Here is a 69,919-nt window from a genome sequence, read left to right as displayed (position 1 = left end):
TAATTACTTACAACTATAAAACAAGTATCATGTATTAAAATAAAAGTAATTACTTGACGTTGTTTGGTTTGTTACTCATTTTTAATAATGAAAAAAAATATTCTTAAATCATAACAAAGTAACTCATTTATATTTTCATTTCCATAAGTGAATCAATCATAAGTGATATATTTATATAAGCATACCGGAGTTTCCTATATATATATATATTTCCTAAATTGATTAAAATATAAGACAAATAATAAGATATTCTTTATAAATAATAAAGTTATGTTGTTTTGAATTATAACGAATTATCAAATAACTTAACGATAATTAGCAAGTAATTTACAATTAGTAAAATATGACAAGTAACTTGCAAGTCCGTCAATTTTTTAACAAATACTTGAAACAACAAGTACACTCGTTCTCAATAAACTAAATATAAATCTAAAATTGTACTTCTTGTACAAACCAAATTGAATACCAAATATACCGAAAATACCAACTACTCGGTATGTGCCACCCTAAGTTGATCATCATATCAGATATATAGGTCTTTTCTCAAAAAAAAAAATCTGTAGGTCTAGTTCAGTTATTTTATAGTACTACAGAAAATACAACCAATACTCATCAACCCTATAGTCACCAATACAAACTCAGTTAGCTTACGATTCATGATAATCTTCACTGAATCACTGTGAAGACTTCACATATTTAAAATTGTTTCACAATAATTACAACTAAACTTTTATTCAGGCTTTGCGCAAGTTTTTTTTATAAAAATTATATATGAAAATAATATGCCAGAATGGCATTTTAATTTTATTTTATTTTTATGAAGATTTAGATTTTTATCTAAAATCTATGAATAAAAAAGGATTTAATTTGATATCAAATACATTTGATGTCTAATATGAAAAGTAAGATTTATTCAAATTGTAATTTATTCAAGAATCTAATAAGTTCTACTATAACAGGAAATCATAATTTTAAGTTCAAATCCATTGTGTATTAATTTTTTGATGTTTAATAATTAATCTGGGTTAATATATTTTTAGTTTGTTTCGCATTTGTAAGGTTCACCTAAATATTTTATAATTAAAATAAGCTAATATATTATATTATCAAAATGTAATCAATAAGACAGCCACGAAAATACAACATCTATTTCAACTTTAAACCAAAACCATACTCCAAGACAAAAAATTTCCTTACTCCCAAACCACTTTCGGCTTAGGATAACATATAGAAGAATCCCAAGCAATTTTTGCTCCACACGGCTTGTCAAGACATCTATTCCAGAGGATTGAAGAAACCAGGTTTCTAATAGAGTTCAGAAGTTTTTGGGGAATAAAAAAAGCTCAACTCCAAAACCTCTATATGATTTATTAACACAGTTTTGTACAAGTTCTTATAATTTTTTTTCTGTAAAACTAAAACTATATTCATCTAAGTTTTATAACTTTAACTTTACAAATTAAGTTAAGATTAGTAAATATTAATCTAAATTTATTTAGTCTGACTTTAATACTTTAACTACCATGTTAATTTTTACCAAATATTTTTAAAGTATGTTAAATACAAGGATTTATTTTTGTGTATATATAATAACTTATATTTTATTTTAGTGATTGTATAAACATTAGTTTATTCAGTCAAAAAGTTACTTTATTAGTTTATTAAATTACTTAATTATGTTTATAATTTGGTTTTAAATATGCATATATTTACACATACACACACACACATATATATATATATATATATATATATTGTAATAATATAATATTTATGCACCATGCACATAAATAATAATTTTAAATATAATTTTTCATTTAAAAATTAACACATTATTATTTTTATATTTTAACTTCATCACTTTGGAAAAATAAAAAAGAGAAATGTATTTTTTGTAATCTTGTTTCTTTTGAATTTGTTTAACTTTTTAACTTTTTTTTTAATTTCAATTAGAGTTTACATTTTGTAGAAAAATAAATTTTTAATTTTCATTATATTTTAGTGAATACTTATTTATTTTAATTATATCTCTTATCAGCTAGTCTTAAATATGTCTGTTTTTTTAAAGTTAGTTTAAGAATTGGTCCCAAAATCACTGATCTTATTCCAGCATGAACGTTTATAATATAATTTGTGTACAAAAAAAATATCAACATGACAGCATGCATTCCTCAGTTTATCATGAAATATTCCTATACAGATATATCTTCTTTTTTTTTTTGAACACCTCTATATAGATATATCTATATAGTGATTTCCAGTTGATCTTTGAAATGAGTTTCCACTAATTATCATGCCTTCTTTTCTATACTAAATTAATATTTTCATATATGTTTCTGCCCTATTTTAAAAATTATAGTACTGTTTCCATTTTTTTCTTTTAACCAAAAAAATTGACATTTTAATTTATTTCTATTTAACCTGTGAAATCTTATAAATTCAGTGCACATAAAAATCTACTTAATTACTGTGAGATACATTTTTTAATAAAAAAGGTAAATTAGCATGAGATTTCAGAATAGAAGTATATCTATGTGTGGTACACAATCCTTTAAATCTCTTCTAAATAGATACACAATCCTCTTCTAAATAGCTCTCCCTAAGAAGAAAGAAGAAACAAAAACAAAATTAAACCTTTGCATCATTTAGAAGAAAATATAAAAATGAGAACTATGAAAAAGATCCTTCTTTCACTTATCATCATCTCATCAATCATCACCTTGACGTCTATGCTTCAGCCACATACTTTGTCACTGGGTGAGGAATTCGACGTGCGTGTTATCAACAGCTTTAGAGATAACTCCTCTCTACCTCTAGTGATCTGGTGCACCTCGCCACAAGGTGATCTCGGTGGTCGCGCGCTTCAAGAGGGAGATGACTTCCGATGGACGGCCAGGATCGAGCTGTGGTCGTGGAGGGCAGAGTACACGTGTACAATGAAGTGGGAGTTGAAGAGGAAGAGGTTCGAGGCGTTTAAGGTTTCTAGAGACAGCAATAGATGTGGAATTACAAAGAAATGTTCTTGGTCCGTTAGAGAAGATGGATTTTATTTTAGTAGTGACGAGATTTATTGGACCAAAGATTTTTCTTGGTTATAATTTTATCAATTTTAAACCTGATTTTCTGTCCATTCACTTGAATATAATAATCATTTTGTCAATAGATATCCAACCTCTTTGCCTTGTTAGGACATGCGCAACACAGGCACCTAAGCAAATACAACGAAGGTATCTGGTTTACTTGGATTACGTTTTTCATAAAGTTTAGAACTCCACGATTACATATACATATATGATATAAACACATAAATATACTTTTAGACTAGGTGGACGGCCCGCACACATGTGCGGGCATTAACATTAATATTAAATTAATATTATATTTACAACTATATAATACTTATGTTACATGTATATGGTTAATATGAAAGATTCGATGTTACATATTGATATTTATACTATGTTCATATGAACAAAGAATACATTAGAACGTTTAGAAAACGATCACATTTAACACTAATCTTAAAACATCAGAAAAATATAATTGAAAAAAATAAATATTTCACGTATAATCCCAATAAAAAAATCAGCCATGAAATATAAAAGAGAGATTTGAATTACCTGAGATTTATTATCATTGGTTTCATTGTAACAACATAGATGATTTACGGTTTAAAGATGTAAACAATCCCCAAAAGATAACAAATTATATAATTGATAGGACAACATCAATGAGTTTCAAAGTTTTTAAAAAGCTTTGAGATTACCTTTGGCTCTCAAACATACCGAAGAGAATCACGCACAATAAATAAATTGCACTAGATTAGCTTACATATCTTATATTATATTCTTGATAAGTAATTTAACTTTATAAAAAAATTACATTATTCGAAAGGGATGATCAGTTCCTGGATAAACAGAGTCGTCTCTTTTTGTTAGTTGAATCACTACTGATGCAAAAATATAGATAGAGATACAACATGGAGAGGAAGAGAACAAAAATAAACGGACAAGAATAATCCCCCATAAAATTACCAGTAATGGTGTTCCCGTCTATGAGTAACTTATTGATTATCATACACCTGCGCAAGATCACAAGAGTAGAATTTAAATTATAACGATCAAAAACATATGAAAACATAAAAGATAGATGCGTGAAAACTTAAAAGATAGATGCGTGAAACTAATGGGGGTGGCGTGATATTTATATAGCAAATTAGTTTAAGTTTCTAAATGACCTAGTTTTCAAGAGAAACTATAAGATAGAATATCCTCTAATAAATTTTAATTCAGCTATGAGATAGAATATCTTCTAATAAATTTTTAAAGATATTCTGGTTATAATATATATATAATTTTGGTAACTCAAATCTTGTTATATATATATTTAAATATTAAATGCATGATATTAGGAAAAAAGATATCTCGTCAGTTGATTGCAACTGGTTTTTGATAAAACAAATCTCACTATAAGGATTTAAATAATAGATAATAAGGAAATAATAAGGAATTTTAACGTTAAAACTCCCCAACTAAGTTTGTTTTGGGTAAAAACCTCCAAACTAAGTATTTAACGAAAAACCCCCTAAACTAACTTTATTTAACGAATTAAACTCTCATAGGTCATAATTACTATTACTACCAGTAAATCTTTAGTTTAAGGGTTTATACACTAAGTAAACATAGTTGAGGAATTTTATCGTTAAAATGAAAAAAATTCAAAATATTGTAGTAGGAGGATACATTTTCAAAATATATTTTATAAATTAATGTATAAGCTTCTATAAATGACTTAGAACCTCTTATAATAATTTAAAACGTCTGATTTTTATAAATGTATTTATAATTTTATAAATGATTTATAAAGCATGCATTGAATTATTAGACATTAATAGTTATTATGATACTTTATATAAAAATATAATTTTTCTATACGAATATAAAATTATTATATCAATTCAAATAAACACTTTTGTTTATTATTTTATGTAATTTGTAAATATATAAAGAAATTGATCGTATTATTACTCTTTCATAGTTTCAACAATTAGTTACCATAAATAATCATTTCTAATATTATGTAGATTATTTGCAAAGTGGTAATTGAATTATCCTTTCCTTTTAGATATAATTATAATAAATAAAATTAAAAATCATTGCTCAATCAAATTATAACAATTTTAAGAGTTTATTTATTATAAACACGTAATAAAAAATCACTTATATGACTTCTCAATCAATATATAGTAGGATTTATATTTTTATAAATAATTTATAACATTATATAAATAAATTTAAAATTCTGATAAATTTATTCTGTAAACAATGATAAATAATTTAAAAATCATATTAATAAACATGTTTGGATTTTGTAATATTTAAAATAGTTATTATATAATTATATTCGAATACAATTCATCAAGTAGAGTATAAAACTATTATAATTATCTTATATAAAAATTCGTTCATTATATTTTATAGTTTATAAATATTAAAAGTAATAAATATAACATTATTAATCTTTCTATAATTTCGAGATTTAGTTGTCATAAATTGTTATTTGTAATATTCTTTAAATTATATGGCAAGTGATGTTAAATGTTTTTAGACTTACTTTAAAATTATAGATCTAATTTAAATAAATAAAAATTAAAAACAATCGACCAATCAAATTATTACAATTTTTTTGAAATTTCACCTATGAGCGACATGTCACCAGACCTCAATAAAGTGACTTCTCTTTTAATATATAGGGGATACTTTGAGATAAATGTAAGCTCTCCTCCTGCAGTGGAGTAACTATCTCTTTAATTTAAGTAATGAAAGTATGTTTGATTAAAAAAAAAGATACTTTGAGATAGATACTTTCAGTGAAAATGCTCTAAGCGATTTATGGGTATTTGATTTCTTCTAATGGGTTTATATTGACTAGGATGTGGACCCTGCGGTTTGTGGAGAAAACGACACTAATTTTTAATGCAATTTAAAAATACTAATTATATATATAAGTGGTAATCCAAATGGTTGTGATTCATAAATTGATAATGATTGAATCACACCGGGATTACTTCCCTTAAAAAATATTTTGATTCTACTTCAAGCGTTAGGTTACACGCATCCATTTGTACGATAAGAAAATTAAAGTATCATTCTTGTTCTACGCTAATATACAAGAATAATAAACAGAGCTTTTAGTGTTTGTGGGTTTCTTCAAAAGATATTTGAAGAACTTTGAACAATGAATCACTCTCTTTTTTCTAACAATTAGTTTATTAATTCTTGTTGTTATTCGAGTTATGATTTGCTAAGGCCCAAAACTCTTTATATAAAATACTATTACAATGATTAACGAAGAGTTATAATTATTAACACCAAGAGTTATAATTATTAATACAAACAGTTACAATGGTTAGCCAAAAGTTACAAATCACCAATGGCTTTTATCATCAATGTTACAATGGTTTATTACCAAACGTTGCAACGGTTTATGTCTAACTAGGGCGAGTACGTGCTACGCGCAAGATTTGGTATTCCAATTGTATAAAAATATAATTTTTGTAAATTTGCTTTTATGTTCAGCTGGTTGTGAGTACAAGTACATGGAATGATTATTTTGTCAATACCACATCCCAAATAAACATCCTAAAATAATATGAGGGCATTCTAAATATTGTTGCAAAATTGTATATTGTTATAATACTCATAAATCTTCAATACATTTTAAACTTGAGCATTAGAAGTTAAACCAAGCGGGATCGATTAAATGTGTATGAGATTTTGTTTTTAATAGTTTTTCTGGTTCTCTCGTTTTGTTCTTAGAGCTTGAGGCTCTGTTTTTTTGGGTTTTGTGTGAACGTTTTGTTTTGGTTGATAACTATCATTTTCTAATGCAATTTCAGAGAAAAAAAAAGAGGGTGGGTATATAATATAGAGAGAATGGTGTGCAAGAAAATTTAAGTATTATCTGTTTTAACAATTGTTGTTGTTTTTCCTGTAATTATGTCATATTTTAGGTTTATTTATTTATTTTGTGTTTTATGTTTTTATGCAATAAGAATGGGCTATTATGCTTATTAAAAGGGCAATAATATGTGACAAAGATGACTGGCCAAAATTAGAATATGGAAACAGTTAGCACATGAAATTAGTGTCTTTATTTGTAATACTTGAATATTGTATACGTTGTAAGCTAATTTTATATATTTTAAACACTTAGCACATGAAATTGATGTTGAGAATGTCGGGAATGGGTTTGGACAACAGGTATATGTAGAGTTGATTAGATTACTGTTGCAACTCTGTTTCCACCATTACCAAACTGGACTAATTGTTGAAAGTACTAACGTATGGACATTTAGATACTCCCATTCAGTTTCATAGTAGCACATCTATCGAATTTGGCTTGTAACGCCGCGAAATCTGTCTATATAGAGAGAAAGACCCCATGATCAAATCGTAAATTAATGTACTTCTGCTGATCAGGGATGATATATATGTTTATTCTTGAGAGGTCCACTGCTTGAAAATAGATAGTTTATACATAACACAGCTTTTAAAGAGATGATAGCAATATGCTCTATATATTATTTGTACACGTCTTAGTTTGGAATATATTTAGTATTTTGATGATCTATTATTAATCTAACTATAGGAAATATTGCTGAGAATTGTCTTGCATTCTCGCAAGGCACTGCTCATCATCGCTATCCATGCCATACAAATAAGATGTTTTTTTTTTTCTGAAATCAACAAACGGAATTGAAACTATCTCCTAAAGACTGAAATAAATATTTTGACTGAAAAAGCATATTTTTTAAAGAATTTATGTCTGAATCTAATTTAAAATAAGATGATCATGAGTTTTGAAGAATAGAACAACCTTAACGTTAAGGAGGAGCATATCACACCCATCAACTCGCTACAACGTTTAACGTTTCTGGTTTCCCAGAATCTGAGATTGAATATATCGCACCGGGGGTGAGTCTACGGCGGAATGTTGAAATGTTGACTGTACAAGAGTATCAACGGTCATATTCAGTCCTTTCATTGTTGTTAAGGTTATATGTTTCAGGTTCTGAAATTCCTGTTATCTAATATATGATGAAATTGGTATTATAACTGCAATTCCTGTTAAGTTAATTTGTTTAACAGCACATGTGTTAATATCCTCTAGCTCAAGTGGCAGCTTCTAGCTGTTAGTTCAACTACAAGTGTTGCTTTATCTAATCCACTTGAAAACTTTGGCACTGGTGAGACTTGCGAAGAGATAATGCCCTGGGAATATATAAATCTCAACAATTTAGAAGTATATATTGACATACTCTGGTTTCTCTTTATTTTCTGGGATTGGAATTGACATTTTTTGTATGTTTAGAGGTTTTTGAAGAGCTATAAACAAAACAAAAAAACTAATCACCTGTTATTCTCTTTCTCAATATGTTTACAGGATCCGTCATCCAAGGCTATTCAGTGTGATGAGAAGCTCCGTTATCTTCTTGGTTGTGAAAGCATGCATGCAGCTGTGGAATGAATGAGATGCTAATGCGCCAAATTTACAGCGGTCAGGTGATCAGTAATGATTTTAAAGTCCTTTATCCAACTCTCTCAGACTATGATGTTCGATATTATTGTCTCTCAATTTCTAAAGGTAAGCGACCAAGTTTTTTTACTCCTAGACTGTGCTTTCTTCAGGTTTGTTCTACTACTTCAAATATTTTATTGCTAGGGGAGGTCTCTAAACATGATCATACATTTTACTGATTTTGGTGAATATTCTCACTGATTCCTTTTCACCCTACATTCTCTCTTTGTGTGATTGAAGCGGAAAGAGCTTGAACGGTCTGAAGTAAGAAGCAGTTTCCATTATGGATATTATTTAACGGCTTCACAGATCCCATGTTCTCTAACTGTGAGTGACAATGGATGCTTGGAAAAGACGACGGGCATTTGGGCGGATCAACGAGGAAAATTGACAACACCTCTGTTATAGTCATAATTATCACCGCCACATCCGTCACTGGAGTCGTAAATACAATGGTAGGAGGAGGATAAGAAACAGGTTTTAGGGTGTTGGAAGAGAGGCGTTGAAGATGGGTGCGAGGGAGAGATTAAAGGAATCTGAAATGGCGGTGAGAAGAGATGATGTTGTTATTTTTCTCGACAGAAATCTGGAGATGGATAAGCTCTTCATAATATTTTTGGAATCTTTGTCTCTTTTGATACGGCTCACTTCTCATAGAAAAAGTTTTGAGTTTGTTCACGAAAAACCGACATAACAAAATTGTTTAAAACAAAAGAAATGACAAAGTAGGTTACATGTAAAATACAACATGAGTCAACAAAGTATCATGCAGAAAACTTATCTCTTTCTAGATTAAATCACGGACACAAAGCTACACGAACACGACCGTGTTCATTGGCTTCCGCCACTATGGATGTATCTATATCCCAGCTTCCTATGCTGAACGATAAAAGGGATACAATTTTGGTCAATGAAAAGAGAACGCCAGATGCATAATCATGAATGTAACCAGTCCATAACCAATAGTTTTCTTTCAGATGCTACATGAAGCCCACAACAGAAGGATCTAAACCATAATCTAGAAAGGATATTCATGAGCAAAGTTACGAAGAAAAACAATAAGAAAAAATAGACAAACAAAATGAGAAGAAATTACAAAAGATAGTGATGCTAACTATGATGTATGTTTGTGTAAATTTTTTTGTTGAAATAAATTTGAGTTTCACTTTGTGATTGCATGGGTGCTGGACATGATAAGGTAATAACCTAATTTAGCTTTGCCTTCCAAATCAACAGAATATGACAGTTTCTAAGTTTATTAAATGATTAGGCCAGTTTCACAAAAAAAAAACAAAAGAGAAATGATTAGCCCAACGTATTAGATTGTATCCTATGATATTAAAAACCTATTTTATAATGCATTTACAAAGTTTCAAATAACTTATTTTAAGTTAATATGATAATATCTATTATAAACATAATGACTTTGAGGATAAATTAAATTCAACAACTAAGAAAAAAGCGAGGATTGATAATAAACAAATATCATCGCAAATTTTTCAATTGTTATGGTTTGTTGGTTACAAGAATGCAAAAGCATTCAAAATTCTATTTTTTTAGAAAACCAAATATTTAAATTTTGCTAAAATAATATGTTTACAAAAAAACATATTAAATATTTTCTTTAGAAATGATAGGTCAAACTGCTAAAATGTGTATCAAAATAATTTATATAATTAGCTTCCAAATATTAAAATGAGAAGATGTAAATTCTTAATGATTCAGAAGAATACACTTCTAAGAACTTATAAAAGACTACTGAACCACAAGGGTTACACTGTTTCAATATAAACATATTTTAGTTTTTAATATTTATTATAACCAATCCAAACATATATTGTTTCAGTTCTGTAAATAAATATAAATATACAACTAATTTGGGCAGTTAGCTTAATGCTAAATATTTTCCATACTTCTATGAATGCTTTGATGTTTACAATTAACAAAATATTCTAATAAAAATAAAAAATAAAATGTCATACTAAAAATATACAAAAACTATAATTTCAAAATTTAAAATGTAGAAACCGCGCGCGCGGTTTAAAACTTGGGAAAATTACATGTTTATTACTTTCATGGTACAATTTTTTATTTTTACCACCACTAAGGAGATATTTTCAAAAATACATTCTTCATTAAGTAGCAAAAGACTCTTATGCCTTTATTATTTATATATATAACAAATCATTATTTAAATAAAAAAATAAAAAATAAATAAAAAAAATAATAAAAATAGAAAAATAAAAAAATAAAAAAAAGTAAATTTTTTTTTATATTTTCGAATTATACTTTTTTAGATTCAAACTTTTTTTATAAATTTTGTTTTTTGAAATTTTTTTTTCGAATTTTTTTTTTCAAATTTCTTTTTGAAAACGAAAATTATGTTTGAAACTATTTTTTAAAATTTTTTATATATTTTTTAAGTATTTATTTATATATTTATTAAAATCCTAAATTTCACATTCCAAAAATTCTACCTCACCCCTCAACTCTAAACTCTAAGTCTAGATTAGTTAACTCTAAAGGTATAATTGTCTTTTACCTTTTATTAAAAGTGAGGATAAAAATGATTAGTGTAAATATGAAAAGTGGTACTATGAATGTGCTATTTGTGGCAATTTCTTTTAAAACTTCTAGTATTAGAGAGCATCAACATCCCAATGTCTTTAGAGAGTTTTTTGACAAAATGTAGGCCCCACTATCGCGTAGGTTTTACAAAAATTTAAAAAACCACTTCCAAAAATCACCAAATAAAGATTGATAATTGGAAGGTTTTGGCATTGTTTGCAGGTTCCACCGATACGTGACAGCCCACGATTGGCTTATTTTTAATTTTTTTTTTTAAGAAAACAAGAAAAAAGAAAAAAAACCTAGGGATAGCTTATGCGATAATCATGGTCTTTTATGAGAGCATCTTATCCAAAGAAGAGTCCTTAGAAAATGTGTATTTTAATTTTTTAAGTATTATTATTATTATTATTATTTTAGATAGAAAACAAATAAATATCAACCAATCGCAAGTCGTTACATGTCGTTGAAACCCGTAAATAGTACAAAGATTCACTAAAAGAAAAATCTTTATTTAAAAATTTTAAAAATTGAATGATTAACTTTTGGTGAAATTTATCGATTATTTAATTATTTTTTCTTTAAGGACTTTCTCTTAAGAATTTTTATCACGGGTGCTTTGAAGAACAAAATATATACAGTTCAGTCTTCTGAGTAAGGGCCTGACTGGTTCAACCGCAGCGGTTGCGGTTGCGGTTGCGGGTGTTTGCGGATGCGGGTGGTTGCGGTTTCTACCGGTTTTAAGAGATTTGTACGACTGGTTCTGCGGTTAGAAATTGGTGCGTTTGCGGGATATTTATGACTGGTTAACTACCAAATGCAACAGTGGTTAAATAATAAATTAACAATATTTACATTTTGTACAATTATAAAAATATCAAAAATAATAATATTATAATAAATATAAAAGTTATATTTAGAAAGTTATAGTTTAATTTTTTTAAAAAATATAGAAAATATTTTTATTTTAAATTTTTATGATATTAATTAAAATATAATAGATATATTTTAGCATTTTTATAATTCCAATTTAATTTTTTTTATTGAATATTTTTATTTTTGTATTTATATTGTTTTGGAAAAAAAAAAAAATTTTATCCTCCCGCAACCGCCCGCAACCGCAAACGCTAGCTGGAACCAGCTTTTGAATTTATGAGGTTCAGAGCGATTTGGAATGGTTTGGAGCGGTTTGAGCGATTGTTGCAAAACACCAACAACCGCTATCAACCGCAAAAGCTGCGTTTGCGGGTGGTAGCGGGAAAACCAGTCATACCCTAAATGCATGAACGTGACAAGCGTGGAGAAGAATTGACACGTGTAGCATTTGTGACGTGCCAGCCACTGACATTATTTTCTTTTGTCTTCTGCTTCATTCAACGAGTAAATTAAAAAGGAAACAAAGAAACTTTAAGGAAATACTCAAATACCCCTTAAGATTCTGAAATGATGGACATTGACGAATCATATCATCGTTCAAATATTTGGTTAGTAAATCATTCCTATTTTCTGCAAGATGCGTTATATTTTTTCTTTTAACTATTTTAGTTTAACGACTCCTAATTTCGTGTAGTCAAATCAAAACTGAAATAAAATCTTCAATTTTTCAAAAAAAAAAAATCTTCAAGTTCAGACAGATTTTATTTCCTTATGTTATGCCCTGGAAAATAACAAGATTGAAAATTACATTTATGCAAAAGATACTACACACGGGAACATATCAAATTTCATGGAAATATGACTAAAGAAAAGAAAAATATTTCTTAATGAGTATGGTAAGACTTTATTTGTTTGAACATTATTTACAAAGAAAATATACACTACAGATTTTGTGCACATACGATAAGTCCATAACACTACAAGTCAAGTCAATCGAAAAGATATATATGGTCACATGTGTGCTGGTGTTTGTTCAGATTATATACTAATAAGTAATTTAATTGTAAAGTTGGAAACGATAAATTATTCTGTTTCTAAAAATAAAATGATATGAACAAATCTCTTAATTTAAATATTTTGACCTTATATAAAAGCCACATCCTTTGTTTTCGTAGCCACAACTAGTCCTCTCTCCTCTCTAAACGTCATCTCTTAACATGAACAATCAAATCATCCCCGACGGTTTTCCGGTGATATTCGGAGACCGGCAGTTACAGCACATGCAGTCTCGCGCCGCATATCCAATTCAAACCGCACCAAGCGTCAACAAATACCATTTCAACCAATCTCCAGCGATATTTAAACGACAGAGAGATTATGCGCTTGACTCCAACGCTCTAATGACAGCTCAGAAACGTAGGTCCGTTGCGTTTTCCCCGCCACAGTCTCTAATTGAGGCACAACTCGTTTCTCAGGTCCAGCAGCAACAAACAGATATCGATCTGTTCGCCACACAGCAAACGCAAACGCTCAGATTGGAGTTAGAAGCGAGGCAGAGAACGCAAACGTTATCCTTAGCGTCAGCGGTTCAGTCCGCGTTTGTCAAAAAGCTTAAACAGAGAGACGACGAGATCGTCCGAATGGGGAAACTAAACTATGTTTTGCAAGAACGAGTGAAGAGTCTCTACGTCGAGAATCAGACCTTGCGTGACCTCGCTCAGACCAATGAAGCTACAGCTAACACTCTCCGGTCAAATCTTGAACATGTTCTCGCTCAGGTCGACGAGTTCCCGGCGACCGCAGCAGCCGGCGGAGATGTTTTTCGTCCTCCGGTAGAAGAGGATACGATATCCAGCTGCGGGAGCTGCGACGGTGCTGATGGTGGTGATGTCACGGCGGTCACAAGAGGATGCAAACGGTGCGGTGAAAGAACGGCTAGTGTATTGGTGCTGCCTTGCCGTCACTTGTGTTTGTGTACAGTTTGTGGATCGGCTCTGTTACAGTCGTGCCCTGTATGCAATACGGTCATGCATGCTAGTGTCCATGTTAACAATAACATGTCATGAGACTCTTGACCCATATTTAAAAAAATATATATATATTTCGTTTTTTTGCGAAGGATTTGATAGCAGAGTACAAGAAACTAGGTAATAATCCGCTTCTTGCGCGAAATGTGATTATTAGTTTTGTTATTTTTTAATAATGAAACATTAATCTGTTTAATCTGGATATCGATTCGGTTTTAGATTGTTTTTTAGTTTTTAATCTCCTAAAATATAACTATCATTTTAAATCAATATTTATTTGGTTTGTTCGGTTAAAATATTTGATGTTTTTGTTTTTTTTTTCATGTGTTAATCAAAAATTACTATTATTTGTTTGTTTTCATGTTATGAATCTTAGATAGTCGTGATTCGAACCAATGGTTTCATATTATAGTTTCTAAACGGATAATAGTTAAAAAAAAGAAAAGAAAATTATTAAGACAAATCATTTTACTACAATTTGGTCGTTCGTGAAAGAAGCATTAAGAAAAAAAACTATTTTAACTTCCAAAAAAATTAGATATTTAAGTTTTGGTAAATACTTAGTGGGGGTTATTGGTTGGTGTATTTTGATGGATTTAAAAATCCAAACTAAATCTAGTGTTATTGGTTCTATGATTTTAAAATATGTATTGAAATCATGTGTTATTCGTTTAATGTATCATAAATTCTAATTCAAATCAAGTGTTATTCGTTTAATAATTCATAAATTCTAATTCAAATCAAGTGTTATTCAATCATACGGATTTACTAATAGATTTGATTTCATAATGTATTTGAATGGATTTGCATGGATTTCTTTGTGAAAAATACAAAGGCCCAAATCCGAAGGAAAACCTCCGGATTTGTAAATACTAATCCGAGAAAACTTGAAAATTTGTATATTTTACTTGGATTTATAAATACTATATGGATTTCTAAATCAATAAAAATATATAAACCAATAACACCTCCTTAGTTATAAGGTGCTCATGTCAATGTGCACATGTATATGTATGTAAAAGTATATAAAGATGGTTGATAAATATATAAAAATACTGCTAATTAATATTAAATGACATTTTTTCAAAATAATACATGAAAAAAAAATTCTTAAAATGAAATTAGTTAAAAACAAAAATGTTGTAAAATTTATATAAACTATAATATATAACTTATATATAATTCTTTAAATATATGTGTGTGTATATCTATATGCATATAACGAATCAAATTGGATATTCGTTACTATAAATATTGATATTTGTGATTTGTTTTTTTTTACGGATATTACATTTTAGTATTTGATTTGCTTTGTAGAGTAATGGATATCCGGATTTTTAGGTTCGAATCAAAACGGATAACAAATCGAATCAAAATTTATGAATAATTTGTCCAACTCTATTCGTAAAAAGTAAAAATAACGTAAAGAAGAACCATGCATGTGAGTTTTATATTAAAAAACGGAAAGTACGTAGTGTGAACATATTTATGTAGAGTTTGGCTGAGAATCTCTCTACATGTGACATGTGTCCATTTTAGTGTTAACGCATTTATGACAATGCTTCTACAGATGACATGTGTCCAGTTTAGTGTGAGGCATTTATTACAATGCTTCTCCTTTAATATATAAGAGATACTATGAATTTTTTTCTTTTTTTGGGGATATTTTATTATCAAATCGATTCATTTTTTTATTAAGGGTAAAATGTCAATTTCGACCACAACAATTTAGGTTGTGCCAAATACAACCCGAATAATTTTTTAGTGCCAAATACGACATCAACTCAATTATAATTTGAAAAAACTATCCAAACTTCTTAAAACGTGCTTAAATCTACATTGACTCTAACAAAAGTTAGTCAATCGTTAACAAGATAAAAAAATGTTGTTTTGATATACGAGGAAAAATGTCAATTTCGACCCCAACACTCTCAGTCGTGCCATATAGGACCCGAACAAATGGTCAGTACCAAAATCAACTTCAACTTAATTATAATTTAAGAAAATCTACCTGAAATTTTTTAAAGTGCATAAATCTACATTTACTTTAAAAGAAGCTAGTCAACCGTTAAAAAGATAAGATGATGTCATTTTGGTATATATATATATATATATATATATATATATATATATATATATATATATATATATATATATTTTAAATATGTTTATTTCGGAACTCAAACCGTACTGTGATACCATTTTAAATGGGCATACTAACAACTAAATAAAAATGACTTTTTGAAATATTATTACAAATTTGAAATTATATAAACCACTATTCTTTTTTCATCTTATCCAATTTAAAAATTTGGTGATAATTTTTTCTGTTTTATATAAATACATTAATATGCTTTTATCATATCTTTAATAAACTTATATCTTATTAAAATATAAATAATAAAATATTTATTATTATACAATCTCAAATATGCTTAAAACTTTGATATTTATTTATAATTTTTTCTTATATAAATTATTTTTAATTTTTAAACTTAAGTGGAATTTTTTTTATTTTTCAAAGTTAATATTATATATTTTTGATATTTTGTTGAAAAATGTTAAGAGGCCTTTTACCTTTCTTTTACTAAGATATTTTGTAAAAAATATTAGACATATGAAAAAATAACTAAAATATATAAAAGCAAACACCAAAGTTTTAAATTGGATAATACGAAGAAGAATAGTAGTTTATATAATGGGGAATTATAATTATAATTTGTAATAATATTTCAAAAAGTTACTTTAATCTAGTTGTTAGTGTGCCCTTTAAAAAGTATCCCGGCATGGGTTTGAGTCCCGGAATGAGACATAAAAATATATATATCAAAACGATGTCGTCTTATCTTGTTAGCGGTTGACTAATTTATATTAGAGTCAATGTGATATAGGCACGTGTTAAGAAGTTTTGAGTAGTTTTTCTTAAATTATAATTGAGTTGAGGTCATTTTTGGCACTGACAATTTGTTCGGGTCCTATTTGGCACGACTGAAACTGTTAGGGTCGAAATTGACATTTTTCCTCGTATATCAAAACAACGTCGTTTTATCTTGTTAACGGTTGACTAACTTCGGTTAGAGTCAATGTAGACTTAGGCATGTTTTAAGAAGTTTATGTAGTTTTTTTAAATTATAATTGAGTTGAGATCGTATTTGGTACTGATCAATTGTTCGGAGAGTATTTGGCACGACCGAAATTATTGGGGTCGAAATTGACAATTTTCCCGTTTATTAAAGCTTTATAGCACCGTTAGTAATTTCTTTCATTCGTACGGAGATACATTACTCTTTATCCGTTTTCAGTTTCAGTTTTGTTTCAAATGATGTAATGGGTCCATTTAATAATGAATCCGTATGGTGGTAAAGAACATGAGAAAATTGTGTTACCAAAGTTTTATAATGAACAAGGTGAAAATATTTATATGAATTTAATAATTCTGCATACTGAAGTAAAAAAACTAACTAATTTTTTTTTTATTGCAGGACTACCCTTAAAAATAAATGATACAAGTAATAATTTTATATTTTTTTCTTTACTAGTAAATTTAGTTATTTATATGTGTTAACAATTCTAAATTATCATCACTATTCAGAATGTGTCGACATGGTTATGGATATAGAATACGGGAGTTCCAATACAAATTTCTAAATGAGTCTTAGATCTTCTCTCTAAATCTACTAAAAACTTTAAGTATTGTTTGCTATGAAAAGTAGAAAGTATGATAGTGTGTGTTGCCTAGAACAATGACAGAGCATATAAATGTAAGCTTAAAATCGGCCAGAGGTATTTTTGTAAATGTATTGTGATTTGGGATTTAGGTCGGCTGGAAACCTAGTCGGGTATTGCGCGCTTTGCTGTTAAATATTTACTTTTATAATGTTTCAGCTTTAAATTCAATTTTACAAGTTGAAACATTATTTTTTCAACAAAGACTTTATAAATAAAAGTAGTTGTCCATATCTTTTACGTCATCTTCCAGTCACTCCCTAAATCTGTTTTCTTCTTTGGAAAATCAGTTTTGGAGTTAGACTAAAACATCATTAAAAAGATCATTTATTCTATTAAAACTGAAGTACGTACAAAAAATTAATTATCTAATTTTAAGTGATTTCTTACATTAGCTTCATTTATTTTTAATTTTAACCACTTCATTTATTGTCTTTTCCAAATAATTTGACAACATTTATATAGAAATGTAAAATAGAAGTTGTCTATTTTCAGTTTTTATTACATCTTTTACATTCTATTTTTAATTCTTCATAGCTACTTCGTAACTACTTCATTAATTATCTTTATTATCATAATAATTCGAGATCATTTGTTTTACGTGTCAACCATAATAATTTTATAGGTTTGAATGCAATTGTTCTATTCCTGACAAAAATTCAAATTGGTTAACAAATAATTTTTTTATTTACATAGTTATTTAGGCATGAGTATTTACTACTATTTATGTATCCGTTTGGGTACGAATCAGTTCTTTCAGGTATCGGAATTTTTTTGTTTTAAAATTAGACTCTGTTTGAATATTATAAATTTATGGGCGGAGTTCAAACCGGATCCTTCTGAATTCGGGTGAGTTCGGTTATGATGTGTAGAAACCTACTAATATCCAAATAGCCTATATATTTAAAAATGTTACTAAATAAATTTATAAAACGGTAAAACACACCTGCGCATGGCGTGCAAATCAAGCTCTAGTATCAGTTAAAAGGAAATATAGCTGAGTTTAGGTCATTGTTAGGTCGATCTTTTAGTTTTGAACGTCAAAGACTTCTCAAATGACATTATTATAGAGTGATCGACACCGATTAATTTCTACTGGATTGATGAAAGATGATTGCCATATTGTTATGAGAATGTTTGAAAGAAGTGTCAATGTTCCTTTTTGAGAGAATATAGTGGGAAAATATCATATTAAATTGTAGTTATGTTAAGGGCTAAGATCACAATACTAAAAGGGGAATATGGTGGAAGGAGAAGCATACTACGTTATTTAAAAAAATTAGCCAATCATAGTGTGAAATGTCATAAACAATAACCGCATCATTTCTCAAAAAAAAAAATCTCAACACAACTCCGACGGTCACCTTTTCGTTTCATCTATTTGTCGTTTAGGTCATCATCATACATCAGTTTCAACTCTCCGGTGTCTCCACCTCTGATGAGATAACTCCCGCATTCAACAAGGCAATCACTCCATGTCCACCAACTCTTCAGCTTCTCCTGCAACTATCTATATATAGGAAGCTCAACACAAACAATTGATCCAATGAAAAACTGAAAAATAATCAATTCAATCACATGTTTATCTTCCCGTGATGCTAAGAACAGTGTTTCGCGTTTATTCTTCAGTTTCCATATAACAAGATTTCAAACTCGAAAGCACTCATCTTTCCATGGAGGTTCAAGCCGAAATGCAACCTAGCTCATCCATTAGGTACTCTTCCTCTGAATCTTCTTCTTATGTGCATCCAACTTCATTAATACTTCATGGGTTCGATCTGCCAAGTGTTTGGGATTAAGTTTGATCGATTTAGGACATAGGAATAGTAATTTATTGGCTCTTATGATTCGACTGCTTCCTAAAGTAATGAAATTTAAAAAATTGGTGATTGTGTAGATCTTGATTTCCAAATTCACAGATAATAACCTATACAGAGAGGAGCTTAATCCCACAATGTTTCATATGGCATTGGTCTTTATCAACAAAGCTGTGATTACGCAGTATCCACACTCGACAACTCTTCTAACCCTTTCATGTATTGATGATTATTAACTATTAAAATTATCTCCTTTCGTCAAACTAAATTTACTCACTTCCCCCCCCGAAATACTGATTATGAATTGGTCATGCTTTCGGTTTTTTTGGACTGTGTTAGCAACTGGCTAATTCATTGCTTATAGACAAATGGGATACACTAGATCCAAAGGAGTCGATTTGGCCAGTGCCAAAAGGCTTCTCCCGGTTTCCAACTTCTACAATGCTAATGTTGCATTTGCTCTTGGAAGATTGTAAGGAGTCAATATTTCTCTGTATATCGCCATGAAGAGACTCACCTCTTCTCGATGTTTTGATTGCCAGTTATCTCTGTTTGGTAAAGGCAATCCAACAATTCAGGTATATAATATGTTTGGAAGTAGGGTTGATCTATCTATTTTTAAATTTTATCATGTTTAAAGCGCTGAATCTCTTGATCAAATTTCAGGTAGCTCTAATTGTAACTACTGACAGCTGCTGGTTGTGTAACTGCAGCTTATGAAAAAAATTCTTTTGATCTTTTTGGGTATGGTTTTGGCTTCAACATCTGATCTGTCCTTTTCCAGGTTGGTTTCATCTTTCTTTATACTTCTCTTGCATCTATCTTCCCAGTAAACCATATGATAAATGAAAAACAAAATGTTTAGCAGATTATGTACTCTGTGATGGTTGAGAAGTCTGGTGCAGAAGACGACTTTCCTTGGTCGACATAATGGTGTATAACAGGTTCCTTTCCCTACCATTTTTGCACCATTGTGAACTCTGCACTAACAACAACCATCTTTAGTTTTTTGCTTTGATCTGACATCCTGACCGGATGAGATTATGGAACACGTGCTGGGATCGAGCTATGTGTCTGCAGAGATTCTTGCAATAGTTCCAGATCCAGGTGAAATGGTTGCAACAAGACCCGTGAATGAGCAGTATTAGCGCTCATCATGATCGGCCGGAGTAGCTTCTTCTTTTGTTACTTGGGACCTGGGAATCTGGTGAGGGCTGTTGTTGAAACTATTGGCTTCCGCTGCGTGTATATTTATAATTTTCTTGACTCTGTGAGTGCTTTCCGTTTAAGCAATTTTTAGAGAGACAACAGTAGGTACACTTGAACTATTCTTAAAAAATTGCTTCATCATCCCTTCTCATTAGCATTTTTCCCTTAAAAACTCAGATTTGGATTCACTTTTTTGAACACCCCTTTCTTTTTGTAATAACTATGTATAAAGAAATTACCCAAAGCTGATTAATTACAGTTATACCAATCTATGTTTTGTCTCAGCTCTATTTTTCCTTCTCCAAACAAGTTTTTCTTTTCCTGTTCTTCCTACTTTTCTTTTTTTCTTTATAGGTTATAAGTGTTACATATGTCTTATATACAGAGGAAGATGAGAATCTGAAATAATTACAACTACAATTGACTAGCACGATTACATGAATTTGATTTTATTTGAATGTAGCTCTCACATATTTGATAGTCATCACGACATATTCTGATATGAGCAGGATAATAGGCAATTTTACTGTTGCAGAGATGGTCAAAACTTAAACTATATCTTAAATCATCATGAAAAATCAAACGTAAAATCATCTGTTTTTGCGGCACTGTCTCTTATAAGAAAATAGGTGATTCTGTAAATACTATTCTAATATCAAATCATAGCATGGTTATTACAATGCCGTTTTAAAAGTGAATTATTATAAATCTTAGCTTCAAACTTCTTTTTGTACAGTTAGAGAAGGAAGATAAAAGATGGGCCTGTGAATATGGAACTTGAAATCTCCATTAAATTCTCCAACCCCTATGACCATGGCACACCCATTACAATGACTGAAAAAATAGATCTTATTGTAGCATCTACTGTAGATCTATTGTGTATATATTATCAATTGAAAGATCATCTACATTCACATGATGACAATACACTTTCTATATTAAATCAATGTGATATACACGATTAACATACATAATTCCCATAGATTACAATAACATGACATTCTTTTCAATTGAAAAAGAGTTAGAGCATCTCTAAAAAGTATATTTCATCAGCATAAGAAATTGTTGTAAAATGATTAAACACTACAACATTCTGAGAAAACCAGACTGTGTATACATTATCGCCGACCAAGTGCCCATGCGCTTCTAAACATATTTCCCACTTTTTTGTCGACAACTTGAAATCCTTCCTAGCTTCTGCTCACTCATAAACATCAATTATTATCCACTCAGTTCGGTATTCGTCTTACTTCAAATCTATACAATTCGAATCAAACAGACATATATTACATCATGCTCACCTTAAAAAATGGATATACACAAAATCGCTGTCTCAATCTCACTCTTAGCCACATTGACAACATTAACCCGAAACTGGCATTGTGTTCGTCATCGCAAATAAAAATCTTGAATAATGGAACCAATATATCAAAATTTACATCTACCACTTTCTTTTTAACGCTAAAACTATCTCCCCCCCAACATTTCTTAGAAAAACTTCATCCATACCAAGTCATATATAACCGAAATGTCTACATTTTTATAGTTCTTATACTAAATAAGATCAAATGTCAACGATTGCAATTTGCAAATGGCTAGAAAAAAAAAACTATTTCCCTCATCATTACTGTGTCCGTTGTGTGATTTTTGGTTTTATGATATGTAAACATATTCTATACTAACCGGAACTTGGTCTTACAAAGACTAAAGATAATTTCTCCATTAATTTCCCAAAATGAAACAGGAAGTAAACCATTTAGTTCAAACATATAAAATATTTATAATCTTTATAAGTTGAAAAAATCATATAAAATATATTTTTTTTTCTTTTAAAAATATTTTATTTTAAAATTTTAAAATATAAAATATTTTTTTCTTTTATAAAATTTATTAAAATATAAAATTTAAAATACATAATCCGCGCGAAGCGCGTAAAAAGACTCTAGTATTTATAATGTTACTAGGTGGTTTAACTCCTATGAAGCACGGGGACGACAATTCACTGCCGTCTCACGTACCAGATGCGCTTCCGGGATGGGGACGTGGTGGGGACGGCTTGGGGACGTTTCCGAAACGTTTCAGATAGAGCGGGGATGGCAAAGGTTTTTGGGGACGTGGAGCTAGGTTGTGGAAACGTTTCTGATGTAAATCCAGTATCAATTTTTACATTTATTATGTCATATTTTTGGAAAACAATTGAAAAACAAGGAAACACATCCTTATATAAATGATTATGGTTACAAAGTTTTAAACTATCTTCTTTTAATCTTAAGCAAACCCTTATTATCTTTTATCTTTTTCATCAATTGTCATTTCTCCACGTCTAAGGAAAACACAGTAAGTATTACAAACTCTGTTTTGCGTTTGCCAATTCTTACGTAAGTGTGTTGTTTAGTTTATATATATTTTTCACGTTCCATGCTTCTCAAGTTATGTACGAATTATGTTACATATGTCTTTTATTTTGAGTTTTATGTTTATACATATTTTGTTTTGTCTATATACAATTTTCTAACGTTTTATTTTATATGAGAATTATGATTTGATTATATATATATATATATTTTTTTTTATTGACGTATCCATGCCGTACCCGTATCCATAAATTTTAAGTTTAGCCGTTTCCCGTCCCCGCCCCCGTTCCCGTATCTGTCCCCGTATCCGTCCCGGTGCAACATAGTTTAACTCCATCCGAATTATCAGAGAAGTCGAAGGAACATGCAAAAGGCCAAGGAAAAAAGTTTTATTCAAACAACTAACCGCTAGGGGAAACAAGTTCGATCTATAGATTGAAATATTTTACATCAAAAAATGAATCTCTACTCCTCTGAAAGATTTGTGTATGTAAGGAGAGGAGGAGAGAAAATTTCTCTCTCTCTCTTAACAAGTCTTTTTTTAATTGACCAATCAATGGATACCTAAATCAATCTGTAAAATCTGGTTGACGCTTGCTGGTCATACCGGTAACATAAGCATAGTGGTGGTTTGTCCTGATGTTCTTTACGTGCTATATATAAGATTGTCAAGCATATGCTTGAGAGACAACAACTATGAAATTATCTTTGGGGGCCAATTTCAACAATTATTTTAGCAAACTACATTTTCAATTTCCCTTTTTTTGACTATGCATATAACCTCAACACAACTATGCAAGTTCTACTAGTATAAAGACTAGTAAAATACCTTTCATCTTCGTTATGAATATCTCCGGGTTCTGCAAATGTATTGACAATCGTCCACTTCACCAAATGAATCTTTTAAATTCTTAAATGGATTACATGGTAAATTGTATTTTACAGTATTTTTTTAATAAATATCATTTTATAGTAATTATAAAACAAGACTATAAACAAATGTGATTTACATTATTATGATAACAATACATCAGTTCAATTGGTATAAGTTCAACTTTTATATTATGAGGTGACCGATACCAAAAGAATCTCTTATATTCTTAAATCGATGATGATATTAACTTTACCAAATCCTTTTTGGTAGATCTCTTTTTCGAGCTGTGACATTGATGAAAATATGTTCTAACTGTAGTTCTACAGCAGTACAAGTGTCCTTAATCTTTTTTTACCAGAGTAGTGCATGTTTCTGAACTCTCTCAAATCACGTTCAAGATTTCGGATACATATACTAAGAATATAAATTAAATTAAAAAGACACACAATAAACTTATGGGTTTTCTTTTAAATTGAAAACTGACAAAAATAAGAAATATATACGTCTATATTAAATGTAGGGCTTATTTACGTACTAGTTGACAATATAAATGAAATAATTAGCATTAATTTTAACAGCATTGATTTTGACATAATGTAGAAACCAACATTATGATTGATTTAAGCCGGTTATACCCCCGCTTATTACATGCCGGTTATACCCCAATCAACATGTCAGAAGCTATAACTTACTCTGCGACCGACCTCTCATCCCTGCTCGGTCCTAACACCACCGCAGCAGCATAATACATCTGCGGCCAAGTAGGCAACAAATTCACCGATGCAGCCTTTTCCATAGACAACACCTACCTTCTCTTCTCAGCTTACCTCGTCTTCTCCATGCATCTCGGCTTTGCGATGCTCTGTGCTGGCTCCGTTAGAGCCAAGAATACGATGAAAATCATGCTCACCAATGTCTTTGACGCTGCAGCCAGAAGACTCTTTTAGTATCTTTTTGGTTACGCCTTTGCCTTTGGCGGACGTTCGAAGGATTCATCGGAAGACATAACTTTTGACTTAAAGACTTCCCAACTCTCACCTCCGATTACTCTTTCTTCCTCTACCAATGGGCATTCGAAATAGCAGCAGCTGGAATTACCAGTGGTTCCATCGCTGAGAGGACTCAGTTTGTGGCTTACTTTATATACTCTTATTTCTTATCTGGATTTGTTTATCCGGTTGTCTCTCATAGACGGATGGGCCAGTCCCTTCTGTTCACCAGAAGACCGTTTGTTTGGCGCCGGAGCCATTGATTTTGCTGGCTTCACTGTTGTTCACATGGCTGGTGGCATAGCGGGATTAATGGGTGCTCTTATCGAAGGTCCTAGACGTGGCCGGTTTGAGAAAAGTGGTTAGTATGGTTTCAACCCTGGTTCCTTCGCCAAGATCCTCGTTCCATACGAGTTTGGTTCGAGCTACGGCCAATGAGCAGAATAGGCAGGACAGCGGTTACGACCACGCTTGCTGGATCCACCGCGGTGCTAACAACACTATTCGGAAAACGCCTCCTCTCTGGCCATTGGAACGTAACCGACATATGCAACGGGTTGTTTGGTGGATTTGCGGCCATAACCGGGGGTTTCTCTGTGGTGGAGCTGTGGGCTGCCATTGTATGTGGTTTTCTGGCAGCCTTCGACTTCATCGGATGCAACAAGCTCGAAGGCAGCCAGAAAACCACATACAATCGCAGCCCACAGGATGGTAGGATGGCGAGTTTGAAGTCTACAGTGTAGTATGTTTGCAACGATCTATTTAATTTTTTAATAAGAGTTATTGCAGAGCCAGAAATAGTAGTTACTTCTACACCATATGTCAAGCCCGGCCCTGGTATTTTGAATATTTTAGCATCTCCCACTAAAATAAAATTATAAGATAAAAAACTTGTAAAATATGTGTTAAAACAAGAAATATAATAAGGCGTGAAATTAAGATACCGGGGCGAAATTAAAATAGTGGCATGAAAATGAAATATTCACAATCACATGTAAACTGTGAAGAATTAAAATCATTTGAAAAGTATGTAAATTTTCATCTAATTTATATTTTAAAGGGTACATATTTTAAATTTTAAAGGTTAAATTTTTTTTGTCAGCTCCAAGAAAGTTAAGTTAAATCAATCAAATAAGAAAATATTAGGTTAATGTAAGCAAAAGACTAAAACAACCTTAATGAATTAAGACCTTAGGTTTATCGTCAATTCAAGTGGCACATGTTGGTAGATATTGAAATAAAATAAGGGTTATTTTCCAAGTGTATTTGAGTTTTAATAAATTAGATTACATGATGGGCTAATCCTGATCCAACCCTTCATGCATATATTATTAGGGCTAAAGTATGATTAAGGCTAAAATAGGGCTGGGTTTATATTTTATAGGGCTGGACTGGCTAAAAATCCAATAACATCCCTAGAAATAACATATGGTGAAACAAATAGTTCAATATATACCAAAAACCACGGGTGCTGACACAAAATTTTGTTCATTTTTTCTTTTCGCAGGCGAATTATAATCGTATTGTAGAGACTAAAAAGGAATCTGTTAAAAGCGAATTTGCTAAATGACCGAGTTTGGAAAATAAATTAAGTGTAGAGCATTGATTTTACATAATTCAATTCATAACAATTATGTCATGTTTTATTCGGTACTATCTTTTTATTGTTCAAATTGCCAGTAATATAAAAAGAAAATTGTTGACATGGACAACTTGACATTCCACAATTAATTATCACGTAGTGCCATCAACACCACATATTTGTTTACCACATAAATATGCATCTGATTTTTCTAGATCATATCATTGAAATAGAATATGACTCCAAATCCACTCATATCTCGCAAATACTAAACTTTACTCTAAACCTCACCTCCTAAATACTAAACCCTAAACTTTAAACGCCACCCTTACATCTAAATACTAAACCCTAAACTCAAATATAAACCATAAGCCCAATTATCAAAATCTGAAAATAGTATATAATATTATGTAATGTTACACTAAACACAGACCTAACTTTTGAATACTATATGGTTGTAATCCAATACACAACTCCTAAATGCTAAACTCTTACCTAACTTTTGAATATAAAACCCTTAAGTGCTATCACTAAACCCAAACCTCAACCTCCACCTTCTAAATACTAAACCCTAAATCCTAATAACTAAATCATAAATCCAAGTATAGACCCTAAACTTAAATAGAATAGAATAAAATACATAGTATAATACATATTAATGAAAAATAGAACATTTTTTATTAATCGTCAAATGGAACAATACATGATAGGATCACTAAACCCAAACTTCAACTCCCACTTTCCAAACACTAGACCCAAACCCAAATAGAATAAAACAAAATATATAGTATAGTACATATTAGTGAATAAAATAATACATTCTTTATTAATAGTCAAATGGAACAATACATGATAAAAGAGTATAATAACATACTATTTTTTATTACATAACATGAATAGAATATTCATAATATATATTGTTTTAAATTTCTATTCCCTACGCATATAATAGAATAGAACACAATGTTATAAAAACTGTTCATCTTCTTAGATCAATTCTAGTCATTCACAGCGACAAAGATAAGTGTAACTGGCAACATCGGTGGGAGTGGTACATGTAACCACCTAGTAAACCGAAGAGATCAAGAAGATTAAAAGAAGAGTTGACGAACCTTGCGGCACGCCGTTTACGTTGTCTGCGACTCCATAGATTTCAGATGCATTTGAGATACGCGAAGCTTCTCGTCAGTAGCCAAGCGAGCCGTTGCAAATGGGCATCTTATAGGCAAAGCTACTCCAGAGATAGTTTTGATGGTCACAAAATGGATCAATAATGGGGAAGAAACCACTCATGTTCTACAAGCTATGTGATTCTCCAAATGCCACGACATATATGTGTTAAGTAAGTATTATTAATTTAGTTTTTTTTTTGTTTACAGATTTTACCGGTTGTGTAAAAAGACAGATTAATATTATTACATAAAAAATGCACAGTGTATTATTGTATTAGAATATTTAGACATAGAATGAATTATAATTTGTTTAATGATTATACGTTCTAATTTTCCATCCTTTTACCAATAGACATTGCCTTTAGGATTAAACAATCTACAATTAGTAATAAATAAAACTAAAAGCAAAATAAATAAAAAAACTATCCATCGTGTCTGATGCTAGTGTGACCATTACATGCTTTAGTTAGCTTTCTTCTACTCCACAGATTCAGGCAAACGCGCCGCCGTGAGAGGAAAAAACAAAATGCAGAACGGAGCACACGGAGTGGCGAAGGAGCAACCAAGACTCACTCTTTACATAATCCTCACCACAGCCTTCCTCTCTCTCTGCTTCCTCCTCTCTCTCTCCTCCTCCTTCCACTCCTCCCCTCCCTACTCCGGATCCAACGGCATCCGACCCGACCCGAGACTCTTCCCCTCCTCCTCCAAGATCGCCGCCGACACATCTCCCCCTTCCGTCGCCTACCTCATCTCCGGATCTTCCGGCGACTCGCGTCGGATCCTCCGTCTCCTCTTCGCCGCTTACCACCCGAGGAACCGGTACCTTCTCCATCTCGACAGCTTGGCGACGCAGTCCGAGCGAGATCGGCTCGCCTTGACGGTGGGAGATGTGCCTATCTTCCGAGCTGCGCGGAACGTCGATGTCGTCGGGAAGCCTGATTTCGCGTACCGGAGAGGGTCGTCTCCGATGGCGTCGACGCTTCACGGAGCTTCGATTCTGCTTAGATTGTCGGGGGCGTGGGATTGGTTTGTTGATCTCAGTGTGGACGAGTACCCTCTCGTTACTCAAGATGGTCAGATCTTTTATTGCAGTCTGTATTGGTTTTGTTGTGTTTTGATTATCGTGAGTTTGTTTGTGCAGAGCTTCTTCACATTTTGTCCTACTTGCCTAAGGACTTGAACTTTGTGAACCACACTAGCTACATTGGCTGGAAAGAGTAAGACTTTTGCTTTTAAATATGCTTCTATTGTGTGTAAAGTGAGAATTTTTGTGATGGTTTGTGGTAGATCGAGGAGGTTGAAGCCAGTGATTGTGGACCCTGGGCTCTATCTTGTGGAGAAAACAGATATGTTCTTTGCTTCTCAGAAACGAGAGCTGCCCAAGGCTTTCAAGCTTTTCTCAGGTATTACCAAGCCACATTCTCTTACTCTCTGTTGTTCCTTCCAAATTTGTCTCTGTTGGTACCAATAATATTGACATGTTTTACTGAAGCTCAAACTTCAATTATGTCCTGCAATAGTGTTCTTTTGTTTGCTGATTGTTCTGTTCAGTAGGAACTAAGTCCCTTTTTCACAAGGTTAGCCATTTTTTGCTCTGGCTCAGCTTGTTCGCAACATTTCACTATTTTTTAAAGGGTACCAGTAGATGAGACTAGTGTTGCTTGGTAAAAATAAAAGACTACAAGACGTCTCTATTAGCTCTGCTTAAAAGCAGATAAGTGAGGTTTGGTAAGTCAAAATCTAGGAATTGCTGCAATTGTCCTCATTACTATAGTATGTAATCATTCTTTGATGGCTATTATGACTAGCTGAAAGACTATCTGAAAGATCAGAGTCATAGATGAATCTCGAGCGATGAAACTGCGAGGATGAAAATCTGTGCTGTTCAAATAGGAGCTATGTCCCTTCTCTATTCTAGAAACATTTGATACGTAGATTTCTGAAAGAAAATGTTGTAAACCGTTGATAACTTTAGGTGGAAACTTTGGTAACAGTTAACCGCTGCGACTACACTATTAGTTGCTTAAGTGGAGAAGTACTTCCAACGTCTAGGAATCGCTTACAATGGTTCTCATTGATATAAGTTTGTTGTTTGTTGATTTGTAGACTTATGAATGTGAATCAAATTGTGGATGACATGTAAAAGGTCATTGCTTGAACCAAGAAACTTGTATGGGCAGTTACAACTAGTTGAACGAATTGATATAGCTGAAAAAGGGAGTTTGAGATACTGTTAAGTCTTTGATGTTTAAACTAACTGCGATAATCTCTTTATGGCAGGCCCATCTTTCTCCATCTTAAGCCGCAGTTTTATCGAGCACTGTGTCTTGGGTACTGACAACTTCCCTCGGACTCTACTCATGTACTTGTCCAATACACCTGCTTCCCTCTCCAACTACTTCCCAACTATCCTCTGCAACTCCAATCTCTTCAAAAAGACCATCATCAACAACAACTTACTCTACCAAGCGTCTAACGACACTTCCAAAGAAAGACGCCACCAGCTTGATTCCAAAGAGTTCACGGAAATGGTTGAATCAGGAGCAGCATTTGCAAGAGTGTCAACGTTCGACGACGCTGTCCTTGATCGCATAGATCATGAGCTTCTGGGACGCGCACATGGTGAAGTTGTGCCTGGTGGCTGGTGTTTGGGAGATTCTGGAGACAACAGGAGCTTGTGTTCTGTCTGGGGCGACTCAGGTATTCTTAGGCCCGGTTCTGGTTCGGAGAGGCTCGAGAGACGGATTGTTGAGTTATTGTCAAATGATTGGTTCAGATTGCACCAATGCATAGCAGAATGATCATCTTTTGCCATACCTTCAATAGAGTATATAGCTTGGCCACGAAGGCGATAACAACAATGATGTTTAGCGTTTTATGTATCTTTCACATGTAATCTTGTGAGTTTGAGTTTGTTGATTCATTGGTGAACATCTCAACCTCTCTCAGCCTTTTTGTTGTCTTTCATCTAAGCTGGGAAATGTAAGGACTCGGTTCAGTTGAGTGTTTGGTCAAGTCTTAAACTGTGTAAAATCTTGGGTTTTACTCTCCCTTCCACAAAAATAGTTTCTTATAGTTTTCTATAATTTTTAATAATTTTTAAACAATAATAATTTAATAACGTTAATTAACTTTTTAAAATTTAACACTCGTACAAATTATCTATGTGAAACAATTTTTTTCTTAAAACATCTATTTTAATAGAACAGAGAGAGTATTAAATTAAAGGCAAACCAAGTCATAATTCTTATAATATAAATTTCAGAGATTTCTGTGATTTACACATACATACAACAAAACAAGAACATTCACACACATACACACATGCACAATTATCTTAAAGTCTTTAGGTAAGGCTCCTTTTATGTTTTGTTTAGTACTTAAGATGGACAATGATCCTCAGCAAAGACTCTGCTCCGTCCACAAAATGTTGACCAGATGGAATCAATGGCCTGACCTCTGCAAACCCACAAGCATTCTTGAACCTACCTGTTCCTCCAGTCACTGACAGATGCGACATGGCGCTTCCTATCCTGTAAATTCCATAGAAGTTGAGGTTGTCGTTGTATTCTCCTCCTTCAAGCATAGCTGTGAAAGCCATCATCTGTGTGCTTCCATCTCCAGAACTTGCAACATAAACTCCTTGGGCCTTACCAAGCGGCTGAGAACCCAAGTCAGGACCAGATGTGAGTATGTCATCGATCACGGTTATGGTACCAAACCCGAGACTCAGACCATCAGGACCTAGCTGAGTCTGGATCCCGTTCAGGTTCTGACCAGAGTAAGCTGTACCGGACAAGCCTGTCCCGAGAGGTACACCGTTGATACCATTAACCGTTGGGAGGGCACCGTTTGCATTAGGTATGGCTATACCGTTCTCAGGAGGAGTGAAACCAATCTGCTTGGCGAAAGGAACTTGACCGTTGTATATGTTGCCGAGCAAACCCGTGATGGGCCTCGCCGTGGGGCTGCCTCCTCCAAGTATGTCGTGCATGTAGAGTTCGAAAATGGGGTCTTCAGGTGCAGGATCAAGTGCTGCTGCGAAAACAGAAACTGTGAACAAGAAGATTGCTGTTAAAAGCAAGAATGGTGATTGCTTAATCATCATCATGGGGCGCTGGTGTGTTGGAAGAAGATTTTGAACAGATTTAATTATGTTTGATGAGTATATGAGATGTGGGCAATGGTGTTTAAATAGAGAGGTGGTGATTGTGAAGTTGTTGTGTTTATGATCGTTGTGGAGTTGTTGAATTGGCTTCTTTATAGCTGTGTTATATCTCGAGCGTCATAAGCTAGTTGTAGCTTAATTTTGGTGGTTTAGGTTGAATGATTAGGATATTTAGTCATCGCTGAGTGCAATAAAATGAGAAACAAACATTACTAAATTGATCTCTGCTAATATCAAACATCTTCCTATAATATTCTGTTTAAAAAAACATTAAATAATAATTAAATAATCAAATACATAAATAAAATATATTTTACATTCAACAATTGCTTAATTAACTTCTAACAATTGACTATTCTAATACGTTATAAAAATTCAAATGAGCCTATTCTATATTTTAAACCAAACAATTTTACCTCAAACAAAGCTAGGTGTTATTTATTTTTATTTTTATTTTTACTTAACATTTGAAAGCTAACTGTTATTATTACCAAGAAAATAAAATCTACATATGTAACATAAATTAAAATCTATTATCTTATAGCAGTGTTACAGTGTTATAAGACACTAACCATATACTAGATATTGTCCACGGTTCCCGTTTGCAATTTTAATATTTTGTTTGGATATAATAAATACTAGAGCTTATGTTTGTTTTTAATTTTTATAAATAAATATTTATTTATATAAGTGCTAATATATATTTTTAAATTTATCCTTTTAAATAATTGTTTAATATCACATTTTCGAACACAATAATTTTATAGTTTATATTGAGTAATTTTGTTTTATCTTGTAAATCATCAATTATACCATCCATATTTTTAGAATATGATATGTATATCTGCACAAATGTATTTTAATTTTTTATGGATCAAAGTTTATGATGATGTATAATAAAATTGTTGTATATACTATTTAAAATATATGGTGCTATACGCTGGACTATTATTTATATGAAAGTATATGTGACATAATATATTTATATATTAATCTATATATTATAGAAATGATTCTTTGTATGTGACTTTTATTTTAGTTATTGCTAATAAATAATAAAAATGAAATTATATAGCTTTTAGAACAATATTGTTAATTAAAGATTTAAATCTAGGTTTATTAATTATTTCTAAACACACATATATATATAATAAAATAGGAAAAATAAACAACTAATACTAAAATCTTTGTTCACTAATTATTTTTGCCATGATTTTTTAGTTAGAATTTGATTTTAGGAATACATTAATTAAACAGAAAAAAACAAAAAATCCTTAAAAGTAAGTTAATTAATAATTTCAATGACATGCCATTGTAAATAAGTTGAAAAATTGAAGGATATTTTATTTTTGTACTTCTCTTTTAATAACACAGAGTGTGCTTAAAATAGGTAAAGTGAAATCATTTTAGCGTAAACTTTCTAATAAATTAAATTTATTAAAATATAACCAACCCGTTTATGAAATTGTATTTTCCAAATCGATTACCATTTTGCTGTTCTTTTGTATTTATAAGTTATTTTATTTATAGACGATTTCTATTTTGAAATTATATAAATGGTTTGATGCATATAAACTTCTAGTGAATTATTGTAAAATTTTACACCATTAGTTTTATATTTATTTGAATGACGTAAAAAAATATGTTGAATGTTTGCTACTGATAATAAACAACTGCTAATAATCCCACTGTTCTTTTTTTTTGGGAAAACTGTTTTTTTAGAGCAAAAAAATAGTAATTATGTCCCTTTAGACTAATCTATATTTTGTGTCATATATTCCTATAATACCCTTTAATATTTATGAAAATAATTTTAATAAATAGTTTTACAAACAAAAAAAATTTGGAAAAATAGTAACATTTGTTAAAATACCTATATGAACTTAATGGTATATTTTCCAGTTATAAAAAAGTTAAAATTATAAATTTCAGATTATGTTCTAAAAAAAGTAGAAATGACATTCTACGAAGTAGAAAACGAAATCTATTTTTTCATTGAATCTACAATGTTTAGAATACGTGATCTACGTAAATAGGAGTATTCTACAAATATGTAGAATACATTCCGCGCTTAACCTACCATTCTAAAATTCTTAGAAATCAAAATCTACACATTAATCTAATTCTAAAACATGTAGAAACCGACTTCTACAGATTTACTATAAATCTAAAACATGTAGAAATCAAATTCTAAACATTACTATAATTCTAAAAAACTGTAGAAATTGATTTCTACATATTAGTTGTATTCTCAGATAAGAAATCAGTTCCTAAAAATATGGAAACAAAATATTTGAGAATATTCACTTTTATATTTTTTTAAAAAATCGATTTTTAAAAAAAAAAAAAAAAACGAAAAAGAACAAAAAAAAAACGACAAAAAAACCTTGGCAACCTTCTTCGCCGTCTTCTATATTCCATTGATTGTTCACAAAATTTTCACAAAATTTTCACATTATTTCTACCATGATTCATGTCTATGCTTCATGTGGTGTTTGGGAATTGGTTGTATCTTCAGGTTGGAGTTTTAATGTTGATAAAAAAAAGGGGGAAGGTTACTTGCTTTGGAATTGAAGTCTTCTCTGGAAGAGTTACAGAAAATTGTTATAGAGGATTTTGGTTTTGAAGAAACAGATGCTGATTTGGAGTTGAGTTACCTTCCTATTGGATTGATCAATTCATCAAAGTGTCCACCAGTGATCATTGGAAACTCAAGGCAAGTTCAAAATTTTCTAGGGTTTTGTAAGAAGCATCAGTCAACTCAATTGTGTGTCAGCTATAAAGCAAAGCAAGGAAATCCAAATAAGATCGACATTGATCTTAATAAGATGCCAACTGATGCAAGTACTAGTGAAGAGAACAAGCGAAATCCTTGTGACATTGGGACCGCTTCAAATATTGTTAAGGGGGCTAAGCATAACGAGAAGAGGAAAGGGAAGATGAAGCAAAGTGAAGTTGATGGAGATGATTATGATGCTGACAAGCATAACGAGAAAAAGAAAGGAAAAATGAAGCAAGACGAGATTGAAGGAGATGATGATGATGCTGAGAAGATCAATTCTGAAAAAGAAAACAGAGAAAAATTGGCAAAGAGTCAGGTGGTCGAATTGGTTAAGACGGGAGATCTTTTCCTCAACAAAACAGTTTTGAAAGCGAGGTTTGAGTTATGTGCAATGAAGCATAACTTTAACTACACAGTTACCAACTCCAATAAATCAGTTTGGTGTATTAGATGCGCTGATAAGGTGTGCTTTTGGGGTGCTCGAGCTGAGTGTTTGAAGGGCTCCACATATTTTATTATTAAGAAGTATGTCGGTGTACATTCCTGCGCACCTTCAAACAAAACCAGTGCCGGAAGGACAGCTTCAGCGAAAACGATAGGCAATCTGATAATGCATAAATATGAAGGTATCAAAGAAGGGCCTAAAGCGAAAGATATTGTTCAGATTATGCGTAATGATTATGGATGTGAGATCTCTGATTCTTTAGCATGGGATTCCCGTGAATATGCAGTCAACGCTGTTAGAGGTATTCCAGAGGAAAGTTATGGGAAAATACCAAAATATTTGCACATGCTGCGAGAGGCCAATCCGGGTACACATTCCTCTTACAAGACTGACGTCGATGGTAGATTTCGATATCTGTTTATAGCGTTTGGTCAATCGATCAGAGGCTTTAACACAGTCATGAGGCGTGTCATTGTTGTCGATGGAACATTCTTGAAGAGTAAATTCAAAGGGGTGCTACTGTTTGCAACTGCTATAGATGGAAATTCAAATTTATATCCTATTGCATTTGGGATAGTAGACTCTGAGAATGAGCAGTCTTGGGAATGGTTCATGAGAGAATTAAAAGTTGTTGTTGCTGATGATAATGGTTTGGCTTTTATTTCGGATAGACAAGTGTCAATAGCGAAGGCACTGGAGAAAGTGTATCCGCTAGCGAGACATGGTATTTGTATTCATCATTTGTTGAATAATGTGATATCATATTTCAAGGGGAAGGGATTAGCTGGGTTGATTCCTAAGGTTTCAAAGGCTTATAGAGTGGTTGATTTCAAGAAGACGTTTGCTCATGTTTGCAATATCAGTCCAGCAATTGGAACGTATCTTATGGAAGCAGATGTCAAAAAGTGGGCTAGATGTCAATTTCATGGATACAGGTATGACATTAGGACAAACAATCCTGCAGAGTCGATAAATTCTGCGTTGCGTTCGCCGAGAGAGTTTCCCGTAATTCCTTTGTTGGACAGTATTAGAGAAATGCTGACACGTTGGTTTTTTAAGCGTAAAAAGTTGATTTCAAAGCACACCCACCGTTTGACCATAGATGTGGAGGAAAAGATTGATAGGAGAATTGGAAAGGGGAAAACTTTCGGAGTTTACCCTGTAACCGATAGCCAGCTGCTTGTTAAAGGCGATACAATTGACTGCTTTGTTGATTTGGACAAACGGACTTGTTCTTGTGGGAAGTACGACCTTTCAAAAATCCCTTGTAGACACGCAATAAAAGCTGGTTTCTTTGTTGGTAGAGAACCATATACATTGACTGATTTTTTGTATACCACGGGAGCTTGGAGAGAAGCTTATCAAGAAAGCATAAATCCCATTTCAGTTCCTGAAGATGGTTGGTCTGTCCCACAAGTTGTGGAAAATTCTGAAGTGCTACCGCCTGAGACAAGAAGATCTCTTAGAAGAAATAGAAAACGCAGATATGAAACTGTTGAAGACAAAATCCGATCATCACAAGGATCACAGGGGGGTCAGTCTCGTAAGTGCAGTAGATGTGGTCTTGGTGGTCATAATAGAGCAACTTGCAAGATGCCAATATAGTGGATTTGTTTGCTGTGTTCTTCACAATTTAGTGAAAGTTTTCCAAACTTCTTTTGCTTGATGTCTAGTAACTTTGTTTCTGTTTCTGACAACTTTGTTTCAGTTTTTCAGATTATATTTGCTTGAATATTAGTAACTTTGTTTCAGTTTGGGAGAACTTTGTTTAATTTTCATGCCGTATTAACTTGGTTAGAAGATCTGATTCAATCAATCCCTTAAACAAACTGTGATGTCCACTAAGTGTGGATCGATCGATCTGTATATTGAACGGTCGATCCATCGGTCGATCCTGATCAATATGCAAAACAACCAAAAACACGGACAATCTTTTGATCGACCTGGTATAGTTCTATCGATCGGCAAAGCTCGATCTCGTCCCGACCGATCGATCGAAAATACGGATCGATCGATCGGCAATTTGGATCGATCGGTTGCCCGTTTGGAACGATCGATCCCATACTCTGATACATCTTATTTGAACCGAATTTAACTCAGCAAAATAGAGAGAATATGATAAAAACCTCCATTTATCTTCTCCTACATGACTATACTTAATAGAATGATAACTTACTATAGGTTATATAATTAATAAAAGTTATAATCCAAACTGGACTAATAAAACATGCAAACAATCCAGATCCGAATTCGAAATGCGCAGAAAATTTAAAAAACCGGTGGAATACAATGGAAAGATATAACTGATACTGATCATTGGTGGTCGTCAGGACTGCAGCTCCTACTCTGTCCTGGTGCTCGTCTGCTCCTATGGAGGCGTGAACCTCGCTCTTCATCGGTTGCTTCATCAGATGGTTCATTTCCTGCGTCGTCTCTAGTCATATTAGCTGCCTCTGAAGTCTTTGGAGCGCGGCAGCAAGAAGGAGTAGGTGGACATCTAATCTTTGCGAGTGCACCCCACACAGTCTGCATCATCGTCGAGAGCTTGACTAATGTATCGGCAGTCCATGCGAACTGCTGCTGCTGTGTACCATCTAATGGTGGTGCTCCAGAATCAAACTGACCAGTATATGGTGGTAACAAATACTCCATAGAAGGGTTTGGAGTATGATCGACTGAGATATTCGGGATGGTGTCATCCTCACATTGTGTCTGCGCAGGACCAGAAGAAGAAGAACCACGACGACGTTTTGAAGCTGGTGGAGGAGGCGTGTAAAGAACTTCAGAAGGAGGCATGAACTCTATGTTCTCCACAGACGTCAGAGATGTGATAGCGGGTTGTGGAAGCTTGCAGTGAAGGATTGTCCCATCAGACATGGTAAAACGGTAAATTTTACCAGAATGAAGGATCTTGTGTTTAGGAAGAACTGGGCATCAAATCTGTCAACCGTATCCACACAAAGAGTATCCGAAAGATCAATATCATGATGCATGAAGATCCGAGTAAGTAGACTGCCAATAGACTCATCCAAAGGCTTCCTGTCAAGAGGACGAAGACCCCTAAACTTCCTTTCAAACAACATCTGAGCAAACAATGCTCCCATGTTTACCGAAAGCTCTGCTGGAGGTTCATCTGCAACACCATACGTCGGCCTGAGAGCAAATGGCAGCCCGTAGTGAATAAGCTGCGCTTCATCTTCAGTAACTGATCCTGCTTCTGATTTTCCTAGTGGAAGATGACCCAGATATTTTGCTACCACTCGCAAGACCGGGTTTCTGAGCATTGCAAGTTTAGCTTCCCGAGATACATAAGAACTGTCTGCAATCTGGCTCCACAACAAGTAAGCACAAGGGAACTTGGGCAAAGAGCATGCCTCATGTCGGGTCTCAAATCCGAATAGTATACACAGCTCGTGTATAGACATCTCATAAAGCAGTCCTCTACATAGGAATGTAAGTTTACCTTCGCTAGCAACTTTGTTTACCTCGGACTTGTAGTGCAACTCAACTGAAGAGAGAAACTGTATAACCAAGTCTGGATATAAGGGTTGTGGATTGTAGCCAAGAGTCCCAAGTCCCATGTTTTTCCACATCTTTTTGACATCCCGCACAATTCCCAACTCCTTTGTAGTGTAATCGCAGATGAACTTTGTTGGTTTAAATCTCATCCGCTGCAAACCATTGTAGAGAATGCAGTGGTAATCACTCCAACCAGCATAGTAATCGCGGTGTGCGTAGGATGCAAGTTCTCTCAGCTCCTTCTTACTTGAGATTTGTCGGTTATGAATTGTAGGGAGTTTAGAGAATGGAGTCAATGGGTCACGAGGCCAAGGGGCTGCTTCCCGAGGCTCATCACTTTCGGGCTGCGCTGAGGTCGAAGCAGCTGTTTCCTTGGTCTTTTTCGGTATTCCTTTTTTCACCATTTTCTGCACACAAACCTTAACAAATGAGTTCTCAAAGGTAAAACTGAGTAAATTGACATGGACAATGATTCAACACCTATGCAACTCAACAACTAACATTACAGCATCAGTAATCTCACTCTATTAATTCCAAATTTTCGGATTTTTTTTTAAATAAGTAACCCTAATTTCTTAAATCAAACTTAAAACTACGAATTAAGGCAAGAGCTATATGGAAAATCGTCACTAATCATCACCCTAACACACGATTTAAGCCAAAACGACTTAATAACACTAAAATTTCACTTTTTGCTATTTAAATTTCGAACTATAAAAGTGGAGATAGAGTTTCATACCTTCACAGATCGACCGAAAGAGTGGTAGATTCGGAATTAGCTCACGAAATCGTGTGGGTTAGGCTCAAGAATCGTCCAAATCGGAGTTAAATCGAGAGAGATAGGATTTATGAAGGGGGTTTTGATTCCATTCTCTCAAGAAAAATTGGGGAAGAAGATAAAAGTGAGGTTTTGATCTCACTATCACGATTTTATGAGTAAAATCGTGTTATTCCGGTTCAATTTAAGTGGGTATTAAACCGGATTTAACCGATGAAAACCATAAAATAGACTTATCAGGGTGCGGGATCGATCGATCCGAAAGACAGATCGATCGATCTGAAAGCGATCGAGCTTTGCCGAACGAGCGTACTGGAACAGGTCGATCAAAAGATGCTGCGCGTTTTTTGTTTGTTCTGCATAATGCTCAGGATCGACTGTCGGGATCGATCTAGTCCTATGCAGAACGATCGATCTATATAGATCGAGCTTTCTGGATCGACCAGCATCTGTAGATCGATCGATCTACTTAGGTTTACCGGATTCGCAATTGTTTTTTGACTTTAGTGAACTTTATGGTTGCTCAATTGATAATGTTGTCTTTCATTTTGTAAACTCAATTACTGTATATAGAAAAAAAACCATTATAACACAAACTCCTAAAATCATTACCAAATAAGTTTAAAAAAGCATAACCAACAATAAATCATAAATCATCAATCTCAACATACTCGGCAGGCTTATTACACTTAATAGGTTCATACTTTGACATTCTCTCAATCAGTTCTAGATCATTAGCTGCTTCCCATAGATCCCACATAATCTTTATCCGAGCTCCCCAGATGTTCTCATCACTCGCCATAGATATGTCCAACCCAAGCACGTGGCATTCGATGTGTTTTATAGTGTACACACCACAATGACATTGAAGTCGGTTAAGACCACTCATAGGTACATAGGAAACATTGTACGGAGTGATGTGGAGATGCTTCTGTATTGTCAATGACTGCACGGCCTTGACAATCCGAGGAATAAGCTGCGCGAAAGCTTCCACTTCCTTGATTTTTTTTTACCCCCGCAGTCAAACACCTGGATATTCCTAGTCACAAAACTGATGCATAAAGCAATCCAATGGTTGCAATTGACCCAGACAGGAATGTACATCCGATCCACATCGACATTCCACAACATCCGTGTTCTTCCATGGGAAGGCAGTTCACCTTTACCGTATTGCAGTAGTAATGGATCCATAGTGTATTTCTTAATACCCTTACAGAAATTCTGGTAATCCTTAGCAATGAGGTCGCTGAAGACGCATGTCATGAAAGCAACACGGTCTACGTTCCATCGTTTCAATGTTGTTCTTTCCCGAAAAATATACATTATAGCATCAATTTCCTACAAAAACAAAGACAAATCTGTAATGTATACATTAATATAATAGGTAACATTTTATAGAAATAACCGGTCGAATGCTTACGTAGTTTTTAAGCCAACTGCTGGCAGACATAATACGTCCGGCTAGATCACCGTCTAACATAGAAGGACCAATCTGTATAGCTCTGTAAACAAAATACAATGGTAGAGATGTCAATTATTAAGAAAATCAACCGAATGATATATACAAAGGAATAACATACGTTCGGGTATCTTGCCAGTCCTGCATCTTCTTAAAATCTGTAGGATGCACAAACACCAAGCAGCGATCAGGGAAATTTTCGCCGTCTAGCTCTATATCTCGGTCATCTAATCGGACCGCTGGCTTCTTCAATGATTTTTGAAGTTCCAATGAATCTGTTGGCTTCTTCAATGATTTTGGAAGTTCCAACCAATCCAATGAATCTTCGACTTTAGCTTGAGAAGGATTCAAACCTTTCACAAATGTGTCTAATGGAAGGTTCTTCATGCAACTTTCCAAAAACTCTTGTGTACCCATACGAAGATCACTAGCTGATGATTGAGTAACTTTTGCACGAGGTAAATTGACACACGAATCAGCAGTCTTTAACTCTTGGTTTTTTACAGCCTGTTGACAAACACGTACAATTACAAATTACACATACAAATTCCATGTTCAAAATAGAGAATAGACATAAACGCCAAGTTCGAAATCCATAATAAACATACAAACTTCCAAATACATATTACATTAAATATAGTCATTACATAAACGACAAGTTTCAAATACATATTACCGCCTCATTCCAAGTTCTAACAACCTAGCTTCAAAGACCTACATTCCATCGCCTAGTTCCAAGCTTTCAACAACTTTTAACTCTTTCTCTTAGTAGTTACCTTTTTCTTTGATGGAGCAGTGCCTTTTTTGCTGGTGCTAGGACCACTGTTGATTTTGGTCAAGCTAGGACCGCTTGCTTGATCACTCTTTCCCACCAATTCAGTCACCACTAAACTTGTCCTGAGCTGTGTAACCTCAGCCTCAATTTTCCCCAATCTGTCGGTTACAACGGTCTCAAATTGCTCAGTTCTCTCTGAAGCTGTCCTGAGTTGTGTAACCTCAGTCTCAATCTTACCCAACCTGTCCGAGAACTGCTGACAGAATTTCTCCCCAAAAGCAGTAAAAGAAGCTTGTACCAGATCCTCCAAAAAAATTTTCATATCTGTGTCAATATTTTCTTTTGATGAAGCAGCTAGGTGGCACAAAACATTCTTCTTCCTTGACTCTGCTCCTCGGTCTGCATGCTTTCTCTTGTTTCTTCCCGAAACATCAGCTGTGCCATCAATATTCTCTGCAACATGACTATTTTCACCTCTCTCAGTATCAGCTGTTTGATCCTCTCCTTTCTCTTCGCCAGATTCCTCAAATTCAGAGTTCGTAGCTTCTTTTACTCCCCAAACATGATTGTTCCAATCATGTTTACTATTGATCATATCTAAAATGCGATCTACTGTTTCATCTTTCTTCTCATCCTTCTGTACAAAATCAGTTGCCAAAAGGACCACTCCATCTATGTGGGATTCCATGAATGAATGCAAAATCCCCTACAAACAATCAAATCATTAGTAAAGTGAACAAGACAATAAATATTTTAATTTGAAAAAAAATATGCATATGTTTTCTGGGAATAAGTTCTCAACGCCAATGATATCTCCATAAGAACATTTTGCACATCCTCTCCAATTACCACACAGTGGACCTGTAAAATTTTTACTGACTTTTGTGCCACAAATCTCTCCTAAAGCAGGAACAGCTTCCATTATCCAAATTTGGAAACCAAACAAGAATCCTTCCATCAGATACCCCTCTTTCTGCTCTAATTTATGCCTTGTTTTATCAATTTGCTTCAGAAGGAAATCAAACGAATACAGACCCCATGGGTAATTCCGAAGCTTCTCCAAATCCATCGCCAACTTCATGTACAGATGCGGGATATTCACCTTCTCATCCTTCCCCATCACCACACCCATAATAACGCAAAGATATATCAGTCTCACCCTATCAACCCAAGTCCAGGTATTGCTCTCTTCCAAATGCTTCTTTTTTATGATCTGCAAATTTATTTTTCCATTTGTCTTTATCTGCTTGCTCCAAAAACCATCATCGTCTTCCCATGTCACTAACCCACTGTTATTCTCTCGCTTCACTTTCAGACCAGTGACAGCATGATACTCTTGCAATCCAAAACGCAGAGGTCTCCTAGCGAAAGTGAACCACTTCTCATGTCTCTTGCTTGTCATCAACTCCTTACACAAGAAAGAGTGTACCAACCTCGCCGAAAACTTCAGATCATTCTTCTGGATAACCATAATCTGTGAAAAAATGGGATCTTTCATAACTTCATCGAATTCTGGTTCCATTTTTTCTTTTAGCAACTCGAGAAGTTTTAGTCGGCAGCTGTTATTAATCTTCTTAACCTGAGGTTCCAATCCCTCACCGTATAAACGATTAGGCAACTCCAACTCCATACCTGAAAATTGAAAACAATACAACATATATCTATTAATAACAAAAACCTAAAATTCCTAAATCTATCCCAAAAATATGATTTAAGCCATGATTGTGTACAAAATCTTCTCTAATCATCACCTTAACACATGATTGAAGCCTAAATATCTTAACTAACTCAAAAAATTTACCTTTTACCTTTCTATTTTCAAACTCTAAAAAGAAGTGGAGATAGAGTTTCATACCTTTGCAGAACGAACTAAAGAGTGATAGATTCGTAAAAAGCTCACGAAATCGTATGAGTTAGGCCAAATAATCGTCCAAATCAGAGAATTGAGTGAGTTAGGGTTAATGATCTTTGGGTGAGAATTTGATTTTCTCCCCCTTTGTTCGTGAATGGGAAATTAAGGGTTTCGTCCCAGAGAAATCGAGCTTAAAGAGTTGAAATCATGCTTGGTCGGTTCAAATCAAGTGGGAATCAACCCGGATATAATCATACAAAACCAAAAAAATCGATTTGGGATTCTTTCCTGGGCACGGGATCGATCGATCTATCCTTACAGATCGGTCGATCTGTAAGGAATCGACCTTCGCCGATCGAGTGAAATGGACCAGGTCGATCAGTATATATTTCGCGTTTTTTTGTTCTGAATAATGATCGGGATCGATCGATCCACTGTAACTTGTAAAGCTGGATCGATCGATCCCGCTTGTCGAACTCATTATTTATCTTTTTAAAAAAATTACAATTTTAAGGGCATTACTGCCATTTTCGAAAAAAATTAGTCTAATAGGACATAAAGTAGTACAGATTAGTCTAAAGGGACATAGTTACCTTTTTTTTGCTCTAAAAAAACAGATTTCCCTTTTTTTTTTTGTCGACTAATCCCCACTGTTCTAAATGTGACATCCCTATCTTCTTCCTTTTTTTGATGAAATGACATCCCTATCATTTTATCAATTTATTCTTATATTTATCGTTGTTAAAATATTTTAAGATGAGTGAGGCATATCAAAAAAACGCAGATCAAACAAAAATGCAGATCAAGCATAACAAATGCAAATCATGCAGATCAATCAGAATTGATGATGATCAAACTAATTTAATAAATTATCGTAATTAAATACATGTTAATTTTTTTTAATAAAAATTAAATATCTCAACAAAATAAAAGATAAATATAATATTAACAAAATAACAATAAATATCATCATTCTAATAAATATAGTGAAATTGTAAATTATATGAAAATTTATCACAATTACAAAAATTCTAAAGAGTATTCTTCTTTTGCTCTTATTTTTTGTTTGATTTTCGGTTCTTTTTTACCATTTGGTTCAACTATATCATTAATTAAGCATGGGCATTAAAACCGAGAATAGAAAACTGAACCGGAACCAAACAAAAAAAACCAAACCCAAAACCAAAGTTCAAAAATAACCAAATGGTTCCTATATTTGTTTAGCCAAAAAAACGAAACCAAACCGAAAACCGAACGGTACCCGAATATTCAAAATAAAATTTATATATCTAAAAATATTAATTATATTTAGTATTAGAAATATCAAATATTCTAAACATCCTACTTATACACCGAACTATAAAAAAATCGAAATACAAGAATATTTTTTTTAATCTAAAGTATTTTAAATTATCTAAATTATCCAAAAAAACCGAATTACTCGAATATTTTGATTTTTTATCCAAAATATTAAAATTTGTCCGAATTATCCGATTTACTAAGTATTATTAAATAATAGGGTCGGTCCGCCCGTAGTTAATTTGATATTCACTAGATGCTCGAGTTGAAATTTGTTTTAAGATTCAAGAATTTGGTTATCTGTTATGTGTTACTTATTAGTATACGGTGGTATAGTTATTTTTCGATTATTCTTGCTTTGGTATTGTATCAAATTAACTAATTGTACAACTCATAATTATAGATGTACAAATGTGGATTTGTGATAAAGTTTGATGACAATACTGTTTTTTTTTTAATTCTTATTCATAGTGGAGTGTGCATGTGTCAGAAAGAGGCATATATCAACTTTTATTTTTTTGCGTATGGATTTTAAATAAATATTATTTTGTATAATGCATACTTGCTCTACAACATTTGCTTGTAGACTAAAAAAACTGTTTTCTATATTTTTAAAAGAGAAAATATTTAGTCTATAATATAACATGAATATATGTATTGACTATATATAAAAGTTGGGTGTTATTTTAAAATGACATATGTATAGAGGTTTTTCAACCATTACTTCACTGGCACAAAATATTTATAACTGCAAATACCTTCTTTTAAAAGCAAAATTAATAAAAGCGTGTACGACAAATGTATTTTGATATATATTATATGCATCAAGTTATAAAGGTTGGAAACATTGCAAAACTATTTGGAGCAAAGTTTTTAACTTCACGATCTTCATCTTGACGTCAGTTCAGTGCCGGCCTTGGCTACAAGCAGAAGAAGCATGGACTTCCAGCCAACACGATAATAAGTATTTTCGTGGTCACATATTTATAAAAAATGACTTTAGCCTAGTGGTTCTAAGAGAAATTACCTGTGCTAGAGGTGTTGAGTTCAATTACCACTGATGGCTTTTTGTTTTATTTTGGCCTCAAATATAAAATGGGACACATGTCACTCCTATAACGCATTACTTGATGACGTAGCATCATAGGAGGGAGGCGAACATATTTTTATATATATAGATAAACTCTATATTAATTATTTTTACAATTCATTGATAACCTAACTAAAGACGTGCTGAAAAAAACTAACTAGAAGCGTACTTTAATTTTTTGAATTGTTTTAGTTAATGTAGATATATGAATCAATTAAAAAACTTAATTAATTAAACATAATATAAAAATACTGCTTTTATTAAAATATAAAATTAATTAAATAAAATATGAAAATACATGCATATGTTATAATATATTTTTAGAGAACAACTGAATCAATACTATTAAAACTGAAGGGCCTTTTTTGAGGTCACCTTAGAGTTTTGAAATAATTACAGATCTCTGCCACTGAAATATTTTTAGTCTATGTTTTTATATTTTTTTCTATTTTACATGAAATATTTTTTATTCCAATAATCTATTTAAACAACTATAGTTTCCTTTCCATTTCACGGACATAAATTAAATTTCTTTTCTTTATACAAACTTCTTATCTGTTTCACGTTAAAAGTCTTCGTGCTTTCTAAACATATAAATATTGAGACTCTGATCATCGGGCTCTATCAACAATCACATTACAACAATTCGAAGTTTTGATATTCTGATACAATTATATAAGGATGATGCTTAATACTAAACATTATGCCCTATTCAGAAATATGAAAATCTAACATATATGAACATATTCGTGTTTGTATATTTTGCACGTTTGCCTTTTGAGATGTATAGTATGAAATAGACACAAACCCGTAATCATTTTTATTTTGTTTAATTATCAGTAATAATAAAAATAAACAGCAAGTACTCATTTGGATAACAATTAAAGCTTATATATAATAAAAGTTTTACTATCCAGTTACTTTAGATTGTGAATATATCGAGATGTGCAATATACGCGGGATATCATCTTAGTTGCACATATATTTTCAATTCAATAACCCAAAATTAGAAAAATAAGGAAGTTTTTTGAAATCGTCTACAAATCGATCAAAAGAATCTAAACAAAAAAAAACTAAATCATAAATACCCGGCCAATCATGATAGTTTCAAATCTTTTACAAATCACTAACGAAAAAAAAAGCAAAACAAGAAAATTATAATTCTGTTAACATAAATACTGAATATAATAAATCACAATATCTTTTTTTTTGTAAACTAATAAATCACAATATCTAATTTTCCTTACACGTATATGCAAGATAATCTTCAAAGTATCTATATTTAAATAAAACAGGACATTTCAAAAATATTCTGATATAATTCAAAGTTTCAAATCTCGCTCGGCAAACACATAAATTTCTATCTGGCTGAACAACTATATATTCAGTTTTAAAAGTTACGAACTATATTAATAATTTTATGCGGAAAGTTAGTAATCAAAATATACTGTGAATCATTAACGAAGTATATTCCAAGTAATATTCTAGATTGCCAAATCTTTCCACCATGTTCCATTCGTGTAATCCCTACGAAAACCCACATCCCCACTCACTATATCTACAACCATCTAAACCCTTATGTAGTACCATGAAAATCTGAACGATAATATTTAAGATGATTGAGAAAAAAGTAACCAAGATAGGAAGGCTCTAGAGATTCTCTTTACCTCTTCATGTTCAACCGTCTATGTGAGAGGAAGAATGACGTGGTTACTTGGGAAACAACCAATTCTAACGCATGGAACAGCCAATGGAGTTACTTGGAGGGATGCAGCAGTATAAGGAACGACGCCATAGTTTGTCCATTCAGCTCGGTGAATTTTCAAGAAACGAATCATGTACAAGGGGTGGAACATTCTTCAAGGGAACACAAGTAAGAGAATGAGTTCATACAGTAATTAGACCGATTCTTTTATCTGTTCATATGTTTAATCATTATATAAGCGCCTACAGCTTACATGAGTGTAACTCTACAACAAATTAAAGATAACAACACAAAGATCTGAACTGATCAGAAACTAAAACGAATCAAGAAGACAACCATAAACATCATATGTAAGAAATCATAAATGTTTATAAGCTTTAAACTTTTTTATTATCCCGAAACAGAGAACTCAGAGAGATATGAACTGAGCAAACATAAAAACGAATAAAGAAGACAACCGATTATCAAAAACTGGGCTCTGAGCTACCTCTTTTTATATTTATGATAATCAACCGAAGTCTATCAACAAATAAACAAAGAAAAAGACATAAGAAATCAAAAAAATTACAACTCCAAATACATTAAACTTACGATAATCAGAAACTCAGTTTTGAAACTCGAGAAAACAGAAGATCCAAGCCACAAATCAAAGGTTTAAATGGGTAAATATAAAAGAGTAAGGAGCCATTGGAGACGTCAGTTTTTAGATCTCTCATGAAGCTTGTCAAAGCACATTCAGATGATACTATTAGCCTAATAGATTGAAGATTTACCTGAAGAAATCGGATTTGATGGTGTGGAATTGCATGGGTGAATGGACAAGATCATCGGTTGATAGGGAGAGAAATGAAGTTTTTTTTTACCGTCCGATTTGACTCACATGAGATAAAAAAATAAGTTTGTGAAATCTATCTGTGAAATGTTTCTAACCCAATAACTGAATTATTTGGGCCACTGTTTGATCTTCTTATTACCCAACCGAATAAAAAAAATTAGCTACTAATTAATTTTTTAATAGTATTGATGTAACCCATTTTGGAAGCTCACTTATTTAGTCTTACTTAGTCTAAACCAACTTAGGTTAATCTAAGAATAATGTCTCTAAACATCCAAGATAACTTAAATTATATATTGTATCATACTGCAATAAAAATAGGAATAAGTAGGTACTAAATTTGGGAACTTATAATATTTATAATAACATAGGATAACTAAAGTATATTAATAATATGTTATGCAAAAGTATCAACATAAAATTGTGAAAGATATAATCAATTCAAAATGAGACATTTAAACTAAAAATATACTTTATTACATAATTAAGAATCAATATTATTAAAAAATCTAGAAATTAATAATGTTGGGACTTATTAATTTATAGATTCATTAGTTTACAAAATTTTCATTTTAAAAATTTACTATACATTAATTAAATTTTAGAAAATTGAATTTCCATTATTTTTTTACTATTTGGTGTATATCAAATATTTTTATATAAATTAAATGTTTTAGATATAATTTTACTAAAGATTATCAAAAGTATTGAAATGTTAAGAAAAACAAAGATGAATTCTATTGTGAATAAAAAATAAAAAATTTGATTTCTGTTTATATTTATATAATATCTATATATATATATATATATATATATATATTATTAATCTATGATTTTAGTGGGACCATTAATTTACATAAGATTTTTAAATAAATTATTATCTTATTATTTTATCGATTTTATCATATTTTGAACTACCTCAATTCGAGACTAAAAAAATTATTAATTTACTGCGTTTGTTAATTTATGAAATGTTAATTTATGGGGTTTCTACTGTATTGCACAACCAAAATCATTAATACTAAAAAAAAATATTTCTTTATGTAAAACACTGATTTAATATGATAAATAAAAAATAAAGCTTTTAAATTTTACATATCAACACAAAACATATCATATATGTTTTTCATACACAAGAAAAGTAATTGTAAGATTCTTAAATCATGGTATATCATAAAATTTATAGATTAGTATAAAATCAAATGTTTATAAAAGCGACAAATCCCGCGCTTTTAAAGCGCGGGTCAAAATCTAGTTCTTACTTAGTATTACTGGATATAACTCATTTTAATCAAAAGAAGTAAATTATTATATCATTTATATATAATAGACTAAAAAAGAAATGGAAAAAGAAAAAGCTACAAACCCCATTGGTCACCTGGGTATCGCCCACTCCCTTCTGCTCCTCTTAGGATATGAATGTGATGCAGTAAAAATGCAGAAAAAACATAGGAGAAATAGACTACAATTTAATCTGCATTTTTTGTCCATTCATCTTTAATATGTAGAATAAATAGACTGCATTTTTATATGCATGCAGAACACTGTTTATATGTAAAAGATATTGTCCCGCAAACACAGCATAAAAGAGGTTGATCAAAAATAGAGGCCCAATGGGTGATATTTTCGTTTTTTTTTTCTCTTTTTTTTCCTATAAATACTACACACAACTTCATTTCTTTATTTATAAACTAAAAAGTTCTATAATATTAAAAAAAGAACCTTTATATGTTTACTTGACATATTCATAATTTAACATAATTTTTTGTAAGAAGTATTTTACACTTTATTTTAGTATACTATAAAATATATAAATATACTAATTAATATAACTAGAACATAACAAAAAATATGAAAATGAAACTACACCAAAATTTACAAAAACTGAACGGGTACTCTACCTAAAATTTGAAAAATAAAAATTGTTCAACCCGGCTGAATTACTTGAATATTTGTAGGGCATATACGGTTTTAAATCGAACTTTCATGGATTTTTTGTTTTCATTTTCTTTTTGCTTTAAACTCGAAGTAAATTGGAACTATTTTTAATTCGGCTATGTTTTGGGTTTAATAAAAAAAAACTGACATGAGTCCGACATTAATTATTCGAACCTACAAATATTACACATAACTTCACTTTTTCAGTCATAAACCACAAAATACTTTTAAATATTAAGTTTTTGGTTTTTTTTGTTAGTTTTAATATATATGAAGTTTAAGATATTTTTTTAATAAAAATATGTAAAATGATATATTCTTTATATATATATATGTACTAAATTCTATAATATTTTCTTTAACGCATATATCTATATACTTGCCAAAAACCAGATTTGAGTTAAACTAGTAAATCCAATCAAAACCGGTCAAACTCATTAAAAGAAGTGATATGGTTCGATGTTAAAGGCCGTTTTCCGAAATTTAAGTTACAAAAAATTACAAATTCTAAAAAAATTCAAAAAACTTCAAGTTTTTTAATATCTATCTAAAATAAATTAGATTTTGTTATATTTTTATATTATTTTAAAAAAATATTTTATTTTCATATCTTTTTAGATTCTAACAATGGTATAAAGATTATAAAAATAATTTTACAGTTATGCATATATATATAGTTACTTAATTTAAAATTAACTTAAAATATAAAATTTAGTTGAACTGGTATGACAATTGACCCACTTGCAATTCTGAGTCAATGTCTAGTCTGAATTTCAAAACATTGCATTCAATAAAATATGATAATTCGGTAAATTAGTTTAACGAGTTTGATCTGCATTTGTTATGTGTGATCTGCGTGATCTGCATGATTTGTTCTGTTTGATTTACATTATCGGTTGATTTGCATATTTTGATCTGTATTACCCATTCAAAGCCTTAACCTGCTGGACGAAAAAGTAACTCATTAATTAACTGCATACAGTACTTTTTATTTTATTAACTAGGGCAGGCCCGCGCTACGCGTATAATTCAATGTATCGGTTATTATGAAATATATAATTTTGTGTAAATTTTCTTCTATGTTCAGTTGGTTGTAAGTGTGATTATGTTAAGAAAATGAGATTGAGTTTTCGATTACCAGAATTCTTTTTTTTATAATAAAGTTTTAACTTTGAGGTAATCTTAGTCACTAAGAATATATTTTGTAGTTGTTTAGGACAATGTCATTACTACTATTAGTACTTGTTGTTGTTTTTTTACTTATGTTATATTTGAGGATTTATTTTTGCTTTATGTTATGTCAGTAATTTGCTAGAGATAAACTAAAGCAAATGTAAAACACACCAATTAATCGGAGGAATAGTATGCTTTGATGATTATATATTTATACTTACATAAAATTTTAAATTGGCTATAGAATATAATGCACAAACAGAACGAATACGACCATATATTATTTTGTACAAAAATATTATAGATCAGCAAAATACATATTAAACTAACTATTATTTTAAAATTATTTTATTATGCTATAGTACAGGTTAGTTAATAGAATAACTATATATACTTTTTGATTTTTATATTAAAATTTGAATATATTAACATCTCAAATTGATAGTAAAAGAAGACCTTTCTTATAAATTATTTCATCTAATCTTTAAATATTAAAATTAAGAATATATCTATAAAAAAGTGTTAATAATATTTCTGAAGTTCAAAACAAATTTATAAAAAATTAAGTAAAATAATTAATGTACACAAATTTAAATTTTTTTGTAAAACTAAAATTATCTAGTTTGTGGATATAAATATAATTTCTGTCTAAATATTTTTTTGAGGATAACTAAACCCAGTTAATATGAATTGCACTCGCATTCGAAATGTGCAATTTTCATATATATTTTTTTTAGTTTCAAAATCATAATAATCCCCGTATAATACACTACATCTATTTATTACTAAAATTTTTCTTTCTCTCAAACTAAAAACTAAAACATATTATAAGCACATTTTTTTTTCCTTTTTAGTCTAATCCACTATTACAATATATAACAGAAATCAAGTACTATTTTGTATCTGTAAACATACGTGTTTAATATATATCCCTATACATCCTATACAATCAATACTAACAAACATATAATCTTTGAATAATATTACTTTTTCAGTGATCCAAAAAAAAAACAACTTTTGGATGTTTTAAAGATATATAAGCAGAACAAACCTGATGTTAGGCGGTGTCGGTAATGTTAGATGCGCTCGTGACTGAGCAAGGATGACGACGTCCTAGGTTACTCCACTATCTTCCTGCAAGTCCAGCATTTCCTCTGTTTTATCTCTTGACCATAACTAAAAGTTGTTTAAATAATATCTTAGAGTATTATCATGATATGTAGTGGCTGCGATGGATCTCTCTATATACATATAAGGGCTTATTGATGTGCATTAAGGTGTCAGTTACAAACTACTTGTATGTATAGAAATGCGAAGAGATTGTTTTGAATGCAGGGACACGTGGCACGACGACAGCCTTCGACTTTCTAACATGGCATCCTATGTGAATGGCCTAGGAGTGAAGAAAACTCTTCTTTCTATATATAGATAGATATATATATAGATAGATAGATTCTTTTTTTGTTCTGCTTTTAATTTATGAATGGGGATTAATTGCAATCTTTCCTGCATTTTTATTTGTTCTGCATTTCTCATGATTCTCTTCTGCTCTACGATCAGACCCTTAATATAAGATATTTATTGGTGGATTCACAATATCCTATTTGGGACCTCTAAAATAAGCTTTTGAAAAACACATACACGTGTTTGTTAGTCCTATGATCAAATATTATGGACATTGCGAATGATAAAATAAAAACCAATAATGTGAAAACTTTTTTTTTTGTAACTGATATAATGTGAAAATTTTCCAGAATGAAAAATGAGGAACATGAAGGGTGGTCGCCATTATAAAAGCCTTAACTATCTAAATATTTGATGTATGCTATCTCGAAGTTCCAACTAATAAGAATCCTAATGAACATAAATATAGGATAAAAACCTAGTAGAAATTACTTGTTTTTCCAAAACTCCGTTAAAAATTCTATCTGTAAAGATTTCGATCACCAAATCATATATATTAGATCCAGACATCCAGTTATATGAGTTGAAAAAGCACTATCTCGGTAAAAAGTTCTATCCAAGAGGTGCTTCGTTTTGCCTTCATTACTTGGTTAGCAATTTGGGATAGACTTGCAACTGGAGTTAGAATGACACAGTGGGGAGTAGTACAAGGCTGTGTGTTTTGTGGAGAGCCAAATGAGTCCAGAGAGCATCTCTTTTTTGCATGTCCATACACCTTCACTGTATGGTGGCAGTTGTGGTAGATTTGTTGGGAGTAAATGCTGATCTAGATTGGGAGATGGCACTAAACTGGCTGGTGGAGCACAATTATAATAAACTGACATTCATATTACTGAGGTTGGTGTTTCAAACCTCTATATACTATCTTTGGAATGAGAGAAATGATAGGAGGCATACTGGGAAGTTGAAACTGGTCGCCAGTTGACTACCCTTATTGAGAAAACTGTCAGAAATAGGATTATGTCAACTCGGTACTTTGAGAAACCCATGCTTCTAGGACTGCTTCAAAGATGGTTCAGAGGAAACTAGCTCATTGGTATAGGCTTAGAAACATAGCTTCATTCTTATGATTCTTTGTACATAAACCTTCATTTTTCATTAATATAAATTTAACATTTTACAAAAAAAAAAAAAGTTCTACCCAATACCTCCTCGACAGAGTTTATTGATATTCTTTTCGCGTTGAAGGCTCGTGTTATCAACGTCGTATTGAGCCCACTTGCCTGTAAAACATGTCTTAAGAGAGGTGTCTTTAAGCTTAAAGTAACAAAAATTGTGAGCTAATCAACTTTGGAGTCACGGCTGGACCGGTATGACCGGCCGGTCCGGTCCAGTTTTTAAAACACTGATTATAATTATTAATTTAGAAACTTTTATTAAATGATAACTTGATTATTATGTTGAGGTGTATATACACCACATATTTTCATACATTTCTTATTAAATGTTTTAAATTACTCTAAAAATTACACCTAATGTTATTGTATATTTTTTGTGGACGACTAGTTATGTTTATGCTTTCATTAAACAAAAGATATGAAATTATTTAAGAGAAAATTTGGATATATTCCTATATAAGATTTTATTTTCACAATTTTTTTTAAATTTTAAAAACTACCTTTTTTATATAAGAAAAATGACTAAATTATCCAAGTTAAATATTAATAATTTGCAATATTTTATATATAAACTAACAAATTCAACCAGAAGAGATTTATATTTCCCTTTTTGAATAATAGTCAAAGTTTTTAAAAGTACTTCTTATGGTCTTCTACTTCTTTTAGTTTTTCTTTTTCTTCTTCCTCGCTTTTTTTTTTATTTCTCCATTTTTATGTATCATATTTTTTCTTCCTTCGTATTCTCCAATTTGTGTGTAATTGTATCTTCTATTCTTTATGTTCAAATCTCATCAACATTTTATGATTTCAAAGTTACATTACTCAACTCAGTTCTCTCATGATTTTAAAATTAAATCAATGTTTTCTAATTGTGTGTATTTTATTTTAACATGCCTTGTCGATTGTTTTAATGTTGCTAAAGACATAAATTTTTAACTATATCATATATTAACAATCACGATAGAGGATGAAAGCATAGCTGAAAACAATGAAAGTTTGGAGGTATAGATATTTTCAAACTCAATGAAATTACTCAAAATTTACTCAAAAATTGCTCAAAATAGAATTTAGAATCATAACTTGAATAACAGTGGTTTATGTTTAGATTTTAGTTCCATTAACATACATGATTGAATAACACTCCTAAGAATTTTCAATCACAATCCATTCTTCGTTCAAACAAAATATGGTACACATTTAAGACCCGAGTTAAAGTCTTGCCTCTTGAGTTCTGTACCGGTTTGACTATGTTTTGCAACGGGAGGAAATTAGGGTTTGCTGTGAGGAGGAGCGCCAACGAGGAGAGGAGAGTGATGTTAAAGAAGTTGGAGTTGATGACTCTTGGTGCGGGCGTGTTGCCATCTGGATCCGGGGTCGGGTGAATCAGATCTTGATGAGGTTATGTATATGAGGTCCACTATGAGCATGTTGTTGATAGCTATGACTCTGAGTCGTTAACCACAGGAGTTGAACAAAGAGTTATTGAGAAAACTTGAAGTGCAGGCACAACGGTTAGAGCTCAGAATATGGCAATAGACAATGATTCACCCACAAAGCAGCCGGATTCTCATGTTGTTCAAGAGAGACCACCAATTGCAGAAGGACAAGCAAGCTTCTCTAATGCGCACGACTTGATCAGCTTGCCCTTTCTTGCCCTTTCTTGCCCTTTCTTGCCCTTCTTGCTATCCTGACACAGCCATGAACCGCTATTGTGGTTTCGTCTCCTTTCATCTTGGAAGAATTCGTTTGGCTATTTGATCCCAAAAGAAAATTGAGGGCTTGATTAGGCTTGAGCAAAATCAAGAATACAGCATATAGTGAGTGATAACAGACCCTTGAAAAGAATAATTCCAACACGAATGTTTGAACAGAAGAGAGTGCCATTTTTGTTGTATATTTACTTGATTTTTTTGTAATTTATTTATTATATAGCCAAGGTGTGTTAGAAACATGAAATGTAATAGAATGGTGTATATTTCCCCATATGATGTTAGTAGCGGTTCACATATTAAAATGGAAGTGTCAAAACATACCCACACAAAGTGAAAGCCATAAATAAATATGAAATATTTAGATCTCTTGGATAATGGCTAAACCGGTTATGGACCGTCTATTTCAAAATCTATTTCAGGTAACCTTCAGTAAAATCCATGTTTCTAATACCACCCATACTCAAATTGGTTATAACTTTGATCAACTTACTCATAACCGAAATTAATAAGTCATTCGGTTTGATACAAATCGAACCGGTACTAGAAATTTGGTCTGTTTCGTCTCAGCAAATCTGCTTTTATTTGCAACACCACAATCAAAACTTACAGAATCAAACTCTCCAAACAGCTAATGATGATCAGTCTTAAGATAAATCCAAAAGCTAACAATGATACTAAAGAATGCAATAGCAAGCCTTGAGAGTTTTTCCCCTCAAGAACAAAACACTACTTTTTCGCTTACTCATCAGTCACGCATCCAGCTGAAGCCGATTGCACGTTCTTGATGTACTGTTTTCAGAATAGTATCATCCAGTTAGCAAAACGATAAAAGAGACATACAAATACAAGTGGTGGTTTTCACTAATATACCTTGTATAGAACTCCGCGGTTAACCTTGTATGCAGGAGCAGTCCATTTCTTTTTACGCTCATTCATTTCTTCGGGTGAGACTTGTGTGTCTATTCTCTTCTTTCCTATGTCAATTGTGATTATGTCTCCGTTCTTTACCAGACCTATTGGACCACCCTCCTGGACATCCCAAGAAAGCTTTCAACATTACCATCTTCACATTTATTTAAAGATTGCAAAAACCAGAGAGAGAGCCAGTGAAGAGACCTGAGCTTCAGGGCAAATGTGGCCAACAACAAAACCGTGTGAGCCACCAGAGAACCTACCATCAGTCAGCAATGCACATTCCTGCAAAATAAAAGCATTGATCTCAGTTACTCAGCTCATAACAAAGAAAAACGAGTTTCTATAACTTAGAAAAGAAAAAGGGAAGTAGTACCTTTCCAAGACCGGCACCCATTATCGCACTAGTTGGTGTCAACATCTCAGGCATGCCTGGACCTCCTTTAGGACCCTCTCCTCTGATAACAACCACTGTTCCCTGTAACAAAACGACATATAATATTACATCTCAGGCAGCAGATATTAGAAAGTAAAACTACTCCATTATCAGAAAGGCAATTACTTTAAAGCTCATCGGGTCTGCTGATATAGCAGCCAGCATAGATTCCTCTCCTTCAAATACAAGTGCGGGGCCTTAAAAACAAAACAGTTCCATTGTATAAGCCCTCTAAAGTTGATAAAAGTATTTTAACTAGAAAGAGCAAATGAACATTTACCAGAGAAATATAACCCTTCTTTGCCAGTAATCTTTGCTACAGAACCCTCTGGTGCAAGGTCTCCTCTCAATATTTGGATGTGTCCAGTCTCTTTGATTGGGTTTGACACAGGTCTAATTATAACCTGGTGGACATTGGAAGAAATAAATCAAGCATTCATTATAATCAAGAAGAATCAGTTCATGGATTCTGTCTGATGAAATAACCAGTAACATAAGCTCTACCTGATTTTCTGGTAAGCGAGGGACGTTTTCTAAATTTTGAGCCAAAGTCTGCCCTGTGACTGGTAGCAGAAGACACAAAAAGAACAATTATGTAATCAGTTTTACAAGCAATCCAAAATGTTAATATCAAGTTTTCTACAAAGTTACCTGTGATACAATCCCCATCCATAAAACCAGCTTCTAATAGATAACGAAGAACAGCTGGTGTGCCACCAATCTGTAGATCAAAACAACACCAACAAAATGATCAAATAGCATACAAATTTGACTTATAAGCAAAACGCCATAGACGCACCTTATGTATATCTTCCATAACATACTTCCCACTTGGTTTAAGGTCTGCTAGAAACGGAACCGCGTCGCTGACCTTCTGGAAATCGTCAAGAGTCAGCTCCAAACCCACAGACCTGGCAATAGCAATAAGATGCAATACAGCGTTGGTTGATCCCCCAAGTGCCATGACAGTAACCATCGCATTACGAAGTGATTTTGGAGTGATGATGTCACGGGGCTTCAAGTCCATCTTTAGCAATTCTACAAGGTACTTTCCAGCTAACCGGCACTCGTCCAGTTTCAACGGGTCTTCAGCAGGTATCGAAGAGCTTCATAAAATGACAAAAAAAAAAACAGATTAAGATTTCCATTTAAGCATAAATATAGGAGAAGAATGTATGATCTTAAAGTAACCTGTAAGGAAGAGACATTCCCATAGCTTCAATTGCAGAAGCCATGGTATTAGCAGTGTACATGCCACCACAAGCTCCAGCTCCAGGACAGGCATTATGAAGGACAGTCTTTCTCTGTTCATCACTTATGGACCCACCAACAAATTCTCCATAACTCTGAAAATACAAAATTGATTACAAAAAAAACATAAACACATAATTGTAAGCCCTCAAAACTAGACACAAGAAAGAAGAAAACGAAACCTGGAAAGCAGATACTATGTCATATGTCATCTCTTGAAAGTGTCCAGGCTGCAATAAAAATCAAAAGTGAACAAATGGATCCAACCAACTAATCAATAAGGAGACTTGATAAAGATAGTACCTTGATGGTTCCACCATAAACCATAATCCCAGGTCTGTTAAGCCTTCCCATGGCCATAATTGTTCCAGGCATCTAGACACAATAAGAGCAAACCAATCACATAACAATAACAACACAAGAGGAGTGATGATTAAAAAGAAAAGCTCACATTTTTATCACAACCAGGGATAGAGATGTTGGCATCATACCACTGAGCACTCATCACAGTCTCGATACTATCAGCAATCAAGTCTCTAGACTGCAAACTGAAACACATCCCTCTCGTCCCCATCGAGATAGCATCACTCACCCCGATCGTATTGAACCTAAACCCGACCATCCCAGCTCCCTCCACTCCCTCCTTCACCGCCTCCGACAGCTTCAGCAGGTGCATATTGCACGTGTTCCCCTCGTACCAGACCGACGATATCCCGATCTGGGGCTTCAGCAGATCGCCGTCGGACAAGCCCACGCCGTGGAGGATGGCTTGCGACCCGCCTTGGGACTTGGGCTCCGTGATTCTCGAGCTGTACTTGTTGAGCTTCTTGGAGGAGTCTGTGAGGGGAGGAGGGGAGGGGTCGGCGGTTACGGGTTGGACGGAGCAGGAGATGGTTGATCGGCGGCGGCGGCGAGAGTACGAAGGGACGAGAGGTTTACAGGGGAAGAGAGTGGCGCGTGGTGAGAGGATAGTGGCGTGCATTGCGGCGCGTGCGTGCGTGGTCGGAAGGGTTTAAGAAAGGGAGAGAAGGGTGAAGTTTGAAACTTGGGGATTGGGGCGAGCTGTAGTGGGTGTGATGCTACCAAATGCTCCATTCAGATACGACAAAAAAAGAGTGTGAGAAAGTGGGCTTCCCCGGTTTGGTTTAAGATGATTTGTAGTAAATGAAAACTGTGTTGAAAATAACTGAAATTAAACTGGAACTAAATACAAAACTGTTAGTCACCTTAAACATCTAAAACGACCACGTTTTATAAACATTTCAAAGTCGCAGCTATTATGCTCCACTACCACTATTTCTCCTTATGTTCTTTATGCTGTGGAGGCAAAGACGGTGTGGTTTGCTGTGGGATTTGGCAAAGGGACGAAGCTTTTGCTCGCTTGAAGCTAGCTTGTTTGTACGAGATTCAGTCAATGGGAAAGATGAACTTCAAGATAGGGTGACTAAAGACGTTTTATTAGAATCAAACAAGGGATTACAAGATTGTCGGGAAAATAAGGAGACAAGATAGAGGTTTAAACAACAAGATCAGAGTGATCGATGGGAAACCCTAAATCTAGCCGCTTAGTGTGTGGTTTATCCAAAAATCCCTTTGTCGTTGTATGTTCTTCTCCTTTTATAGTGTCCTTGCCGGTGATGCCCTAATCGCCCTGTCTTTTGGGCCTCGTCGCCAAAGGCCGAGTATGCAGGCCCTGGAACTGTTCCCTCCAAGCCGAGTATCATCGATCGGCTTATCTGATCGGCTAAAAGTACTCTGGAGCCGAGTCAGCACCTTTAGCCGCTGAGCCGACTAAACTAGCTGAGTTTAATGGGCTAGGACCTGTTATTTGGCGGGCCTTGTGGAGGGATGTAATCCATCTCCTACAATAAGTCCCCCCCCCAGTTCACTTGTGAGCGGCGTAGTGGTCTCAGTGAATTTGTGGATCAGGTTCGTTCGGATAACAGGTCCTAACATGTTTAGTCGTTTGTCGTTTGATCGACGTTTCTAGTCGCTTAGAGAAACACTTCTTCCTGACCTGTTTTACTCGTCGAGGTTTTTGTCGTGGGATACGTTTTACTCGGCCAGATGTACGAATTCAAGTTGATCTCACCGGTTTGCGTTAGAAAACCGGTTTGTACCGAAACCGGAGATTAATTTTGGTCGAGCGCCTTGATTAGAGACCGGTTCGAGCGAGAAACTGAACCGTCACGAGTAAGCCTTTGGGTATTTAGGCGGCCTTTGAGGCCCATTTAGGCTCCTGTAGACCTAATGATTACGCTTCGGAGGGAGTGCCCTTGTTTTTGCTATAAATAGGCTCTTCCCCCTTGCTCCCGTCATTCTTCTCTGCAAGCTCAGGTATTCCACTTTCTCTCCCTTCTCTCTAGATTTATTTTCTCTCTCTAGATACGTCTCTACGACGGTGCGGTTTATTTTAATTTCCGGTCTAGTCGTCCCCGAATCGATAGTCATGGCTTCGAAGAGCCGATTGTCTCGCGAAGAAAAAGGGAAAGATATCGCCGATTCTTCAAGTCCGGCCAAGGACGCAGATGGTGGTGTTTTAGACGAGTTCGAGCTGATCCATCGGGACGCTCTCAGAGATACAGAGAATCTGAGTCTCTCTCAACGTCTCTTAGTCGCCGACGCCCACCGACAGTTTCGCGAAGAGGAAGAGCGGCAAGTTGAAGACGAGGAAGACGTCGAAGGCGGGGGACGTCTTGAAGATGATGTTGGTAGCGGTTCTGAAGCGCCTGGAGCAGTCGTGAGACCCCGTAGGCGAGCGCGCCGAGGAGTCAGTTCTGACCGACTGGAATATCCCCTTGCGATTCGGAGTACTCGCTATGACCGGATTGACTGTCGCCCTGTCATTTACCATCCGGGCAGGATCTTCGAGAGGTTACCCCGTCTTCCTTCGGAAGTGCTGCGTGACCCGCGGGTCCAATCATGGGGGAATGTGTTTAGCTCCTGCTCATCCGACAAGACTGTGCAGGACTTATTGAGACAATGTGGCGGCGCCGGCGTTACCTACCTAATCCCTTCTATCGAACAGCGTCCTTGGTCGCCTCCGATGGGATATCAATGCGTGTACGATTCATACTTCAAGGACCAGACCAAGCTCTGGTTCCCGATCCCTCGGTTGATCACGTCGTACGCGTTCCGTAGGGATATCGCGATCTCTCAGTTGTTGAATGGGTCGCTACGCATAGCCGTGATGTTGATGGTCTTGGCAGCGGAGATGGATATCTTGATGAGCGTGAGAGTATTCGAAGAACTAACCTCCACAAAGGCGGAGCCAAATGGGATTTTCTCGGTGAAGATGCATTCGAGTTACAACGTCCTAACTGGTCATCCGAACAAGACGCCGGACTGGCAGCGCGCATACTTCTACGTTAAGTCTGATGAACATGCTTTTGAGGAACCGCCTGGGGACGACTACCGCGTTTTATGGAATAAAGAACTTGGTAGAGATCTCGTAGTTTTCCTGTTCTTTACTCAACAAAACTAACTGTCTCTGTCGCTTCCTTTTTATGCAGTTTGTCATCCGAATACGATTGCCTACCCGGAGAAGTTTTTCGAGAGTGCCCAAGCAATCGCAGCTCACAGTCATCTTCGTTGGCCGGACCTTAGTCGCGAGTGGATCCGTCGTCAACAAGCTAGAATTGCTAGAGGTAGGTTTTGTTGTTTCCTTTCCTGAAACTCTTCTGACTCGTTGAGGTTGAACTCTAACTTTAGGTTTTTATCTTTTGCAGTTGATTGGGAGTCGAGACTTCCCTGTGTAGTCGGTCCCCGCAGGTCTCGTCTTTCTCTGTTTACTCGCAAGCAACAGAAGCTTCTTAACAAAGCAAGGGAAATGGAAGGAGTCCCGGACCTGAGTGCTCTGTTGAAGGGAAGACTGCAATTGCTGTCGAAGAAATCGGCTCCGGTTAACCCCTCTGGGGCGACTGGCTCTGGAGATGCCGAAACTTCTGAAGATCGTGGAGGTTCAAAAGAGGGAGCTTCCAACTCGCGCGAGGAGGGCGTTAGTGTCGAGGCTCCAGATCCGAGTCCAAAGAAGAAGAAAAAGGATAAGAAGACGACAGAGAAGCCGTCGGATGAGACCTCTCCGCTTTTGTCTGCTTCTCTCGCCACGTCATCTGAGGGTCCAAAGATAAAGAAGAAGAAAAAGAGAACCCGCGACGAGGCGACTTCCCGAGACGAGGAGGCCACTGCGGGCGACGCGATACTCGCAGAGCGTCCTAAAAAGAAGACGAAGAAAAAGGTCGCTGGAACTGAGCCTAGTTCTTCGGTCGTCGTGCCAACCCAAACTGATGCCGTTAGGGAGGATGAGACGACTCCTGACGTGCCTTTGGAGAAGAAGAGGAAGGCCGTGATGCAAAGGAGTGGTTCTGGGTCTGAGCCTGCCGGTGGCGAGAAATCCGTCCCCGGCTCTTCTACGAGTAGGGGTCCTCGTTTAGAAGGCTCTCTCCCCAAAAATGGGAGGGTCGAATATCCCGACCGCGTGGAGTTTCTCTACGACGAGAAGACCCCCCTGATCCTTAACCCGTTGCGATGTGCGGAGCTGACGCGTCAAATTCGCGGTGGGACGAGAGAGTTACCGCAGTTGGAGGATCTCTTCTTTAGGAATGAGTATATTGGCGCCGCCGCCTTGAGAGCTCGGGTAACCTTGCTCCTCCTTTGCAGTGTGTTCAGAATTTGCTTGTGAGACTGTTGAGCTTAGCCGTTTTGACTGATTAATTTCTTGCTTCTTTGCAGAGTGATGGAAGCATGAACTTCCTTGTCGAAAGGTATGATACTACCTTGAAGCAGACGATGACCCAATTAGGAGCTGCAGACAAGTTGGCTGCGACTAGGCTGAAGGTCATCGAAAAGGTAAGAGCTGAACTCAAGCAGAATAGTGAGAAGGCAGCGAAGGAGAAAGAAGTTCTTCGAGTTAAGTTCGAAGAGCTTGAGAACAAGCTGAAGGCTGACAGAGCGGCAAAGAAGGAATTGGTGCGCGAGAAGGTTCATCTGGAAGGAGTCGCTGCGGGCCTTGAAAAGGAAAAGGCCGAGCTACTCGCTGAGAGGGACGCCGCAGTCGACAAGTTAGTTAGGGAGAGGCAACGTCTGAAGGACTCCCGGGCTCTAGAAGTCACCCGAGAAAGAGAAAGGGTTGAAACTGCTATGATCGAGAAGGCGGGTCGCTCTTTTACTCGCGTGCGAGATCACTTTGCTCATGTAGACGCCCTTGGGAAGGCGAAAAACCTGTACGGGCAAGCTTCTGGGACAAAGAAATGTCTTGAGATGATAAAGGAGAGCGGAGTGGCGATCCCGCAAGACATGATCGACATGTTCGCAGAGCAAGAAAAGCTTTATGAAGCAGAAGTCACCAAGCTGCGAGTAAGTCTGTTGGCTGATAGAGATTTCTCCCTTTTCCCGCTTGTTCTCCCATCTCGTTTTGTGGAAGAGAGGTTTAAGAGGACGTTCGACCCCTACGGATCGAACGTGGACCTGATCAGGCCGGAGACAGCCTCCCAGCTGATTACTTCGCGCGAGGTAACTGAGGAACCGCCTGAGGAACCATTGGGTGACGTCACATCGGCCCCGACAGAACAGGCCGTGGTTTCCGAGGAGAGCGCCCATAAGGAATCGCCCGAGAAGGAGGACCTAGAGGAGATTCCCGAGAGAAGTTCTCCAACCACCGACGAAGGGATTGAGAAAAAGGGTGTTGAAGACCCTGTTGTTGTCTCGGATTCTTCGTCGGGGGATCAAGGCGAGGAGGGTGATGGTGATGCTGGAGAGATATCGCAACCACGCCCAAGTGAGGAGGAGAAGACCGACGATGTCATTGAGGGAGACGCTGCGAGCTCTCCGCCCGGTGTGGAGCCTCTTGCCTCGATTCGACCGGAGGAGGATGCGACTCCCATTGCTGGGAACCCGGTTGAACCTTCTGTTGCTCAACCACTCAACGGGAATGATGAAGATCAAACGATCTGATTTCTTTAGAACTTGTAATTTATATATTTCTGTGTTTGTGGTCTTGATAGACCCTTTTGTTGTACCTTTAGACATATGTCTTTATTTCATTTTAGTCGGCGAGTTGCTATGCTAAGCATGCCCTTTGTGTTTTCTATCTGTACTTGCAGTTTTTTCTAAGTGATGTTTCAGCTATCTTTATAGTTTCGCGATATACTCGGCTAGAAACTTTAGATTCCTGAACCTTAGCTTTTGCAAGTAGATAAAGAAACAAAGAAAAACGCTAGGAAGGTTCGTTCAGGTCTCCTTGTAGTTTCAATTTGAGGTCTCGACCAAGCGAGTGTTCAACTCTCGAAAACAAAGGACTGATTCCAAGAGTGGAAGGTTCTTTGGTCCGTTTTCCTGGTGACGATCGAGTAGCCGGGTAGCTAATCCGTTACGCGTTAGTCGGGAAAAGGAAAAGATTCACTCTGTTTGGTCGGTCAATGCTCTTTGGCATAGGTGATTCGCGACCGTTTGGTCCTTAAGCTAAGTGTCTGATCAGGACATGGCTTATAGGAAAAGAACGTGAGTGTCCGCATGTCCTCTGCTGGAGGATTGGGAACCGTTAGGTATGGAAAATCATTGTTTACTCGACTGAGGTCTAAACAAGGTTTTAACTTTGGTTTTTGTATAGCTGGACCCGTTAAGGCTGCCTACGTACCTCGGTTGAGGATCAAGCCATTCGTAGTTCGTGTTTTCCCGAGTAAAAGTGGCTGTTGTTAGCGCATTTACTCGGTTGAGTAGAAGTGACCTCGGGGGTGCGTCTACTCGGTTTTTTTTTTTTTTTTTTTTAAAGAAAAAGGTACCCCTACGGGTAGAAGCGTCGTAAATGCATCGAGTTCCATGAACGTGAGACCTCTTCGCCGCGCGACGTATGGAGTCGGTATACGCCGGGCTTGATGACTTTGATGATTTTGTAAGGTCATTCCCATCTTGCGCCGAGTTTACCGGCGTTGAGTTCCTTGGTGTTCTCAAACACTTTGCGCATGACAAAGTCGCCGAGTTCCAGAGGTCGTGCGCGGACATTTTTGTTATAGTAACTCTCTATCTGATGTTGGTAATTCTGGATGCGAAGCAGGGCTTGATCTCTTCGTTCTTCTATCTCATCGAGGGCATCAAGTAGCATTTCCTTATTCAGCTCGACGTATTGAGGCATTTTGGAACGTCGGAGGCTTGACACGTTAACTTCAGCTGGAGCCATGGCTTCGACGCCGTGGGTGAGAGAGAAAGGTGTCGATTTAGTCGATCCCCGTGGAGTCGTGCGGTGGCTCCATAGGACTCCATCGAGTTCATCGGCCCAGTGACCCTTTTTCAGGTCCAGACGCTTTTTAATGACATCGATGATAAGTTTGTTGGAGGACTCGGCTTGGCCATTGCCTTGCGGGTAACGAGGAGTGGATGGGCTTAGTCGAATGTTCCACTTGCCACATAATTCCTTAAAGTTTCCTGACATGAACTGCGACCCGGTGTCGGTGACGATCTCATAGGGCAGACCATGGCGGCAAATAATGTTTTTCCAGACGAAACCGCGGACTTCTTTGTCTGTGACTTGAGCGTATGCTTCGGCTTCGATCCATTTGGTGAAGTAGTCGGTGAGGACGAGGATGAAGCGTCTTTGGCGGGAACAGGGAAGTGGTCCTATGATGTCCATCGCCCATCGCATGAACGGGTAGGGAGCGGTGGTTGTTCGCAACATTTCGGTTGGACAATGGATGATGGGTGCGTGCCGTTGGCACTTGTCGCAGCTTCTCGCGTAAGACTCGCAGTCCGCGTTCATTGTTGGCCAGAAGAAACCCAAGCTCCTTACTTTTATTGCTAACGCACGTCCGCCCGGATGATTTCCACCAGCGCCTTCGTGCGTTTCTGCCATAACCCTTGCTGTCTCGTCGCCATGGATGCATTTTAAGAGCACCTTACTCGCAGTCCATCTATGCAGCTCATTGTCGAGAACGACGTAATGGGCGCTACGGGTTTTTAGCCGGCGAGCTGCCCATTTTTCTGCTAGGAGCTCCCCTTTCGAGAGGTAATCGATGAATTCAGTTCTCCAGTCTGGGCCAAACCCATCGTCGTCTGGAGTAGCGGGTTCAACGACTTGGGCGACGAGGGTTTGATCGGTTAGGACGTCGATGCTTGGTTTCTCGATACGATGTATCGGGATGGTTCTTTTCACTTGATCATGAAGCTTGCTGCCAAGGGCGGCGAGGGCGTCGGCGCAGACGTTCTCACCTCTCGGAACTTTGATGAGTTCGAAGAATTCGAACTCTGCTGCCAGGCTTTGCACTATTTTGAGATAGGCGTCCATTCGATCGTTGCGGGCGTCGTAGTCGCCACTGAACTGACTGGCGACTAACTGGGAGTCGCAGTAAGCGCTTAGTCGTTTAGCTTTGACGGCTTTTGCTAAGCGGAGTCCTGCGATCAGAGATTCGTATTCTGCCTCGTTGTTTGACGCGGGAAAGCCAAAGCTGAAAGACTGTCTGATTAGCTCACCGGTCGGGGACTGTAATTGGACTCCTGCACCTGCTCCCTTGTTGGTCGACGATCCGTCGACGTGCAGTGTCCAGTTTGAGCTTGGGAATGTGAGATCTTGCTCTAATTCTGGGGCCAATTCGACCAGGAAGTCGGCAAGAACCTGGGATTTCGCTGCCGTGCGGTTTTTGTAGATGATATCGAGGTCGCCGAGTTCGATGGCCCACTTTGTGAGTCTGCCGGATCTGTTAGTGTTCTGGAGTATCGTTCGGAGAGGCTGATCAGTCAGTACTTCCACGGAGTGCGACTGGAAATACGGTCGTAGTTTTCTCGCTGCTTCAACAACTGCTAAAGCCATCTTTTCTAGAGTTGGATACCGCGTCTCTGGTCCTGTCATGCGTCGGCTCGTATAGAAGATGGGCTTTTGCTCGCCGCGGTCTTCTTTTATCAGAACGCTGCTGACTGCAGCCTGTGATACTGCGACATAGAGAGATAGAACATCGCCGACGTCTGGCTTAGCGAGTACTGGAGGTGTAGTCAGGTACTGTTTGAGTTGAGTGAATGCTTCCTCGCATTTTTCGTCCCAAATGAACTTTTTATTTCCTCGCAAGAGATCATAGAATGGCAGGCACTTGTCGGTGGATCTGGAGATGAATCGATTTAGAGCGGCTATCCGGCCTGTGAGCCGCTGCACTTCTCTGCTGTTCTTCGGACTCGGGAGGTTTAGAACCGCAGAGATTTGCTTTGGGTTCGCCTCGATTCCTCGCTGTGTGACAATGTAACCGAGGAACTCGCCAGAAGAAACCCCGAACGTGCACTTTGCTGGGTTTAGCTTTATGCCGTACTTGTTGAGAGTTTCGAAGCATTCTTGTAAATGGCGGAGGTGATCGGTGGCATGGAGCGACTTAACCAGCATGTCGTCGATGTACACTTCCATGGTGATGCCAAGCTTATCTGCGAACATCTTGTTCACAAGCCTTTGGTAGGTTGCTCCGGCGTTCTTCAGACCGAATGGCATGACCTTGTAGCAATAGGTTCCCCTATCTGTGATGAAGGCCGTCTTCTCGCGATCATCCGGGTGCATCATTATCTGGTTGTATCCGGAAAAGGCGTCCATGAAGGTTAGCATCTCGTTTCCAGCCGTGGACTCGACTAAACGGTCGATGTTGGAAAGAGGGTAGCTATCCTTTGGGCAGGCTTTATTCAGGTCGATGAAGTCGACGCAGACGCGCCACTTGCCATTTTTCTTTTTGACGACTACCGGGTTTGCCAACCACTCGGGGTAGCGAACCTCAGCAATCGAACCTGCGCCGAGTAGCCTGTCAACTTCTTCGTTTACGGCCTTAGACCTATCAGGGCCGAGCTTGCGTCTCTTTTGTCGGATAGGCTTGAACGTTGGGTCGACGTTTAGTTCGTGAGTTGTTATAGTCGGGTCGATGCCTTTCATGTCTGCCATAGACCAAGCGAACGTGGACACGTTCTTTCTGAGGAAATCCAGAACTGACTGCTGCATTTCGTCGGAGAGGTATGCGCCAACTCTCACGGTGCGACTCTGGTCGGCGTCATCAATAGGTAACTCGAGGACCTCGTTTTCCTGAGAGTAGGCTTTTGAGGTTGAAGGGGACACTGAGTTAACGGGTAGTGACGTTCGTTGGAGTTTGACTGTGGCGACTAGGAGATCCCTAGCGGCTTTTTGGTCCCCTTTCAATGTTTTTATCTTCCCGTCCGCGCCGGGGAACTTGACGCACTGATGGTAGGTGGAAGGGACAGCCTGCATCGAGTGTAACCAAGGGGTACCGAGTATAGCGTGATACGGAGCTTTTGTGCTAACGACGGCAAATTTGACCGTTCGAGTAACGCCGCATGCGCGAATCGGGAGGCGGATCGTTCCCAAGATAGTTTCGGATGACCCATTGAATCCTGTTAGCGTTCTGGAGGACGCTTTTATGTCGTCGAGGTCGACTCCCATCTTCTGCATAGTTCCTCGGAAGATGAGGTCAACGGAACTTCCGGTGTCAATAAGGATCTTGGTGACATCATACTCTCCAATTCCAAAGACGACGAGGAGGGGATCATTATGGGGCGCGTGAACACCTTCAGCGTCATCTGGTGAGAAGGTTATTGGAGGATGACTTTTCGGTTTAGTCGGCCACTTCTGGGACGTCGCGACTTGTCGACGATAGTCTTTCACGGAACGGACTGATTCGCCGCTAGGGGAGCCTCCCATGATGACGTTCAAAGACTGTCCCGTTTGTACTCGCTTGGAGTTCAGTAAGGCGCGGAGGTCTTTAGGTACGCTGGTATCAGGAGGTGGAAGTTGAGGCTGACCTTTAGCTCGCTCCAACTGTCGTCGTAAGTCTGTTGGTTTTGAACGGTTGAGCTTCACGCGGAGATCGCCTGCTCCGGCATTGAGTTTATCTCGGAGGTCGCTAATTGGCCCTTCGTTGTTGTTGCCATCGCTTGTCGAGATGCGCCGAGACTTCCGTGCATCCAGCATCGTCCAGAGATATCTGCGTGTGGTATCGCCTCCATTTTCCGGTTCGAGCTTCCGTTTAAGGCTGTCTCTCAGGTCTCCGAGTACAGGCGAATCGTCGTTATCTTCGTCGGACGACAAGGATTGCTGAGAGAGTATAACCTCAATGCGTCTGCGATTAGCCGGATACTCTTCGTCGGCTGAGGAGTCTCCCCCGCCGTTATCCCTTGGGGTTTCTTCTTCGTCGTCTCGTTGCGGAGCGTCGTTTTGTCGACCTTTGCCAGTGGCTTTGCGCTGGGCCCTTCTTTCTTTATTCTTGCTCCAGCTCTTACCGTTCTTTGGTTTGGCTTTCAATGGCTCAAACTTAAACTCGCCGCTTGCAAGGGACGAGAGGTAATACGCGTAGAGAGATTTGCATTCTGAGGTATCGTGTCCTTTTACGTCGCGATACTTGCAATGTTTGGTGAGGTCGACGGTCCGGGAAGGCCCTGCTGCTGATCCGACTCCCGCTGCGGGTTG

General features: G+C 35.1%; 7 protein-coding genes and 1 pseudogene across 7 annotated transcripts; 5 read left to right on the top strand and 3 right to left on the bottom strand.

Annotated features, from left to right (window-relative positions):
- Positions 1-1,857: 1,857 nt before the first annotated feature.
- LOC103831913 (S-protein homolog 6-like) lies at positions 1,858-4,718 on the top strand. Its single transcript, XM_033281885.1, has one exon. The coding sequence runs from the start codon at positions 2,664-2,666 to the stop codon at positions 3,096-3,098; it is 435 nt and encodes a 144-aa protein (XP_033137776.1). The 5' UTR covers positions 1,858-2,663; the 3' UTR covers positions 3,099-4,718.
- Positions 4,719-12,222: 7,504 nt separating this feature from the next.
- Positions 12,223-14,321, top strand: LOC103831903 (BOI-related E3 ubiquitin-protein ligase 1-like). The gene has a single exon (XM_009107848.3). It carries the CDS (start codon positions 13,242-13,244, stop codon positions 14,088-14,090), a length of 849 nt encoding a protein of 282 aa, XP_009106096.2. The 5' UTR covers positions 12,223-13,241; the 3' UTR covers positions 14,091-14,321.
- A 329-nt stretch (positions 14,322-14,650) lies between these two features.
- Positions 14,651-27,295, top strand: LOC117134390 (annotated as a pseudogene).
- Positions 27,296-28,179: 884 nt separating this feature from the next.
- On the top strand, positions 28,180-30,824 carry LOC103831886 (beta-glucuronosyltransferase GlcAT14B). The gene is made up of 4 exons (XM_009107824.3): positions 28,180-28,850; positions 28,919-28,994; positions 29,065-29,180; positions 30,058-30,824. Exons 1-4 carry the CDS (start codon positions 28,301-28,303, stop codon positions 30,576-30,578), a joined length of 1,263 nt encoding a protein of 420 aa, XP_009106072.1. The 5' UTR covers positions 28,180-28,300; the 3' UTR covers positions 30,579-30,824.
- A 175-nt stretch (positions 30,825-30,999) lies between these two features.
- On the bottom strand, positions 31,000-33,722 carry LOC103831874 (dirigent protein 16). The gene has a single exon (XM_009107813.2). It carries the CDS (start codon positions 31,886-31,888, stop codon positions 31,151-31,153), a length of 738 nt encoding a protein of 245 aa, XP_009106061.1. The 5' UTR covers positions 31,889-33,722; the 3' UTR covers positions 31,000-31,150.
- A 1,051-nt stretch (positions 33,723-34,773) lies between these two features.
- LOC103833216 lies at positions 34,774-36,777 on the top strand. The gene is made up of 2 exons (XM_033276142.1): positions 34,774-34,958; positions 35,178-36,777. Exons 1-2 carry the CDS (start codon positions 34,774-34,776, stop codon positions 36,775-36,777), a joined length of 1,785 nt encoding a protein of 594 aa, XP_033132033.1.
- Positions 36,778-40,115: 3,338 nt separating this feature from the next.
- Positions 40,116-43,333, bottom strand: LOC117126892. Its single transcript, XM_033276138.1, has 6 exons — positions 42,584-43,333; positions 41,705-42,409; positions 41,050-41,435; positions 40,890-40,971; positions 40,556-40,807; positions 40,116-40,466 (listed from the first exon to the last, which is right to left on the bottom strand). The coding sequence occupies exons 1-6, from the start codon at positions 43,331-43,333 to the stop codon at positions 40,116-40,118; spliced, it is 2,526 nt and encodes an 841-aa protein (XP_033132029.1).
- A 13,021-nt stretch (positions 43,334-56,354) lies between these two features.
- On the bottom strand, positions 56,355-59,470 carry LOC103831845 (dihydroxy-acid dehydratase, chloroplastic). Its single transcript, XM_009107782.3, has 13 exons — positions 58,940-59,470; positions 58,792-58,863; positions 58,671-58,718; positions 58,429-58,583; positions 58,037-58,343; positions 57,889-57,958; positions 57,742-57,800; positions 57,518-57,641; positions 57,364-57,434; positions 57,178-57,279; positions 57,006-57,086; positions 56,760-56,918; positions 56,355-56,678 (listed from the first exon to the last, which is right to left on the bottom strand). Exons 1-13 carry the CDS (start codon positions 59,468-59,470, stop codon positions 56,628-56,630), a joined length of 1,830 nt encoding a protein of 609 aa, XP_009106030.1. The 3' UTR covers positions 56,355-56,627.
- Positions 59,471-69,919: the final 10,449 nt, after the last annotated feature.

The sequence above is a fragment of the Brassica rapa genome, chromosome A01 (assembly GCF_000309985.2).
Source record: "Brassica rapa cultivar Chiifu-401-42 chromosome A01, CAAS_Brap_v3.01, whole genome shotgun sequence".
NCBI lineage: Eukaryota > Viridiplantae > Streptophyta > Magnoliopsida > Brassicales > Brassicaceae > Brassica > Brassica rapa.
Note: the sequence above shows the minus strand (reverse complement) of the source record. Positions and strands in the feature narration are given on the sequence as shown.

Excerpts from the sequence above, each read along its gene's own strand:
- LOC103831903 (XM_009107848.3), top strand. The coding sequence starts at position 13,242 with ATGAACAATCAAATCATCCCCGACGGTTTTCCGGTGATATTCGGAGAC.
- LOC103831874 (XM_009107813.2), bottom strand. The coding sequence starts at position 31,888 with ATGATGATGATTAAGCAATCACCATTCTTGCTTTTAACAGCAATCTTC.
- LOC117126892 (XM_033276138.1), bottom strand. The coding sequence starts at position 43,333 with ATGGAGTTGGAGTTGCCTAATCGTTTATACGGTGAGGGATTGGAACCT. Across the intron at positions 42,410-42,583 it reads GAGAGATTTGTGGCACAAAA|GGGATTTTGCATTCATTCAT; the intron begins GTCAGTAAAAAT and ends GATTGTTTGTAG. Across the intron at positions 40,808-40,889 it reads GCAGTTGGCTTAAAAACTAC|GAAATTGATGCTATAATGTA; the intron begins GTAAGCATTCGA and ends TTGTTTTTGTAG.
- LOC103831845 (XM_009107782.3), bottom strand. The coding sequence starts at position 59,470 with ATGCACGCCACTATCCTCTCACCACGCGCCACTCTCTTCCCCTGTAAA. Across the intron at positions 58,864-58,939 it reads TCCCTGGTTGTGATAAAAAT|ATGCCTGGAACAATTATGGC; the intron begins GTGAGCTTTTCT and ends TATTGTGTCTAG. Across the intron at positions 58,344-58,428 it reads GGAATGTCTCTTCCTTACAG|CTCTTCGATACCTGCTGAAG; the intron begins GTTACTTTAAGA and ends CATTTTATGAAG.
- LOC103833216 (XM_033276142.1), top strand. The coding sequence starts at position 34,774 with ATGCCAACTGATGCAAGTACTAGTGAAGAGAACAAGCGAAATCCTTGT. Across the intron at positions 34,959-35,177 it reads AAAAAGAAAGGAAAAATGAA|ATGCGCTGATAAGGTGTGCT; the intron begins GCAAGACGAGAT and ends TTGGTGTATTAG.
- LOC103831913 (XM_033281885.1), top strand. The coding sequence starts at position 2,664 with ATGAGAACTATGAAAAAGATCCTTCTTTCACTTATCATCATCTCATCA.
- LOC103831886 (XM_009107824.3), top strand. The coding sequence starts at position 28,301 with ATGCAGAACGGAGCACACGGAGTGGCGAAGGAGCAACCAAGACTCACT. Across the intron at positions 28,995-29,064 it reads AGCTACATTGGCTGGAAAGA|ATCGAGGAGGTTGAAGCCAG; the intron begins GTAAGACTTTTG and ends GGTTTGTGGTAG. Across the intron at positions 29,181-30,057 it reads GGCTTTCAAGCTTTTCTCAG|GCCCATCTTTCTCCATCTTA; the intron begins GTATTACCAAGC and ends TCTTTATGGCAG.